This window comes from Manis pentadactyla, chromosome 1 (genome assembly GCF_030020395.1).
Source record: "Manis pentadactyla isolate mManPen7 chromosome 1, mManPen7.hap1, whole genome shotgun sequence".
Taxonomy (NCBI): Eukaryota; Metazoa; Chordata; class Mammalia; order Pholidota; family Manidae; genus Manis; species Manis pentadactyla.
Window position 1 is genome coordinate 26998519 of NC_080019.1, and position 70671 is coordinate 27069189.

The 70671-nt window shown below is 35.8% G+C and overlaps 1 protein-coding gene across 1 annotated transcript; it reads right to left on the reverse strand.

The window, feature by feature from the left end:
• Nucleotides 1–13682: 13682 nt before the first annotated feature.
• On the reverse strand, nucleotides 13683–56737 carry ASIC5 (acid sensing ion channel subunit family member 5). The gene is made up of 10 exons (XM_036887879.2): nucleotides 56636–56737; nucleotides 53817–54123; nucleotides 31308–31545; nucleotides 29255–29380; nucleotides 26783–26932; nucleotides 25689–25836; nucleotides 23533–23589; nucleotides 21329–21497; nucleotides 15410–15501; nucleotides 13683–13961 (listed from the first exon to the last, which is right to left on the reverse strand). The coding sequence occupies exons 1-10, from the start codon at nucleotides 56730–56732 to the stop codon at nucleotides 13771–13773; spliced, it is 1575 nt and encodes a 524-aa protein (XP_036743774.2). The 5' UTR covers nucleotides 56733–56737; the 3' UTR covers nucleotides 13683–13770.
• Between the last annotated feature and the right edge of the window lie 13934 nt (nucleotides 56738–70671).

The window sequence follows — 70671 nt, forward strand, 5'->3', positions numbered from 1 at the left end:
AGATTTCCTCCTCATCTGCCTAGTCAGACAAGCTATAAATCAGCCAATGAAAAACCACTTTACTTTGAACTCCCAGTTTACCCCATGGACTTTTCACTTATAATTGCCCCTCCCAACTCCCTCCTTTCCTCTATAAAAGAACGGTCCTCTCTTTTGTTCTCTGAACTGGCCTATAATTTTGCTGTAGCTTGCATGTCCTGAATTACAATTCTCCCCTATCCCCAAATAAGCAAATATTTGCTGGTAAAATAACTGACAGTTTTATTTTTAAGGTTAATAGTTTCAATTTCATAACCTTGAGGAATTCTAGGCTTAGATTTTAGGTTGTTCGTGTGGACTACTATGTCATTAGAGTCATACCAGCCTAATGGCCTCCTTGCTTAATTAATTTAACACCTGTCACTTTTCAAGTACTTGATAGTCACATGAAATGGGTGATATCATTGAACAGTTCAGGTCTATATATACAGGATATGGGATCTTCTATAAAAAATGAATAGTCATCTCAGATATTTGTTTTATTTCCTCCTTGCCAGCACATTGAATTATACCTTGTAATTTATAAAAGCAAAACAAAAAATGTAGCTGAATAATTAAAAGTGAAAATGGTCATTGGATAAAGAAAAAGGTATATGCATGTTTATACCTCTTAATTTTAATTTTAAGTTTTGATTAGAGCATTTCTTTTGAACTCAAGCACTCTATGTACTACAACATAAATGGTTGTAAGAAAAGTAATAAAAGAAAGTAAGTTCTACCTGAGATATTTTTTTAAATATTTAAGGAAAAAGAAATTGCACCTTTTTATAAGTTGCTAACATTAGCAAGTTAATGTTTTGAGATGATAAAGAACCTTACATTTTCACTAGACAGTTCTTTAACAGTTTTTGTATAAGAAGCAATTATGAAGTTCTAAGCAGCATCTATTATCTTTTGACAAAGCTAAGACTCTTTGTAAAGATCTAGTTCATTATTCAATTACCACCCACATTCCATTTCTCCTTTTCTTTGGTATTCCTGTTAAAGGTTGTTCTTTCCCTGTCAACCCACAGTATTATTTTTGTCCTCGACAGGAATGTTACCAAAGTGTTACCTGAAAATGAATTATGCAGAAGGTGACTACTAGATGTGCTGAACCTTTGTGTGCACATGACCAGTTTTTACTCTACTTGTGTTCACCAAATATCCCAGATATGTAGGAATTCTTCAAACTTTAATGGGAGCAAATATCCCTACCACACTGACCACATGCCCTTTCCCAGGCTTGCCAAAAATGCTGTTCTTGATTTATGAGTTTTTAAGATTCAACACTCTCTAAATACTGCTACTAGTAGTTCCTAACATTGAAAGCCCTTTTAAAAGGAGTTATTTTATATCTGATAAGGGGCTGGTATCCAAGCTATATGAAGAACTCATGTAACTCAATAAAAACTTAAAAAACAAATAATCCAGTTTAAAAAATGGGTAGAGGACCTGAATAGACATTTTTCCACAGAGGTCATACAGATAGCCAACAGACACATGCAAAGATGATCTTCATCACTAATCATTAGGGAAATGTAAATCAAAACCACAATAAGATATCACCTCAAAATAGTCAGAATAGTTACTATCAAAGAAAGAAAGAAATTTCTGGTAAGATGTGGAGGAAAGGGAACCCTTGTATACTGTTGGTGAAAATGTAAATTGGTGCAGCCACTATGAAAAGTGGTATGAAGGTTCCTCAAAAAATCAAAACAGAAATATCATACAACCCAGTAATTCCCCTTCTTGGAATTTACCCAAAGAAAACAAAATCACTAATTCAAAAATATATATGCACTTCAGTGTTTATCATAACATTGCTTACAATGGCCAATGTATGGAAGCAACCAGTGTCCATAGGTAGATGAATACATAAAGAAAATGTGAAACATATATATAATAGAATATTACTTAGCCATAAAAAATAATGAAATCTTGTCATTTGTTACAACATGGATAGACCTAGAGGGTATTATGCTAAGTGAAATGAGTTAGACAAAGACAAATACCATATGATTTTACTTATATGCAGAATCTAAACAACAAAACAAACAAAACAGAAATAGAATCAGAAACACAGAGAACAGATTCATGGTTGCCATTGGGATGAAGGGTAGAGCCATGGGTGAAATAGGGTAAGGGGATAAAGAAAGAAAAAAACTGTCTTCAAAAAAATAGAAGTAGTTCTTTTAGAAATATTGTAAACACTGTAAAGAACTAACAAAACTCTTTTCTAAATATGCATTTCTTTAAATGTAATGAATTGTAACTGCTAATTGAATTTAGTAGGCATGAAAAAGTTGAGATAAGGATTGACCAGAACTTGCTGCTCCTCAAGCCCACAAGAAAACTACAGCACCAGTTGACAGTAAGGGGGCAATACTATAGTCACCAAGTACCCCTGTGTGTCTGACTTCCCTTTGAACATTTTGCTTGTACTTAATTGTTGTAGCAACTTATTGGAGGCATATGTATATGCATGTGTGTATGTGTGTGTGTGTGTGTGTGTGTGTGTGTACATATATATATAATCACCTCCATTTTACTGAAAAGGAAAATAGAGCACATATCATGTCAAAAGTCAGAGAGTAAGTGAAAGACCCAGTAACTATACATGGCAACTAGAAGCCAGAGTCTATGCTTCCAACATGTGTGCTCTGATGCCTATCAAGTGGTAGATAAGTAAAGAAGTTGGTTTATGGTGAACTTCTTCCCATAAACTTCTCTGTTTCCCATTCAACAGTTCGTTCTTTGATGAGGATTTTAGCATTAGATGATTGTCAGGTGATAAAGTTCTAGTTGGACAAGTGGACAAGTAGTATGAGGGAGATAGGACAGGTGGTCTTGGCCCTAAACTTTATGACTAATACTGAGGACCTGGGGGCCTAGGGCACAGGTAGAGAACAAATGCAGGTCTAGAGAAAAGACACATGATAAAAAATGTGCATCACAAGGCAGCAATCATAAACCTAGTATGCAATAGGAGAGATGTCATAATGGTAATTGGTCCCTGTAAGTATAAAAGGCTTATATTCTGCTTGATAACCAGATTGACCCTAGAGTTTTCAGGTTGTGGGATTGATTAATTCCAAAAGTGAGGTCTAGAAGCAAGGCTGTAGAAGTAGGGAAATAACGTCATTCACTGTACCGTTCTACTAAGGTATCTACTAAAAGTGTGGGCTCCATGGCTGGGAGGGAATCTTCTGTGAGCATGGTCAGCCTCATTCTCCTACACCTTGCCTCTACTGCCCAGCATTTTCATTTTATTTATCGGGGGTGCTGAGCAAGGTAACTTTTTTTTATTTTCCTTTCTAAGGACAAGATCTCCAAGAAATATAGCAGACATTTTCCTGATTTTGCATCCTAAGTTAGGTCTGTGCTTCTATTGTACCGGGATATAGTCCATTCCCACCCTTTTATCTGTTACAGTTTTGATGACATGTCTTCAGAGACTGCACACCCATTCACTAGCTCCCTCAGCCTGTCCAGAGCTTTGCCACACAGGACTTTAGGACTGTCAGATGTCCTTCGTCCAAATTCTGAGGAATCCACCGGGGGACGAGTGTGACACTTGCACAATTTGTGAGGCATCTCTGTTTCCCACTCAACAGTTTGTTCTTTGTGCTGACTGAGATCTATTCATTGAAACAGATTCCCACATATCCACAGCACATTGATGGCTAATATCAAGTTTTGGTTTTAACAAAGATTCATTGAAAATTTGAAGGGTGGTGGTACGAGAGGAGAATAGCTATAGAAAATAAGAAAAATTTAAAACTAAAATTACTATTATATGTCTCAAATTTCTATGTTTCACTGGCTGTTCAATCACAGTAAGTCCAACATCAGCCAAAGGACCCCTCAGCTGAGTCACTTCTATCTTTTCTCTTCACCAAGTCTTTGCGACCCCCAGATCTCTCTTGGTTAGCCTGGAGGAATTGTCTATTTCCTTTTATTAGTGATCTCTGGAAAAGACTATTTATCATTAACTTAGGGAAGAATTTTCAATTTGTTAACAATTATTCTTACTATCAGATAAAATATTCTTGATGTGCACAGAAGTCAGTATTCAAAGGAGTATGTGCATTTTCTTCTAAATGGTGCCATCAAAAGAGGACTTGATTAGCAATATATATATAAATGGTGGGTTTATTTTTTATATAGTTGCAATATATGTACACAATCTAACTACTGCAGTAAAGTGCTGTTATTAGAGCATAATGATTTTACAGTCTGTTTTTATGCATTTAGATTCACCTAGATTTCCCCACTAATACCTCCCAGTCTCACCACCAGCACAAGGGTGGTTTCATTTCAAGGGTGTGTGGGAGACAGTGTGTACGCATTTTAGAAAACTTTTATATGATGTTATTAACCAGATTCAAAATGGTGATTGTATATACCTAAAGCAACCTGAATCACACTTAGATATAGAAACCTGAATTTTAAAGTCTTGAAACTTTAACAAGATGCAAAAACTGGATTTATCTTATTTTTTTTTACTTGTCTCTGTAACTCCATGCATACTTACTTTGCTGTTTTCACATGGTTATAAGAGGAGAGTTGGAAGAGAGATACCAACATGTCTTGATCTCTGGGCCTCAAATATGAGAGAAGCTGCCAGAGAGGTTCCACATGCACTGTCGTCCAGGTGCTGCTGGCTGTCGGTGTTAAAAGTCATTGGTGACGCTCAATGAAGTCGTCCTGGTTGTAGATGCAAAACCCTCACTGCTCAGCTTCGGCTATGGTGCTGATTCAAAGGCTTCCTCAGTTTTTGTTGTTATAGTTTCCCTATTTGTTTTAAAGGTATCATGTATTACGTAAAATTTGCATTACATCATAAATCCATATTTAACAGAGAGCAAGGGACTATAAAGCAGTTTTAACTAGTTCCTGACACCACTACTTTTAAAAACATGAGATCTCAGTGAGCAGTTTGCTGATTAGCAACTTAATTTGCTTAGTTGCAAATTTATATATGCAAAAATATTTTGCATATATAAAATATTTTACTGTATTCAACCTTTTTCTTTGCATAATGCTAAAAGCAAAATTATGCTGCCCTTTTTTCTGAAACTAAAACATTTATTGAACTACCTCAGAAATGTAATTATCCACTGTTGCTTTCAAAATTTTAAGATGTGATGAGCTAGGTTTGCCGATACTCTTTGCCCTTCCTTGGTAACTTGCAGACGTTTGCTACAAGCAATAACCACTTTCAGAGAAAAGATAAAAGTGTTGATGTAATGGTTCATACTCAGTAATTTAGGTATTATTTGCAGATTATTTTCATAGGATTATCCACATTTTAAAGACTGAATTTAAGTTGATTTTTAGATTACTATCTACTGTATTATGTTAATCACTCAAAAATTCATGAAATTATTAAAAAATCATTTGAAAAGTTTTGTCCCTTTTTAAATTAAAGCATGCATTAACCTAGGCCACAATATAAACAAAAGTATCACTGTTCTAACATCACTAGTATTGAATCATAATAATTCTGTAATAGAAAAGTACCATTCTTCTGAGCATAAATTATATATGCTGCCAAACTTGATTGATAACAAATATCTCTATGACACCGAAATATAAAATGTTTATACATTCTTCTGGTATTCTATCAGGTTCCAAGAGAAGGACCTGACTTCTTCCATGATTCATATTATGAATCTGATTCGAATCCACCCTTTAGACTATTTTGACATTATAATTTCCATGGCAGCTTCACTGTTTTCTGAGTCTAATAAAGTTACATAGATACCTGGTCCTATCTCTTCCACAACTTCTCCTAACTTTTTAATAATTTTTGTCCTTTGGAGCATCTCAGCTTCCTTGCTGCCCTTAACATACAATGAGTTCTTACAACAAACATAAGGTATCTGTGAATATACATCAGATTGGACAAAAAAGTAGACCAGAACAAACGCTTTAAAATCCTCACATCATAATTTGATGGGGAATATAATATAATGGGGAAATCTGGATTCTCATATGCTACTGTTGGTTCTATAAATTGATACATTATGTCAGAGAACAATTTGACAACATATGGTCAAGGTGAAGATGCATGTACCAAAAAAATTCCAGTAATTTCACTTCTTTGAATATAACCTAAAGGAAATGTACACAGTTTCATTGCAATCTCATCATTATAGATAAAATATTGAAATTATGTAAATATGAATTAGTTGAGCAAAAATAAATAAATAAATCATGGTATATTCATTTATCTAATTTTGTGCAACAAACACACTAGATCTTCATATGTTAGCATGACTATACAGTAAACATGTGAAATGAAAAAGCAGGTTTTAGAACTAATGTATATGGAATTTTCAATACATGCAAAATCTGAGGGAAATATGGCAAACTAGAATATTAATTAAATCTGAATGATAGGTACATGGCTATTTATTATTTTCTAATTTCTCAATTTTGGACCTACATTTAATAATCAAAAAGAAGTATCAATTACATATATCCAATTTTCTATGTTAATTTCAACATAAAGTGTTCAATTGTCTTATTTAGCTACTAGCTTACTTAAGATGTATGGCTAATATTAAGAAAAAATGCTGTACTGATTAAATGCCTTAGCATATTTAGGCAAAAAGGAACTGAATAGAGATGGAAGAAGTGGGGGAAAATAAGAACAGAAGACATAACTAAAAGAATGGGAAAAATCTCGGATTTCTGTGAATGGAAGTGATATTGTTGTAAGAGAAGAGAAGATGAGGAGAGTTCTCGAGAAACTTATCAACAAATACATTGTAAATTTGTGGGCCAGAGAAAAAACTGTCCTGGAGAGCATGTTGGGAAAGAAGTTAAAAATGATGCTGCATATAGAAGATGGTCAGCTTATCAAGGATGATAAAAAAAATGGGCACATATTAAGTTACTTGGGAAAAAAGAATGTTACAATAAAAGAAATATTCAAGAAAATATTGCGACAATATTATTATGGAGTAGATTGCTGAGAGGAGATGTAGAGTTCCAGGAGCCTGTCATCAAATTCCAGGCATGAAAGCATGGATAAGGATGGTGGTGGTGAGAAATGAGGGAAAATGAGGAACTAGAGAAAATGTCCAAGGAGAAATGAGAGGATTCTGTGATTAGAGATGGACCATACACTCTGCAACAATGAAGAGTGTTTATGTCAACACTGACAGTCTCATGACTGCCAGGAATAGCTCCTACTGTGTTCAAACACTGCATTCAGGATGTGCACAGTCATGCAAGACAGAGCTAGAGCCCTAAGTTCCCTGGTTGCTTTTATACTTTGCTAGTTTTGGGGCTCCTCAGAGTGTGTACTAGCTCTTATCTCCAGTGCAGTGGAACCTCATGTGTTGTTTCTGATTGTTCAATAAACAATCCCACAGTGGAGGTGCCATCACTTTCCTATTTAATTAAAGTACTCGGTTTGATTCTCAGTCATATTGGATCTGAGCTAAGTGGACTCCTAAAAATTCATTGAGTTTTCAAGGTAATTTGTCCCCCAGGCAGGAGGAGAGACCACAGAACCAACTCAACCCTTATCAACATCTCCCCACTGCATATTCCTCAGGAGAGTTCTTATAATTTCTTGTAATTCTTACTATAGACATATCCACAATATTTGTGTGGGTGAAATTACAATATTTCCAGACTCTCTCACCTGGCCTTAGTGAATCTCCATATCAATAAATATTTCCAAAGGGTGGAGAAAAGCAGTCTATCTCCATATCAATAGGTGCTTACAAGGGGTGGAAAGAAGCAGTCGTCTAGATATCAATAGGTGTTTATGAGGGGGAGAGATGGCATATCTGGACCAGAGAGGTTGGGTGGGGCCCATTTTTTGCAGTCACAAGAGACCTAAGGGAGCAGAAGTGGATGACTGCTTGGAAGCAATAAACGGGTTTCTTCCACTTCGTTTCTCCCTTTGACTGATTTTGGCTTCAGAGGTAATTTGCCCCAGGGCGGGAACATATTTTAACCCTGGAGCTGCAATCTGATGCGCAGAAAACAGTGATGACAAGTAGGACTTATATCGTCCAGTGAGGAATGGAAATTTCCTCCTTAAAATATGCCAACGATAACCAAAAGTCTCACAAGTTTTCTGATATTTCTTTATCACTTGGACTATTCATTTCCTTCTTTAATCCATTATTTTTCATACCTTTGAATAGATTTTGATAAGAAATTCAACTGTATATAAAACTCTACTTTTTCTTCTGGCTAATTTCCATGGCTATGACATCAACAAGGAACTTTAGTTTAATGTCTGAAAATATAGCCTTATGCTATATTTATGCTAGGATCTTTGTCTACTCATTTCGTTTATATTTAGGTCTATAAGTAAAGCTATAAATCTTTTACTATAATTTATAGCTTCAATGCAGATATTCAAAATATGCTTTACACACCATATTTCTGTTAATATTATCATGTTATTTCTCAAACCTTCCAAGAAGATCTTTTTCTATATAGAATGCATTTCCTGTTACCAAAGTAATTGCCAGAGGCCACTGCTTACTAAACAGTGAGGGAAAAAATCACGTGAGGAAAGAATCACCATGCAAACAATTGACAGCACGGTATCCATTTCTCCAAAAGTATAAGTATTCCTAAAGGAACAAATGATCTGAGTGAAGATTCTACATTATGTGGCTCACCTGGGGCTGACTGGATGTGCTGGCCCAGTGCCTAAGGTAGCAATAGTCTTGTGACCTTGACTTTCTAATTGTCCTCCTGATTTGTTGCCTCACTAAGCAGTCAATTGTTTGCACGATGATTCTTCAGATTCCGTCTGGGATGGGGGAACAGAGCATAACCATACCCTGACCTTTAGGAAACAAATTTTCAACAACACAGAATTCCAGGTATCATTTTGAAGCACTGACCATCTGCCTCCCGACTAATTGGATGTACCGTGGAGAAAGTTCTTTGTTAATTCAGGACACCCTGGCCAGGAAATAATAATGATATAAAGTGTTCTTACTAGAAACTTGTAGTCATATTTTAGTCTACAAATAGCGTCCCTACATATGTATTTCTCTAGCCTGAGTCTTCATCATCCCTAGTTACTGCCTCCTTTTTAAAAATTGATTAATACACTCTATTCTTTGAGCAATTTTAGGTTCACAGAAAAATTGAGGGGGAAGTACAGGATTCCATATACCTCTTTCCAGACACCTCCAGTTACCCCATTACTGATATTTTACATTAAAGTGGTGTATTTGTTCTAATTGATAGCCCAATATTAATATATGTTATTAATTGAAGTCTGCAGTTTTTATTAGGTTTCACTCTTCATTTTGTACATTCTATGGATTTTGACAAATGTTTAATAACATATGTTTACCATTACATTATTATACAGAATAATTCCCCTAAAAATCTGTTGTGCTTCACCTACCGATCCCTCCCTCCCACCCCGCAAAACTTTCCAGTTTAGCCTTTTCCAGAATGGATTCAGTGTCGACCAGAATGTCTTTCAGGTCGGCTGCTGTCATTTAACAGTGTGCATTTAAGGCTCTGCCTATCTCTTCAGGGCTTGGTAAAACATGTCTTAACTCAGAATGGGCATCTCCCAGTGAGTTTCAGATTCGTCGTACCACCCAGAGGCAACTACCTGAAACGACCTTTCTGGAATCTGCCCTTTTGTCCATTCTCAAGAAGGAGTACCATTAGAAAGTCAAGGTTATGGGACTATTGCTACCTTAGGTGTGGGCTGGAGCTTCCAGTCAGCCCTAGGTGAGCCCCATTATATGGAATGTTCACTCAGATCATTTGTTTCCTTAGGAATATTTATACTTTCAGAGCAGTTGACAGTGTGGTGTCAATTGTTTAAATGGTCATTCTTCACTCTTCTGGGACTCACAAATGCAATCCTCAGCCTGTTCCAACTAGATCCAATAAAATAAGAAAAATGTTTCTAAGGTGAGAAAGTCAGTTAGTGTGTGATTGTATCACCCTCCAACCTTCATTCTCATCCCCATATTCTTTGAAAAGAGTCCGTTTCAAACATGTCCCTCCTGCATTACCCCTCATGAAGTTTGGGCTATTCAGCACCAGCAGCTTGCTGTTTGGGGATTTTGTCCTTGGCCCTAAATGCCCAGCTATAACTTGTTTTTGGATGCAATATACTTCCTCCTGTCCCTACTCCAGAACTGTCAGCAAATATACTCCTGTAAGCACCATTTCCACTTTATTAGTGAGATCTGCTGAGTTGCTGTGTCTTTATTGGAAGGTCTCTTTGACATTGCAACTGTCTGTGGGGCTTTATTTATTTGGTGTTTCAGTGTCTTGAACTGTCTCCACCAGATCCCAGGAATAGATCAACTGACTCCTGAAAATTATATGTAGACACTGTACCCAGTGACTTCCAGTTCTAAATTTCTGGTATTTTATGCTGAGCTGCAATATTGGACTTCTTTCAGTGACTCTAATCTGCACACATTTATTTGATGATACTTTCAAAACTATTTTTGTTTTAATTAAAGTTAAAATATTCACTGTGGAGGGAAATTGGGCTATTCTGGAGGTTCTCCTTTAGCATGACAAACTAAAACTGAGCAAAAGGTGAAATTGACCCATTTAAGCTTTTAAGGCAGTAATGATAAAGCCCTCTATCTTATATAAAAAATGTATTCCGATTACAGGCTCGGGTGTAAGAGATGCCACAAGATATCTCTCCCTTTCGTGCTGTCCAATCTGCCGTTTCTTGTTAACTCTCATGCCATCCACTGCGGTAGCACTGTGCCCCCCAAGTTGTCTTACGGCTCTCCAATACTGCCCTCCGTAGCGTCAGGTTCTCATAGGCCTCATCCCAGCCCCTTGTTCACAGGAATGCTGTTTAAGCGGGCCTACACTTTGTTGACATCCACCGCTATTTGCCTCACGGTTGTCTCACTTGAGGGTGGCCCATTGCTGATGACATATCACAAACCTAGGATTGCTGGCACCCACAGTATTTCAAATGCCCAGAAGGACTGTTTCATTTTTCTGCAGGTGGCAGAGTTGCCACTTTGACTTTCCAAACACACCCTGTATTTCCATCTCTACTAATCTCAGAAGAGGTGACACTTGTCCATTTAAATTCTGAGCAGTTGTTTGGGTGCTGAACACAGCAATCAATGGATGAGTAATACACATTTTGAATAGTCTCCCTGTTCCATTGTGTTTACCATCCCATTATTATTCCCTTGATCATTTATGCAAAGAAAGGAAGATAACAAAGATTCACAGGCAGTTGATCAGACTTTCAGCCAAGTTGTCCAGCTTTCCCCACTCCTGTTAACATACAGTAGTAATAAAGAGTCATAAAGAAATAGCCTCATGAAGTCATGCTCTATCTTTCCTAGTTCCCAACAGAGTTTGTGGCAAAAAATGAGGCCCATTTTGTTTGTTTCATATACCAGTGTCAATTTCACCTTATTCTCTGTTATTTTCTTCCTCTTCCCTCCTCAGCAACTTCACTTTCACAAAGTAACTAGCAGAAACAGGCATCTCTTATTTCTAACATTTTCCCCCCACTTATCTTTTTATTTTGTCAGTTTTTCAAGGGTCAAAGCTTTGTTACGCAAAGTTTATGGATTAGACTGCTCTAGTAATCGTCTTTAGAGTTTTGCTACTTGAAGTAGGGTTATAACATTCAGCATCAAAATCTCATGAAATCCTCAATCCCCATTTTCTTCCTCCAAAATATTTCTGATGCATTAATTTGGGAGTCCAAAAGTCACTTCCTGCATTGCTGTCATTGTCCTACTCACTTTACTGGCATTATTGGTCTAGGGTCAAGTGTCTAGGGACTTGAGTCTGAATTAAGGGAAGTGAGGTTTAAATTCTGAGACTCTCCATTTTTTACTTAGCTCTTTCACATCAGCAATCCGTATTTAATCTCTTTATAACACAATATATATTGCAGTGTTTATATCAGAAGATGAATTGATGAGAGTCACATAAAATAGTTGAAATTTCTTACAATTCAGGATTCATCTAGTCCAAAAATTAGGAGATTTTTTCCAATTATATTCATTTTATGTTAGGCATACAACAAAATTTTTGGAGTCCCTCTCCCGTGAATCACAATACAAATCACTTAAAGATTTTTCAATATCTCGAGAGAAGAGAATAGTATCTCCTGGTTTAGCTTAATGTATTTGGATAAGTAAGGAGAAAATAATTATAGTATAGGAAGTAAGAAGCTACCTTGCACTAAGACTTAGAATCAGTCATACTAATATTAGATAACAAAGGATGCTTCTCAATTGTCAAGAGAAATGGTTTGCAGCCAATATTTCTTCTTTCATTTTCTGGGCCACAGGGCAGAGAGATTAGTTAATTTTCACATTGCACTATCATCTTTAGTCTTCTGTATCTTGATTATTTCTTCTCTTTATTTATTCCATTTTTATCCTGTCATCCTACTTTCCATTTCAACTACAGGCACTCTTTACATTGTGTTTATATGCAAAAATGTATTATATGTATATTTACTTTAAAAATATATTTTCTTTTAAGACGTGTGAGCTGTGCCATGTGCATGCATTTTCAACTTACATAAACTATTGTATTATAGCCTTATTGTTAGTGGGGCTTTTTTAAACCTTTTTTCTACCTAGAGCTTCATTTTTTATATTTATCGATATTTGGGAGGCACGTTTAATCCATAGTGTCTTCCATAGCACCGACATCGGCTTCTCCACTGGTGGACGCACAGACGATGAACATCTTAGCATATCACATCTCTATGGGAGAATTTCTCTGGAGTGTTTACCCACGATTGGGGTTTCCCTGTTATAAGTGGTACATACTGTTCATTTGACTTAGTGCTGTCCAATTGCCCTGACCTCCGTCTACAGCACTAGCACTTGCTTGTAAGTAAACTTGAAAACGTTTTTAATATTTTCAGGAGTTATTCTCATGTGGCTAATGGAGATGAGACCCAGAAATCCTAGCCAGAAAATGAATTTGGGGTTAGAATTCTATGACTCTGTGATTATTATTCAATGTGTTTGACAAGTCTTCTGAATAATTCACCACTGACTGAATGAATATTCTGAGATCCTGAAAGTACATTGGTTGCCTGAGGGGTAGGGACAGCACTACAATTCTTGAGATTCCTCTCAAGGTTAAATAAGTACCTAGAGGTACTTGGAAGAAAATGATAAAGTGCTCCCAAAATGCTACAATTTAACTTTAATTTCAGATAGGTTTAAGTATCCAGCTGCCTAGGAAACATAGATTCCTGCTCCTCCAAAAGTCAATTATACAACAGAACTCTCCAGACAAAAGCAAATAAAACTATGTTGAATTGTATTTAAAATGAAAATTCCCAGAAATTTTGGTAAGCATAAAGTATACATGTTATTTCCTGAATAAAGAAGTATCTTGTCTCCTTATATACAGTTTATTAAGTCTAATTTATGTATTTAGTCATAAATAATTTATTTTTCCATTACACAAACACTCATTCATTCATTTAAAAAAATTTATGAAATGCCTACTTCATAGTCTCTACTGTTCCAAGTGCTGGGAATTCAATGATGAAAAACAATAAAACAGTTGTTATTTCTTTTTTATATATAAACTAGTATATACATGCATAAATACAGAGACGAAGATTTATATAAAGATATAGATATCTACAATGACTTTTATTGAATCCCCAAAACTATAGCATAAAGTTATATAACAATGAATTAGTAATGAATAAATGTGAAGAAAAAAGAAAAAGCTTTGTCTCAAGTGGACATGTGAACATCAGCATTCTTCCATGCTACTTTTATTCCCCAGATGGTTCTGATGTGGGAGAGTTCCCTGCGTCATTTCAGGTATCTTCAGCAAGAAAAAAATGCATATCCAGTAGAAGTTGGTGAATATGTATTCAATAATTTCTATAATTGTGATCACACTGGCCCCACAAAATAGGCCCAGTTGACCACCGACATCTCCTGTAATAAAGCCAATAAAGAAATGGACATATAAATTAAATTAAATGTGACTAGAATTGAAACTATTTGAAGCTAATAAGTTACCCATAATTGATATTATGCAAAGATGAGTTAATTATATTTCTTTAAGTTTGGTATAAATAAAGTATAGCAATAAAAAAGCTTAAAATAATATTCATATAAATCATCTCATAAAGGAGAGGGAAAAAAAGCAAACAAAATCTGCTTCCAAAAGTATGACTCGAAGACTTTGGAGGATACTGAATCTAGGCAAATGCACAAAACAACCTAGGCAATTACAAGGTCATGTCTGTGTGTTGAATAAAGAACAGAAATGAAACGTCCAGATGACATTATTGGATGATGATGTCCTCCAGAAACAAATTTCCAAGGAATTTGTGACTTCAAGTGTGTAAACTATTTCTTTTTAAGCATTTGTAACATTTTATTAAAGTAAAGTGTATTAACACAGCAATGCTTTCTTTATAAGAAAATTTTTAAAAGCAGTGTTTTTCTTTATTGTTTGTGCTTTTTTTGTGGTATATGTACACAGCATAGATTTACCATTTTAACTGTTTTTAAGCATGGTTTGTGACATTAGCACATCCACATTGTTGTGCCACCACCACCACCATCCATCGGCAGAAGGTTTTCATCTTCCCAAACTGAAACTCTCCCATTAAAAAATAAGTTCCACTCTCTTCTCCCCCCTAGACCCTTGCAACCACCATCCTTTCTATCTCTATGATTTGACTACTCTAGCACTACCTTTGAATAGATTGCATTATTAAACCTTTTCTCACTGTTCCAGGCCAGTCTGAGGCTCATGCTATTTGTGAAGTGTGGTAATGAAGTACCGGCTTTCCTAAGCTTTTGAGGTATTTGTATATTTTCTCCCTATTCAGAGGTTCAGTGTCAGCCAGTGTCTGACTGCTGTCATTGTGCCTAACTTTGATACCCTCTTCTGTCTCCACATGACTTCCTCTGACATGCAGTGAGATCTAGGAAATCAGTAATTAAGTTTGCTAAGGATTGAACGATGCAGGATCACGAGCAGCAGACTGTGGTCGTAACTTAAAGGCTGAGTGTTGCTTGCTCATGCTCTTTCAAACCTGCTCTGGGTGGAGGTCTGACATGCCTGACATTCTACCCAGATGCGGGATTGCAGGAACACTTTACAGTAGTCACTTGCTGAGAGGGGATTCCCGAGGAAAAGTAAGATGCTGAGTGTGAGCACAAGATGTTGAACACCAGCTTTTCTTTGTGAAAGCCCATGTGAGGTTTGCTGGAGGTGTATCTACGGAGTAGAAGAGTGTCAGATTTAAATGGCAGGCAGATGACAAGCATTTTGAATCTTTCCCTCCATTGATAAGTTAAACCTTAAATCTGAAAGGAGGAAAAAAAGTGACAGAAAATAGAAAAATGAGGAACTACTAAATAACACTTACCAAGTAATTCAGACACACTCACTGCTTTTTGCTGCTGGGTTATCTTATAGTTTAAGTCACTATAATTTATTTCAATGTTCACAAGATTCTCCCTGCAGATTAAAAATAGAGTTAATCTAGCTCAAGATTGTCATCAAACTTTTAATTCCTATTTGCTGAGTAATACACATTTTTGATTTAGATATTACTTAATGTTCAAACTGACACACCATTGTATTCAGTACTAATTACAATAGCCAATAGCTGTGTGTGGAAGGTACTCTTGTTATGTTGGTATTTAGGGAAAAGACTTTTTCTCCAGTACCAATAATTTTTCTATGCCTCATTCTTGAGAAACTGAAAAAAGACATTAAATGTAAATCTACTGAGTAGATTAGAATATTTACAAGCACTTAAGTGTATGTCTAACTGTAATTCAAATCTTGGTTCTGTCCTTTATTATTTATGTGATTCTGAAGAAAATACATGGTTTTCCAAGTCTTAGTTTCCTCATATTTCAGAATTTTAGAATTGTGGCAAAGAGAACTTAAATAATGTATGTAAAGAATTGACACAGAATATGGCATATATTGAGTGTTCAATAAATGGTAGTTATTTACATCATTAGTATATTAAGCAGAGACTCTCTTTTTCTCATGTGTCTTCTAGAAGACTTCGTGTGTGACTAGAGTGGCTAAGCACTATTTTGAAATGGTAACACTTTACGGAGTCTTGGATACTCTCACATTCTCTATCTTCGGCCCAGACTTCTACCTTGAGCTTCAGTAATATATACAATGGCCTCATGGTATTTCTACTTGGATGTTCAATAAGTACTTCAAGTTGAACATGTTCCACATGAAACCTTTGATATTTCTCCATTTATAAAGTAATAACAATGGACAGTCAATTCTTCAGCAAACATTTGTTTCACCTTTAGAATATATCCAGAATCCAGCCACCTCTTATCCTATACCACCTTTGCCAAGCCTTCCTCTATCTCTCACCTGAATATTTCCAACAGCTTTTTGACTGTTCTCTCTACTTCCCACTTTAATGTACTCCACCTCAGCAGACACACACCACCTGTTCTTCACACAATAACTGAAATAACGCCTCTGCAATTTGCAAATCATATCACTCTGCTGCTCAAAACCCACAGAAACTTCCATTACACTCTAAGTAAAACTCCACGGCCTTGTAAGATGTCTGTTTTATCACTACCTCTTCTCTTTAAGTTTTCTCAGCTCATGCCCTGCCATTCTTGGCCATTACTTTCTCTGTGTCTTGCACACTGACCTCCATTCTATTCCATCCGTATGTGAGGCATGCTGCCAGCTCAGGACCTTCCTCTGCTTTGGTTTTCCCTCCAGAAGGAACCCTTTTCTCTTGTGTAATGTCGAGGTTAGGTCTTACATATCCTGTAGGTCAGCAGTTTTCAATGTGTGGTCAGAGACCCTTAGGGGTCCCCAGTGTGTTTCTGGAGCTTTGTGAGGTTGGAATTATTTTCATATTATATTAACACATTATTTGACATTGTCACTCTGATTGCTATTTCAAGAAAGCTGCGGTAGCCACTTGTACAGAACATCATTTTTACTCGAAAAAATGACTGACAAAATATGATTATTCGAACCATGATATTTGGCACTCATTTGCACAAAAATGAACAAAATAAGCCTGTTCCTTCAAGGAAAATAACTGATAAGATTCATGGTCGATAATAAATGTCAAGCTTAGCTTTTATACTAACAGAATTTTGGAAAATTTGTGTCTCTTATGATAGCCTTGACAGAATCCCCAATTTTCAAAGACTTAAGATATAAAGACATTTTTAAAGACATAAGATAAGTAATGAAATTAAAATGAAATGTGTATTATGTAATAAAATGGATCAATATTTAGAAGATCTGCATAACTCAGAGAATTTTCCTAATGATCAACAAATGATGTTCAAAAGCATTCAAGGGCAAAAGATCCATTCAAAGCATAAGGGCAAAGTGGGTATTAATATAATAGAGTATGAAAAGTTCATTGATATGTTTTGAAATTTCACTGCTGACAGCTTTTGAATGCTACCATTTCCTCCTCTGGTCCCCTAAGAGGTGATCTGATAAGAGGGTCCCTGCACTTCCTCCTTTGGCACCTGGGAAAGTTCAAACCACATAAACTGGCCACATTTCAGGCCTCTCATCCAAGTCTCATCATTTCATACACACTGAAAAGCAAGGTCAGCTGTCTTTCCTTGTTCTCTCCAGCCAAGAGAGGATTTGCTAGGGAGCTTGCCCTTCTCTTCCCAGAAAGTCTCATTACATATGCAACACAGGTTTCATATTCTCTTGATGCATGTGTGGCATCATAAGTCTCATCAAAACATCCAAATGAAATCTTGACTGGGGAGTTTATCCCACTCCCTGTGGGACAATGAAAAGATACATACACATTGTCATGAATATTTGTGGAATTACATTTGTTTGAATTTTGATGTGTTATCAAAGAAAAATATCAGTTATCTGTAAAACCTATTAGAATATGCCTCCCTTTTCCAATTACGTATCTATTTGGTACAAGATTCTCCTCACATTCTTCAACCAAAACAACATAAACCAACAGATTAAATGCAAAAATGAGAATTCAGCTGTCATCTATTAAGCCACTGAAGAAATTTACAACATTCTAAAACAAGCCACTGAAGAAATTGACAACATTCTAAAACAACACTCCTTTTCCTAAATTTTTTATTTTGAGAAACTTATTTGTAAAAACTTTCGGTTCATGTTACAATATGGTACACTTCTTATTGTTGTGGTAAATGAATTAGTAAGTAAAATTTTCACAGTTGTAGTTGCTAATATGGAAAATATTGATACTTAACAACACACAAAGGAAAACTTATTGGACTCCTTAGTAATTTTTACAGGTGCAAAGAGACCCAGAGACCAAAAGTTTTAGAACAACTGCTTTAGATCTTTGTTCACCTGTTACCTTTCCAGGAAGATCTTACTGATGACAGTCCTCAACCTTGAGAATAACCCCCTCAACTCTGGTTTTCCTCAGCCCTTTTTCTGCTTCCTTTACCACCACAGCCTTTAGCACCATCTGACATGACAATCTATGTTTATTGTCCACTTTCACTGCATTGGACACAAGCACAGCAAGGCCAAGCTTTTGTCTTTTTCCCACTGTGGTCTTCCTAGTGCCCAGAACATCCCTGAATCCTTATGCATAATAGATGCTCATTATATATTTGTAAAATGGACAAATAAGTGAACAAATTAAAGATGAAATCAGTGAATGAATGGAAAAAATATTAACATGTCTGTCTTATACATTGAGATGGAAACCAACCACCTGATGATTTTCAGATGGCAACAATAATTATCATTAATATCATATAGATCCTATTAGCAATGTTTCCTGGAATTACATGATGTTCTGTAATATATCTAAGTAACATGGCTGTAAATCACTCTTTATTGTTTACAGTTTTAGAAATCAATATTCCCAAATATGCTTAATTCAAAAACATCATTAATATGTTTACTTAATTTCCTGGGTAGCAGGAAAATGTACAATATTTAAGTAGATTGTCAGGGTATATTGTAATATTTGCAAATAATAAAACAGTTGACAAAGTGAAGGAAATCATAAAGTTGTCTTGGGAGTCAAGAAATTTTAGTAATACTGAAATCTTTTTGTCCCCGACTGTGCTCCTAACTTGCATGTACATTGATAATAATGTTTAACTTCCAGTTAAAATCCATTACAAGCCGCAAACTCATAGTCATTTCCGAGCATTATCCACCTGTGTTTTTGCAAGAACATGAAGTCACTCCCAACGAAAATATTGTGATATACTTCTCTTAGGCACTCGGCTTGCATAGTAATTTGGCTTTTACTGAATCTATGCCTTATGGTAACAGTAAAATTACTCAGGATTTAAGTTAAAGAATATTTATTTATATAAGGTGAGGTACAATTATAAAATAAAGTCTGGATCTTAATAAGGGTAAGGAGATAAAAACTGAGTGTTTCTTGCATTCACAAAATACTAAAGAAATGCTCCCAGGTGCTTAAGTACTGTATGCTGTATTAAGGGAAATTAATTGGTTTTACATAAAGCAATCAGCTTTGTAAAATTTAGAAAACTTCACACCTTTTACTAATTAAATTGACTTAAATTCAGGCACAATTTACCCTTAGCTGCATTTCCCCACTGCCTGCTTGGGGTAAGATAAGCTTAAAGGCATTCAGCAGCTGCCACCTGAGGCCCTGGCTTGGTCATAGCCTGGGGCTGGTTTATGCCCCTGGAAGAACACATACCAACTTCATGATTAAAGTAGGGGTCGCTTTGTTTTAAAAATCTTTTTGCTGCTGAGGTTTTCACATCTGTTTTCCTGTAAACTGCATTTTGTGTTTTCTGCTGTTCTTTGATTTCTGGTATCCATGCGCCAACGAGGTTCTTAATTCTATGTGTGACTTCTAACCCCTGGTGCTATCTAGGAACTGGGCAGCCCTGAGAGCAGCTACACTTGTTCAGCTCCTTGCCTTAGTCCTCCCGGAACAACCTCTATTCTTTATAACCGTGTAAGGTCCCCATATGTCAATTACATGAACATTAATTGGACAGCTATTTATAATAACCTAAGTTTAGATAACAAAATGTTTCCTAGGATCGTCTTGTTTATACATGGGTTTCTTTTCTGATTCTCCAATATGTCTCCAAAATCATGGCAACATCCTCTCCATGAAACTCGGGAAATCTTTACCAGCTAAAAGTCACACAAAGTGTTTCACTCATCTTTAGGAATAAGTATGAATATTCATTCATATTTAAGTATAGCAGGCATAAATCAGTCAGTTTCCCATATTAAACTAGAATACAAAGAGTTATCTGTACTGAAAACAGGAGTGTTAGCAAGATAAAATTCCAAATTTTCTAGCTTTCTGTCTTTTTATCTGCTGAATGTTTGAAATCATACCCTATATTTCCTGTCTTGATGAAAATAACTTTTCTTCCTGATTTGTTAAGGATCACTTCACTGTATAGGCATTTATTTACATAGGGAGAAAATTGTTTTAGTTCATGAAAATAAATATCAGGCTAAAACTGGAATCAAAACTAGAATCAAAATATAAATATGAGTAAAAAAAAAAAGTGAGGTACTTGGCTGTGCAAACATAAATCATATTTTAATCAGTTAATTTATTTTTATTATAATAGATGTAAGCACAAACACCAATGAACCACACTGCTGTTTCAGGTCCTCAAGTTGAAAATATAAATGAAAACTCAAGAAATGTTAAGGTTGCTCCCTGATTTTAAAATACAGAGTTCTTTATGTAGTTTGATTTGTAACTTCTAAAAGGCAGCATGGTATAGCAGAAAGGGATTTAATCTAATTCTTAATGAAAATTGGAATTATGTGTCTCTGTGGAAAATATATGGAGACCAGAGTCAAAGGTCCTGGGCATAAATTCTTTCTGTGCCACCTACTGTCTTCTAATAGATACTTGAAATACAGTTTGCTTCACTTTCCTCATCTGTAAAATGAGAAGAATAATTTCTGATCCATCTACCTTATACATTTATTCAAAGACTCAGACTGTGTAATATACAAGTAAGGAATTTTCATATTTTAAAGTGTTAACTGATATTAATTAGCATTATTATTTTCCCCAAGTGGGCCAGTAAAGGTAATATCATAAACATATTATTCAAGCAGGCTTCACTTTACTTTTCACACAATTAAATTAAGGGATTGGAAGACATGATCTTAGAATCTACCTTTAAAATTCTAGGCTTTCGTTGTTAGCTAAGTGACCTAAGCCATTGCCTGCTTTGATGGATCAGAATTTCATTTCCTGAGGTTTTGAAAGTTTTGAGTGAAGAACATATTTATGTTAATTACAAATAATTTACTAGACTAAAAAGATTACCTGATATATTCTTGGCTTTGATTTAACTTCTTGGAAAGATATTTCAAAGCTTTTTGACTTGGAAAAGTGGAGTAAGAAATAGTAGCAGGGTATTCTGTTTCTTCACAAGCAACAGGACAGCTAGAATTATGTGTTCCCATTGTACAAAATCCCTTAACTTCAATGTGGTCTGAAATGAAAATCAGGACAGGACATTCAGAGAAGAGGACTATTTCATAACGGGGAGGACAGAGCTTCTTAAAATTTCATCATTTCACTTTCAATACCAAAAAAAATTGGCTGAGAAGATCTATCATGACTTAACAAATGCTGTTTATGTTTTTTATATTACAGAATAAATACAGCAAAAGAGATGGAATATAAAGCATGGGAACTATTATCCTTGAATTCATTGAGTCACTGGATTCAGATCTTTGTTAGAAATAAATTCTTTTCAGAAAGTCTCGGGGTTTATTTCCATAAAATATCAGACATTTGGAGAGGAGAAAGATGCGATGCAAAGTTTTTTGTGTGACCTTGTGTCACTTTGAGAGAAATTTTCAAATGCAAAAAAATCCTGAAAGCCAATGACTCAAATTTAAACTCAACTTATCCTTGGGCTTGTCTCAACTTAATTACTCTATGAAATAGTCTGGTAGGTATTTAGAGAATCTTCTTTCTGTGGACCTAGTGACTTCTATATCAGCCACGAAGATTCCCCATCCTCTGGCCTTTCGTGTTCCCTGCAGAACAGCCAGACTGTCCGTGCAAATATGTTGGGAAAAAGCCTCTACAGGAGATAGTGTTTGTCTTTAGCTTTTCTCTAGACCACCTCCCAGTGCCCAGGTTCTCTCCTGCCTCATGGTAGATATTCTAGTCCCTGTTTTTCCTGTGGCTTTGTTCCTTATACTCTTCATTCTTGTGAATCCTTTGTTCACTAAAATCCCCTGATTAATGACCACCTTTGGGCTTGTATTCCATACTCCAACATTGCTATTCCTTCCGGGCATAACTTTTGTATGCGTCCTCTAGTTCCTTAAGATTACTGGTAATAACCACCACTCTGTCCCTACACTCACACCAACACACATGCTCACATACACACTCTCTCTCACACACTCCTCCCCCACCATACACACACTCTTCTGACCCCATTATTCTACAACACTCTCGGAAGAACTGCATTCATGATTTGTTTTCCCAAACTTCCCCTCCTCTCCCTGTCTGGGATAGGAGGTGAAAGGAAATTTGGCAACCTAACTTGAGCTCCATTGGTCACTAATGTACTTCTGCATATGCAGTCTGTAAGTTGGCAGAAAGATGTCAAAGTGGGAATACTAATTTTAAAATGTTAGTAGCTTTGACATTTAGACCCCTTCTCCCCATTCCCATCATGTGAAAGATTTTACAACCATTTAAAGAACCTGTTCAATCTATTCCTGTGGTCCTTGGGATGCTTCCACTGGGTTAGAAAAGTAAGCTTCAGAGAAGGGTCTATAATATGATTTCATTTTAATAGAACAATCAATACATAGAGTCATAAATATGAAATTATATATGTGGAGAGCATACTGGAAACTATATATATGGGGTAACATATTAGAGTGTCAACACTGTTTGCAGTTAAGATAAGGATATGTAAGCAAAAAAATTGCTGCTTAATAAGAAATTGTCTCCAGTAAATACAGAATGTATGTTTGTGATTCTATTTATGTAAATGAATAATTTATGCAATTTTATATGCATTTATATATAATGTATGCATAATAAAGTAATAAAATGAGGGAATGAAAGGTTATTTAAACAGTGTCTGTAATTTTCAGAGTGAGGCAACTTCTACTGATTTTTACATGATTCTTTTTTATTCTGTAATGTTTGGCTAGACACAACAAGCATGCTTTATACATGTAATTTGAAAAAACAGCAAAGCTAATTTGATTATAAAAAGCATAAAATACAGAAATAAGAATCAGAACTCTCTTGCTGTTACTTTGTCACTGCATAGCTTTAATTTGGACGTATCTTGAAATCAGATGGTGCTTTTGATTAGTTTTACTGTTTATGTCTATGTAAGCTACCATTCTTAAGAACATTAAAAAGCTCCCCCTAATAGCCTCTACACTGTTTCATTTTTTGGATTATCCATAGTGTGACTTAATTCTTTTATTGCTCTGAGAAAGTTTCATACAAATCTTGAAAATAAAAAAATCAGTTAAGCTACTTACCAAGTATAGGGGAGACGCAGTTGTAAAACTTTTGTAGGTCACACTCTATCCCATTTCCTTAAAAACAGTAAGGCTTAATATACTTCACATTTATGAGATAGAGATGTAATGACAAAAATACCTTTCTTACATTCATCCACCCATCCACCCATCCACCCATTCATCTATCCATCCATCTGCACATTTATTCTTTTGCAAAAAAAGTATGAAAACATATGATTACCCATTGAAAATATACTTTAGGAGGAAGGATAATATTTTTGTTAATTTCCGTATTTCTTCCCATCTGTTTATATCATTGTAAAATTTTTTTAAGTGGGAATACTAATTTTAAAATGTTGGTAGCTTTGACATTTATAATTGCTTTGATATTTATCATCTCATTTGTTCTTGTCCTAATCCTGTGATGTGGGAATCATCATATTACAAATGAGTAAACCAAGGTTGAGCAAGTGGCTTACTCAAGCAGTTAGGGGGCCTTTACTCATTCTGTTCACTTTCTGTCCTGCTCCCTTTATCCGTTGGTTTAAATATTACATGTGTATACACACATACACAGCTGGTGCTGACTTTCCAGGGGTAGAATAGGGCAGGTAAGTGCCCATAATTGTTAAACACCTGCTGCGTACCCTGAGACAAATTATAAAATCAATATGTATCAGAGGTGAGTTTAATTCCAGGCTGATTCTGAAGCCTTAGTCATTGAACCTTAAGGTAAAAAAGAAAAAAATCCATCTCCAGCATTAAGTTAGAAAAATCTTCTTTTTTTCCAAACGGTGCCCTACTTCTTACAGAGATATTTATCCCATTACAAAGAACAATGAAATTTTGGAAATAACTGATATCTGAAAAGCTGATCTGGGGGATTACCTCTACAAATTGTTGGTGGTGGTACTTTAACTTTTGCATTTAATGTTTGTAAATCTCAATTTCTTCATCTGTAATTAGAAGATCAGACCAAATAAGATATTATTCTGAAAGCACTTTGTACATCCTAAAGTTTGTGCAAATGGCATGCTTTGTGTTTTATATCTCATCTTACCTAGCTTCTGATCCATATTAGTTATTCAGTCTGTCTTTTGTGAAGAAGTAATGCATTTTAAAATTATAAACATTATTTTCCACCTATCAATGCAGCCTTTTTTCCAGTAAATTTGGAAAGATAATTAGGAATGATAAATCAGAGCCAGCACTAGCAGTTTTATAGAATGGCAGTGTTGGAGGGGCCAGAGACCGATAAGAGTTTAGAAAGAAGGAAGTGATGAGTTCTGAAGTTCCTAAGAACCAGTGTGCCAAGTAGAGACTATTGTTAGAAGGACAGAGGTGGCATCAGTATATTTATGTGTGAGAGGTAGTGTCGTGTGTATGGGTGTGTGTGTGTGTGTGTGAGAGAGAGAGATGGAACAATGGCAAGCTTAAGAGCCAACCTGCTTTGCCTTTAATTCATTCTACAGTTCTTCATAAATATTCTGGAGAATGATGAAAGAAATCTGAATAGAAATATCCAGTGCTTATGTATATAGAATGTATTCTGTGCCATGCAATTTTAAAATCACTCACATACTCATTTCATCCTTATAACAGCTCCATCAGGCAGGACACTATTATTCTTCCCATTTTACAGGAGTTCAGAGAGGTTAAGTCCAAGGTCATGTAGATGAGAAACTGCAGAGCTGAGATGAGCAGCCTGGGTGAGAGTCCAACTCATACGCACCCTGCTCTACGGCCTCATTCAATGTGTGCCTCAAACAACTGTCGCTCTGGAAATGTTTCACATTATATGCACAAGGAACCTGGAATTACTTTTCTAGCCACAAATACTTTCCCAATAACGCAATGTTGAGGGTCAGTAAGTTTGTTATAGATGATCTCATTTTTCTTTCAAACTGAAAAACTGTGGTTTTAGACAGATGAGAGCACCCAATGTCACAGTTTGAAAATAAGAATTGGGGAATGGCCCTAATAATGCAGTTTTTTTCCCTTCACAAATCTCTTCAATGATTCAATCATTTAAAATCTGTCAGCTGAGGTTGGACTGTCATGTGGATGACTTTCCAGAACAGCGCAAGAAAGGAAACAATTTTATGACATGTTGACTTTCAATGTTCCAAATTAAATACAAGTAAATAAAGGGGAAGTTGTCATTATCTATTTACCAGGAAGCAGAAAGGGTAAACATCCACAGTGCTTTTGTATGTACTGAGCTTTGCATTCCTTCAAGCAGCCGGAAGTGCTGTAGGTACTAAAACTCTGAAGCTTGATCTTAGGGTTGCATTCTCCCCACGGGTGTTCTTGATGAACTGTCTTAAGATAAAATAAACACCTGGTTTAAGAGATTTATCTGAATCAATCCACCCATTTCTACCCCAAGAAGTAAGGCTGATACACTTTTTTCTTTTCTCTCAGAGCACTTTGATTCTTTTTCTCTTTTTTTTAGTTGATAACATTCACCTATTTTCCCTACTTTTATTAATCTGAAAATCTCTGAAGGTAAAATATAATAGTGATCCTTTAACATATATTCTAAATGCTTTGTACTTCTGGTGAGTCAATAAAATCAGGTTGATTGCTCTAAAAATTAAGTCATATAAGGAAAAACGGTGTCATTTATGGAAATGATGTTAGCATAGTAATGAGCCCATCCACAAAACAGCAACCAAGTCACACAAAAAATCCTCTATTGAGCACATATTATGTGTCAAACAACCTGGTAAGCGCTTTCTTTTTGTTATTTCACTTAAACTTTATAATAACTGTGAAAAGTAAATATTACCCCTCTCTCCCCAGTGTGTGAAGAGGAGGTAGAAATTCAGGAAGTTAATTAAGGAAATTTCAGAAGAAGCAGCTGGCAAATGGAAACCTGCCAGACATGCCAGACTCTAAGATTCCTTCTCTTCCCACTTATTTTTCTTCTTTCCAGAACATTCCATTGAGAAAACACACAGTTCAGAAACTTAGGTGTCTCCTCAGACAACCCTTTCCCTCTCTCATGAAATTTAAAGTTTCTTTGGATTCATGAGGCTTCCCAGCTTTCAACTGTATTTTATATGTGAATTCACTGTTTTTACTAAATATGTGTTTTCTAGTAATGGAAAAGAATCTGAATTGAAACTATGGCATTTCCAGGGAAATTCCATTTTGTTCTAAAGGCATGGGAAATAAGGGTTTGTAGTGAGTAGTTTCCTTTATGTATATATGCACTCCCCAGCACACCTAATTCCCTCAGACACTACAGTTCATGAACATTTACCTTCACCTGGCGGATCGCTAACCGTGCGTGCATTCCCGCCGGGGCTGACAAGCCCAAACCATCAAACTGCGGCACCTTATGTGGTGAGTGGATAACAAAGATGATCCCAGCATCCACAAAGCCGAGGGTTGGGTCATCAGTGAATTCCTCCTGAAATAAAAATCCATTGTTCCCAAATTACAAATTGGTATAAATTCTACAGAATTGTAACATTTAATTTTATCGTCTCATGACAGCATTTGATTTTCTTAAAGTCAAGTCTTTCATATCAGTATGAATTCCAGTTTTATATTAACAACTGCAAAAGTTAAATACCTAAGACGTTTTTTAGGACTGAATCACATCTCAAGGCCTCAGCTGTTTTTCACAGATCAGTCATCACGTCAGACGAACACCACAGAACAAACCCATCAGGCGTGCTAGTCAGTCTGACGGCCTCTGGGGCTCTCTTCACCCAGTTGCCTTTTACTTTCTTCCTCTTTGGCTGTTTTGTTTGCTTCATTTGTTTTAGGAAATCATTGTTTAGAAAAGGTCCTTTTCTTTTCGCAGTTAAAATCTCTGGCTTTATTTAAAATTCAAATTCATTTTCCCATGAGAGAGAAGACGTAGTATTTCTTGAACACCAGTGGTCTTCTACACATCTTATGTCAGATGAAGAATTCTAAGGCCAAACTTCAGATAACTTTGTTACACAGATTTTCCTCAATTTATGATGGGATTATGTTCCAATAACCCATCGCGAGTTGAAAATACCATATGTTGAAATTGCCTGTAACACATACACCTAACCTACCAAACATCACAGCTTAGCCTAGCCTACCTTAAATGTGCTCAGAACACTTACATGAGCCTACAGTTGAGCAAAATCATCTAACACAAAACCAGTTTTATCATAAAGTGTTGAATATCTCATACAATTTATTGAATACTGTACTGAAAGTTAAAAACTGGATGGTGGTATGGGTGTGGGGGGTGGTAGGTTTATCAGTTGTTTACCCTGGTGACTGCAGGCTGAACGAGAGCTCTGGCTCACTGTCACTGCCCAGCATTGTGAGAGAGGATCGTACTACACATTGCTAGCCTGGGAAGATATCAAAATTTGAAACCGACTACAATTTCTACTGAATGGGATCACTTTTGTACCATCATAATGTCAAAAAATTGTAAATTAAACCATTGTAAGTTGAGACCTGTCTGTAGTTATAATTTCAGACTTTAAGGAGTAGGGATGCATTTGGAATATAATGATTTTTCCTGTGAATGGGTCAAATGCATATCTAATTGCATTTAATAAACATGCTTAACATTCCTTTATAACTCTATTTAGAGGACTGTATTTATACTGAGTCTGCTGTGACTCTCTAAGAAAACCTTTACCTGGCTAGTCTGGAGAAATATTTATGTGTTCTTTTACATATGAGACATTGCATTGACTGTGGATTTTAATTAGATTCTAAAAATATTTGGGAAATTCTGGCTTGTAAAATTCATAACATAATGTTTGAACTAACCATTACAGCACATATTTGAATGACTTGAAAATATTAATCAAATATGTGACAACTATGGGTACACGCACTGAATTGTGGAGTCTTGTGTTTGAACGTAAAGAAAGGTATCCTGAATGGGGTACAAAAGGAAGTTATGAAGCACACCTTAAGAGAAATTTTTTGGAAGTAGCAGTAGGCCTCATTCACTTGTATTGAGAGATAAGGTAGTTTGATGGGATTTGGGGAGACTAGGTTTATTTCTCAACTTTGCTATTGTGTGATTTTTCATACTTAATTCATTAGCATTTCAGAAACTTCATGTATAAAACCACAATAATGGAGTAGACTATCTCTAAGTGCATAGTATTACAAACAGTTGTGCAAAACAGAGCACGAGAATTCATCTTGGGAGAGAACTAGACTAGTTGCCTTGGTAACACCACTGCACTTAGGACCTAACAATTGGACTTGCTGAATCCATTACAAATTTACAGAAGCTAGGCTTAGGCAAAGTCCATTTACACAACAATCTTTACAGAAACGATTAACTTTTAAATCACTTTTCTGACTATAGATTCTATGGTTTGTTAAATGTTTATGTGTGGTTTCTTTCCAAAACATATTGCCTTATTTACATGAAAATCTTTCTAAAATATTTTAAAAATATACAGAGTCATCGTAAATTAGCTATATACTTAGCAGTTTAGAAATTTCTGGCTTCCTTATTTTGTGACATGAACAATAATGACAGTCAATGGAATAGCTAAAAATATCCAGCTTATTTCTCTAAACTTTGCCTTTTAAATGCTAACTCAATAGTTGCATCCAGGAGACTCTAGGCCCAATTAACAAAAAAAGAAACAATATCTAACTTGTGGGAACAATTTGACAAGGCAAAATATTCTGATAAATCTTTTGAATCCCCTGTACATTCCATTCTGGTTTGCCTTAAACCCTGGCTAGGTTTAAGAAAATTCAATACCTGATTGACATTGAAGAGCAAGCTTAAGCCTCTTCCAGAGACACTCACTTTTTTCCTTGCTTGAGCATTTTCACCATGATTGAATGTAAAACAGTTTCCATATTCAGTGAAGACATGTGCAAAATCCTCCGATACGAAAATGAACCAAATAAAGCACAATCAATTGGTAGTTTTGTCACTTTTGAAGTTTAAATTGTTACAGCTTTAATAAAAATTACATATGTCTAAATGAGAATTCAGAACTACCAGAAAAAGTATATAATCTGGTGATTCTGATTTGTATTAATAATAGTTTTCATTTTTTGTTACGTGCAAATGTCAGTTTGTAAGTGATTATCTAATTGAGACATTTTTATACACAAACAGATATGTTTTAAAAACATTTAAACAGTTATTTGTTTTATATCTACTGAAGATTCATGGAAAAATATTTTTACCTATGGAGAATTCTCTCAACATCCTCTCTTTAAGGAGCCATCCCTCCCCCAAACTGCATGCTCATGGTGGGGCAGCCAATCACATTTCTCTTCTCCTTTGGTCCTCTTCCTCCAACCACGCTCACCACAGAGATGTACATGTGACATAAACTGGACCAATCTTAGTACCCCAATCCCTTGTCTCAGTTATTGGTTCAGAAATTGATGTTTTCCAAGAAGAGCTAATCAGAAACTTCCATAGGATTATTAAGCAGATATGCAGTGCTGACCAACCTATGACAACAAGAGGCTAGGATTGTCGGCAGCCATCTTGGTTCTGCATTGGGGGAACTCATATACAAAGAAGCCAACTTGAGTCATGAGATGGAAAGAGAAGCAAAGTCTTAATGATGGTGGCAGAGTCCCTTGTTTGAGCTTTTTCTGAAACCAGTCCGACTCTTACATTTCCTCATTAAACCATTGCATTCCTTTTACTTTTTAGCTTTCCAGAATTGAGTTTCTATAATTTGCAACTGAAAATGTCATAACTAATACAGAATTTCTTGGTGACCAGTTGTGGGTAAAATTGCAAAATTCCAAAACCTCTTGCCTGGCCTTAGTGCATCTCCATATCAAAAGGTGATTAAAAGTTGAGGGAGTATAGAGCAACGGCATATGTGGACCAGAGAGGTTTAGTGGGGTCCTTTTGTAGCTAGGTCAAGAGAGACATGGGTGAGCAGAATTGGACAACTGCTTGTAGGCAATAAATGGGTTTCTCCCACTTTATTTCTCCCTTTGAATGATTTTGGTTTCAAAGGTTATTCTCCCTGGGCTGGGAACATATTTTCTCCTCAGAGTTACACCAGTTTAAAATGCTGGTAAGTAAAAAGCAGCAAAGAAAAGCTTCTTTTTTAAAAATTAATAGTTTAGAGCAGGATTTCATCTCACTCAGGTGTCTCTTAAGTATATCTTTTCTGTTTACTGTGTGCTAAGGAGGCTACCAAAATGAAAAGAAATTGTGTCCCAGAATCATGCATTTGTGAAGTTTACTTGGAATTACCTAACAACACATGATACAGAATTGTTGATACAACAAATAGGGGGTCAAAGTGCCTACATAACCCTTTACTAATAAGTTCCAGATATATCCTGTATGTCTTCTTAAATATAGTAATATAAAAAATAAAAACAGGATGTTATGAGTAATTAGAAAAAATATATATAAATTTTATAGTCAAATGCTGGAGCATTCTTATTTTCTTTGTTTCTAATGTGATACCAAAAGCAAACAAGCAGAGTGCTGGCTGCTTAATGATTTTTAAAAATGCTATCTTGGAATATGTTGTTTATTGATTAATGGGAAAAATTAAAATATCTTTTTGTGTTACAATAGTTTTTCCTTTGGATGGACTACCCTACAACAAAGATAGCCAAAGAGTTCTGTTCTCTGTCTTTTCCTTGAAAAATGAAATATGCATGTTCCATATCTTTTAATATCATAAGGCTGAGCTAATGAAATAAAATCTTTGAGCAAAATTAGATAGATTCCCCATTGCAGTAAACTTTATCTCAATGTGAAACAGTACAATCAAGTAGATTATATTTTGATGGTATTTCTAGAAATATAAAATCATTACCTGTGGGCCACATGGTTTTCCAAAAAAGTCACATTTCAACAAAGTTTTTTTGTTGAGATAAAAACCATTTTTCTTGACAAACTCTGTAATGCTGAAGTTGTGGTGACTTGTAAGAAAATCAGTAACCTCTTTAGAACCAGTGGAATTTGCACTGATTTCCTGAAGATGGAGGACTTTGGATACAATATTCCACAAGAAAAAAGCAACACCAAATTTGGCTACAGCAGTTGTTTGGAACCTAATAGTAAGAATAAAGGCAATATTTAGAATAATAAAAACTTACTTAGAGACAGAGATCAAATATTTGGATCCTGTCAGTTTATCCAGCTTATCTCCTGTACTGTCCCTCATACATACTACATTCAAGCAAATTGTATTCCTAAATTAAAATTTTCTGAAATTTGCCTGTACTTACATAGTTTCATTTACTAGAATATATCTCAGACCTTGTTCTGGATACATCTTGATGGATTTTCAAGAACCTGCATAAAAGGAGAGGGTAAGAATGTGTAGCTGTAAGAATATAGAATCAGGAGCCAGATTTTTTGGGTTCAACTCTGCCATCCACAGGGCTTAGTACTGTGCCCTGTGGCTATGCTGGAACTGCATTTTCCAATATCTCTTTCCTTGTACATATCTGATTACAGTCTAAACTTTATTGTACAGAGGGAACTGAGGTCCCTAACAAACATTGTGGTTGATTTCTTGATTCCATTTGTTGGTATGGGCAAACACCCAGGGTTGTAGCTCCTCCAGCTCCCATGAAATATCCTCCTTCAGCTTCTTCAAATCTTGGTTTAGGTGATAGTGCAAACTGGTAAGGTACTAATTTATCCTACAGGCCATCTACACTGTAAAGATTGGTGATAGTGAAAAAGACAGATTTACAGTTTGTATTAATTTCCATCACTTCAAATCTATCTTCCATTCTAACTGCTGATGTTGCTGATTTCAGGACCACCCTTAAAAACAGAAGCAGCAGACTTACAAAAACTGCTCTACCAACCCCAACTGGATTTAGAGGGGCTTATTCTGTTTCACTCACAGTGCTTGTGTTTCCTTAGTTAAGCCCTTAAAGATATGACTTAATAAATGCCTTCATCTTACTGTGACTCAGTTTCTTCACTTATAAAATTGTTATATGCTGTATTGGCTTAAAGATGGTGGCATGAGAGGTGAGACAGAAGCCTCATGCTAAAACCACATATATTATGAACATATAGCAAATACAACTAATCCTGAAAAAGCAGCTGCAACAGCCTACATCTGGGGAAAAGAGGAGACCTCAAAGAAAAGGGAAAAGTACCAAATGCGTGATTTGGTGGGTCCCAAGCCCTTACCCCACCCCAGCTCAATGAGAGGAGGAAGAGGCCTAAGACTGCTGAACACCCAGTCCTGGAGATCTGCTCTAAGGGCATGAACCTACATTACATTGTACTCTGGAGATTAGTGGGGTTGGAATGCTAAGACAGGCAGAATACCCAGAGAGACTGAGATTCCAGCTGCTTCTGGAGAACAGGTATCCACAACCAGCCACTCTGAAACAAAAGAAAGGTGAGCACTCTGAGAGACATCCCAACAATGAGAGGGCTGCTGAAGAAGCAAGGATTGCACAGAGCTTGCTGCTTGGGAGAAAGGAAAGGTGGACAAAATTGTCCCAGTGCACTCAGTGAAGCAGGTTGTAAACTTTCAGTAGCTACAGGCCCTCCATACCCCTGGCTGGCTACACTGCTCTGAGGTCCCCCACTGTGATACTCAGCCTGCTGTTCCTTCCTCCTGGTCAGCACTGGCTAGCAAAATTGTTGCCCCTCCATTGTTTCAGACCAGCAAGAGGGCAGCCCTGCCTACAGCAGCTACAATGGCATAGCATAGAGGTTCCTCATGCATGCACAGCCCACTGGCCCTGGTAGTGGAGGCATGCACTGAAGCCAGGAAGCAGGAAAGAGCTCTTTCTTCCTGGCAGACACCAGGGCTGCTCACCTGTAACCTCTGTGATTGCTCTAGAGTGTGAAAAGCTCCAGAGAGTAGAGCTTCTGGGCACTAGAGTGTACCACATAAAAATATGAAACATCAAAGGAACCTGGTTCAAACCAAAGTCCCACACAACAGAAAAAGTGTCAAGTGTAACTGAACTCATCGATCTTCCTGAAAGAGATTATAAAATAAAAAACATAAACATACTCATGGAGGAACAGAAAAATATTCAAAAACTCGGAAGAATTCTGGAAGGAGATCTAATCCCTAAAGAATAGAGTATCAGAAATGAAACATACAATGGAGGGATTTAAAAGCAGACTACATATAGTGGAGGAGATAGTAAATGGAATAGAAATTAGAGAAGAGGAATATAAATAAATTGAGGCACAGACAGAAAACAGGGTCTCTAAGAATGAAAGAATATTGAGAGAACTGTGCGACCACTCCAAATGAAACAATATTCACATTATAGGAGTACCAGAAGAAGAAGTGAGAGAAAAAGGAGTCGAAAGTGTCTTTGAGGAGGTAATTGCTGAAAGTTTCCCAACTCTGGGGAAGGAGATAGTCTCAGGCCATGGAGGTTCACAGATATCCCAACACAAGAGACCCAAGGAGGACAACACCAAGAGATACAATAATTAAAATGGCAAAGATCAAGGATGAGGACAGACTATTAAAAGCAGCCAGAGAGAGAAAAAAGATCACATACAACAGAAAACCCATCACGCTATAATCAGAATTATCAACAGAAATGTTACAGGCTAGAAGGCAGTGGCATGATATATTTAATGCAATAAAGCAGAAGAGCCTCTAATCAAGAATGCTCTATCTGGAAAGTTTATCATTTAAATTTGATGGAGGGATTAAACAATTTCCAGATATGCAAAAACTGAGAGAATTTACCTTCGACACTGTCTCTACAGTGTATTTTGGAGGGACTGTCATAGATGGAAGTGTTCCTAAGGCTAAATAGCTGTTACCAGAGGAAATAGAACCAGAGTAAAGAAAGTAGAAAAATTAATTTCTAAGCAGATGCAAAATTAAATCAACTACCTCCAAAGATAGTCAAGGAATAGACAAAGAGTACAGAATATGACACCTAATATATAAAGAATGGAGGAGGAAGAAAAAGGAGGGGAAAAAAAAAACTTTATATTTTGCTTGTAATATATTAAGTGAGTTAAGTTAGACTGTTAGATAGTAAAGACATCACCCTTGAACCTTTGGTAACCACGAATCTAAAGCCTGCAATGGCAATAAGTACATACCTATTGATAATCACCTTAAATATAAATGGTCTGAATGCACCAATCAAAAGACATAGAGTGACTGAATGGATAAAAAAAGAACTTTCTATATGCTGCCTATAAGAGACTCAATTCAAACCCAAAGTCATACACAGACTGAAAATGAAGTGATGGAAAAAGATATTTCATGCAACTAATAGGGAGAAAAAAGCAGGAGTTGCAGTACTTGTATAAGACAAAATAGACTTCAAAACAAAGAAAGTAATAAGAGACAAAGAGGACATTACATAATGATAAAGGGGTCAGTCCAACAAGAGGATATAACCATTATAAATATCTATGCACCCAACACAGGAGCACCTTTATATGTGAAATAAATACTAACAGAATTGAAGGGAGAAATAGAGCGCAATGCATTCATTTTAGGAGACTTCAACACACCACTCACTCCAAAGGAAAGATGTAAGGACACAGAGGCACTGAACAACACACTAAAACAGATGGGCCTAACAGACATCTACAAAACTCTACACACAAAAGCAGCAGAATACACATTCTTCTCAACTGCACATGGAGCATTTTCAAGAATGGGTCATATACTAGACCACAAAAAGAGCCTCAGTAAATTCAAAAAGATTGAAATTGTAACAACCAGCCTCGCAGACCACAAAGGTATGACTTAGAAGTAAATTATGCAAAGAAAACAAAAAGGCTCACAAACCCATGGAGGCTTAACAACATGCTCCTAAAACACCAATGGATCAATGACCAAATAAAAACAGAGATCAAGCAATATATGGAAACAAATGACAACAATAATTCAACACTGCAAAATCTGTGGGACTCAGCGAAGGCCATGCTAAGAAGGAAGTATATTGCAATACAGGCCTATCTCAGGAAAGAAGAACAGTCTCATATGAACAGTCTAAACTCATAATTAATGACACTAGAAAAAGAAGAACAAATGAGGTACAAAGTCAGTAGAAGGAGGGACATAATAAAGATTAGAACAGAAATAAATAAAATCAAGAAGAATAAAACAATAGAAAGAATCAATAAAAGCAAGAGCTGGTTCTTTGAGAAAATTAACAAAATACATAAACTCTTAGCCAGACTTATCAAGAAAAAAAGAGAGTCTACACACATAAACAGAATCAGAAATGAGAAAGGAAAAATCACTATGGACAGCATAGAAATACAAAGAATTATTAGAGAATACTATGAAAAATTATATGCTAACAAACTGGATAACCTAGAAGAAATGGACAACTTTCTAGAAAAATACAACCTTCCAAGGCTGACCCAGGAAGAAACAGAAAATCTGAACAGACCAAATACCAGCAATGAAATTGAACTGGTAATCAAAAAACTACCTAAGAACAAAACTTCTGGACTAGATGGTTTCACTGCTGAATTTTATCAAACATTTAGTGAAGACCTAATACCCATTCTCTTTAAAGTTTTCCAAAAACTAGAAGAAGAGGGGATGCTTCCAAACTCATTCTTTGGGGCCAGCATCACTCTAACACCCAAATCAGACAAAGATACCACAAAAAAAATTAAATTACAGACCAATATCCTTGATGAACATAGATGCAGAAATACTCAACAAAATGCTAGAAGATTAAATTAAAAAATACATAAAAAATCATCCATCATTATCAAGGATTTATTCCAGGGATGCAAGGATGGTACAACATTCGAAAATCCATCAACATCAGACACCAAATCAACAAAAAGGCCAAAAACTACATGATAATCTCAATAGATGTTGAAAAAGCATTTGACAATATTCAACATTAATTCAAAACTCTCAACAAAATGGGTATAGAGAGCAAGTACCTCAACCTAATAAGGGCCATATATGACATACCCACAACCAATGGTCATACTTAGCAGCGAGAAGCTGAAAGCTTTTCCTTTAAGATCAGGAACAAGACAAGGATGCCCACTCTCCCCACTTTTATTCAATATAGTGCTGGAAGTCCTAGTTACAGCCATCAGACAACACAAAGAAATATAAGGCATCCAGATTGGTAAGGACGAAGTCAAATTGTCTCTGTTTGCGGAAGACATGATATTGTACATAAAAAATGCTAAAGAATCCACCACAAAACTACTAGAACTAATAACTAAATTCAGCAAAGTTGCAGGATGCAAAATCAAAACCCAGAAATCTCTTGCATTCCTATATACTAATGATGAACTAGCAGAAAGAGAAATCAGGAAAACAGTTCCATTCAAAATTGCATCAAAAAAATAAAATACCTCGGAATAAACCTTAACCACGAACATGAAAGACCTATACCCTGAAAACTACAAGACACTCATGAGAGAAATTAAAGAAGACACCAAATGGAATACATCCCATGCTCATGGATAGGAAGAATTAATATTGTCAAAATAGCCATCCTGCCTAAAGCAATCTACAGAATCAATGCAATTCCTATCAAAATACTAGTAGCATTCTTCAATGAACTAGAGCAAATAGTTAAAAAAACATACGGAACCAGAAAAGACTCCAAATAGCTAAATCAGTCCTGAGAAGGAAGAATAAAGCTGAGAGGATTATGCTCCCCAACTTCAAGCTCTACTACAAAGCCACAGTAATCAAGACAATTTGGTACTGGCACAAGAATAGAACAATAGACCAATGGAACAGTCTAGAGAGCCCAGATATAAACCCAAGCAAATATGATCAATTGGTATATGATAAAGGAGCTATGGAAATACAATGGGGAAATGACAGCCTCTTCAGCAGTTGGTGTTGGCAAAACTGGACAGCTACATGCAAAAGAATGAAACTGGATTATTGTCTAACCCCATACACAAAAGTAAACTCAAAATGTATCAAAGACCTAAATGTAAGTCATGAAACCATAAAACTCTTAGAAGAAAAATAGGCAAAAATCTCTTGAATATAAACATGAGTAACTTTTTCCTGAACTCATTTCCTGGGGCAAAGGAAACAAAATAAAAAATGAAGAACATCATGCTAAAAAGTTTCTGCACAACAAAGGACATGATCAACAGAACAAAAAGACATCCTACACTATGGTAGAATATATTTGAAAATGACTTATCTGACAAGGGATTAACATCCAAAATATATAATGAAGTTACACACCTCAACACCCAAAAAACAAATAACCTGATTAAAAAATAGGCAGAGTATATGAACAGACAGTTCTCCAAAGAAGAAATTCAGATGGCCAACAAGCAGATGAAAAGATGCTCCATATAGCTAATTATCAGGGAAATACAAATTAAAACAACAATGAGAAATCACCTCACACCAGTTAGGATGGCCAACAACCAAAAGACAAGCAACAACAAATGCTGGTGAGGTTGTGGAGAAAGGGGAACCCTCCTACACTGCTGGTGGGAATGTAAATTAGTTCAAACATTGTGGAATGCAATATGGAAGTTCATCAAAAAACTAAAAATAGAAATACCATTTGACCCAGGAATTCTACTCCTAGGAATTTACTGAAAGAAAACAATCCCAGATTCACAAAGACATATGCACCCCCATGTTTATCACAGCACTATTTACAATAGCCAAAGTATGGGAGCAACCTAAGTGTCCATCAGTAGATGAATGGATAAAGAAGTGGTACATATATATAATGGAATATTATTCAGCCATAAGAAGAAAACATATCCTACCATTTGCAACAATGTGGATGGATCTAGAAAGTATTATGCTCAGTGAAATAAGCCAGGCTGAGAAAAACAAGGACCGAATGATTTCACTCATTTGTAGAGTATAACAAGATGCAAAACTGAAGGAACAAAACATCATAGACTCAAATTCCTAGGAGTAGAATTCCTGGGTCAAACAGACTCCAAGAAGAGACTAGCAGTTACCAAAGTGGAGGCATGAGAGAGGATGGGTGGGGAGGGAGGGAGAAGGGGATTGAGGGTATTATGATTGGTACACATGGTGTGCGTGGGTCACAAGGAAAACAGTGTAGCACAGAGAAGACAAGTAGTGACTCTGTGGCATCTTACTACACTGATGGACAGTGACTTCAATGGGGTGTGGGGGGACTTAATAATATGGGTGAATGTAATAACCACACTGTTCTTCATGTGAAACCTTCATAAGAGGATATATCAATGATACCTAATAAAAAAATTGATATATGCTAATAAAAGGAATGTCAAAATATTATTTTGGTGATTAAATTATTTTTCCTAAAATGTTTTGAAGTGCCTACAGTAGAATGAGTGTTAGGTAAATATTCATTAAATAAATGCTTCATTATTTTTGAAGTGTTTTCCTGACAATCAAAGCAGAAGTCATTCATTTGCCTTAACTACTGTAACTACTTTGTAATTCTCTTACTTTGCTGAGAAATTTCTGCCTTGCATTATGCGTGGTTCTTTATTTGAATGCCCTATATTCCCTTCAAATTGTGATTAGTACTTTCATATTTTGGATATTATAAATCTTGAAACTGAACAAACGTTCTCTCTTTATACTGACGTCTAGAAAGCATTGATGGAAATGTATATCCACTCTTGGCAAGTGTAGAGGGCCATCTGGTACATGGTTCTGGACTTCCTTTATGTGCCAGATTTTGTATTCTCACTTCATTTTAATGTTATCTTTCACATATTTTTCTTGTATGACACACATTAATGTGTCATACAAGTCACATTAAACCCTTTCCCAGTCAAGGTAGAGTACACACAAAACAAAACAAAAATGAAGAACAAAAAACAGTTAACAACCTTCTATATTCTTTTAGAGGTGAGAAACTTTCATGATCAGTTCCTAATATAATACCTTCCTTAACCAGCTTTGAGCCTTGCAAGACCTGTCCTAAAACCTCCAGCCCAGGTTCTAGATCCCTATAAATATGCTCCTTTGACTTCCCCTTTCGTTAGAAACCTATTAAGTCATGGTGTTTTTTTGGCTAACCACAGTATATCTAACAACCTTGCTTTTCTTAGTCAGAAGTGTTTCTAGTGATCTTTGAGGAGCTAACAGTCAACATTAGCAATAGATTCAAAGATGATGCCTTCTCTCCGAATGACTGACAGGATAGAAAGGATCTGCTCCTAAACCCTGCGATGTGGAATCCTACCCAGGCTGAGTCAATACAGCTTTACATAATGTTCACAGGATTCTCTTTAAATAATAATGCAGAGAAATGAGGAAATTACCACATAGGTAGGAGGTATAAATACAATAGATAAAAATGGTTAAAAGGGAGGGCAGTTAAAAATATTCTTTTAAAACGTTTTTTCATTATTCTAATAATAGTTGAGACCATGAGGGTAATTTAGGTAGATGAATTAAACTTAATGAATAAAGCCTAACAATATTTGGAACAAAGGAAATGAAAAAATTTTGTAAGATACATTGTTCAGCATGAAACCGAAGTGCTTTGCTCTGAGTTTACTTTCAACTTTAAAGCTTCAAAACCCTTCCAAGTATATTCTTTCAGAAAGTTTGCTTATAGTTTTCCTTACCCTGTTATTTAATGTATACTGGTAAGAGGCTAGTAAAAGAAAATAATAACTCAAAATACATTTATTTGTTTGAACAAATTAATTTCTGATAAGCAATTACTAAATCTATCCTTCTGGTGTATATTAATGTATTTAAATAAATTTTCCAAAACTATATGACCCAAAAGAGTAAGTTTCATCTGAGGTCCAAGTTGATACCTGACTCAAGACTTTACTGAATCCTACCAACACAGATCCAAGTCTACTGACTATTTACAATAATTATATATTCTACAGTTCAGTTTATGGAGATGGGAAATAAGGAAGAATGTCTGCTCTTTGGATTTCCTATAAGCCAACTTTAACTTCTTACAGTTCTCTCACTGAAATAAAATCTTTGACACAGGTTCATTCCATAGATGTAGAGTCATGATTTTTTATTTTATTGAAACAGTAGACCTGGAATATATAAAGGAGGACAGCCATTCTTGCAAAGATGGAGAAACAGAAGTTGAGTTACTAGTTCTAGAACAATGGATCACAGAATATCAGTATTCACTATATTCAGTCATTATCTATGATTTTAGTAGAAAAAAAAGGTCAGAAGTTTTTGTCAAATATGATGGAAATTTATGATGAATTTTATGGGGAAGATATTTAGTGGAAGTTTTTGACACAGAGTTATTTGACAGGCACAAGAATTGAGCTCAAAGAAACTAAACCATTAACAGTATTGCAGTTCTTGGAATTTATACTAAGATGTGGTTTTTATAAGTCTCTGTGAAACATATCCTTGTGAGTTTAAGTCTTCCTTTGCATAGCCCCTGTACACTAGAGAAGAGTATATTCTGCTATTGTTGGGTAAAGTGGTCTATAGATGTCATTTAGGTCTTCTTGGTTTACATAGATGTTCAAGTCTTCTAAGTATTCTATTTCCCGTTGATTGTCTGCCCATTTGTTCTACTGCTTACTGAAAGTGGGGTACTGAAGTACCCAACTGTATATCTTAAATTAAGTCTTGATAGATCACCCATTTTATCATTAAAAATACCCTGCTTATTTTTAGTAACATATTATAAGTTTTGTCTGAAATTATGATAGCCACTCCAGCTTGTGATAGTTGCTATTTTCATGATACATCTTTATTCCATCCTTTTAATCCATCAGTACCCTTGCATCTAAAATGTGTCTTGTTTTTTTAAAATCCAGTTTGATGACCTCTTTCAATTGTATTGTTTAATCCACTCAATTTAATTTTCTTACTGATATAGATTTATATCTGCTATTCTACCATTTTGTTTCTATATGTCTTGTCTTTGTTCCTATAATCTTTCTTATAAGTTAAGAAAGATTCTTTTTGCATTAAATATTCATTTTCTAGTGTAAAATTCAGATTCCTTTAATAATTTTTCAATATACTATTTTAAAATTATTTTCTTAGATGTCACTTGGGCTTATATACATTTTAACTTCAGCAGAATCAGCTTTAGATATATACTAACTTGATTTCAGTGAGCCATAGATATATTGCACCTACATAATTTATTTCCTCTTCCCACTTTTATTTTGACTATTAATGTTATACATATTACATAAATTCAAATTAAGTATATAATTTTATGTCTTTTAAGGAAACAGAGGGAAGGAAATATATTCAGTATATATTTACAGCTCATGATATATTAACTTCTTTATTTACGATTTCTTGTTCTCTTAATTTGTTTCTGTGTATTTCAGTTACCATCTGGTGACAGTTTCTTAGTCCGGTGCACCTTGCTTCCATCATTTACGTTGTTATTGTTAAAAATATTACATTTCTCTACAGGCCTAAGTACTGTACAATTCCCTTTTAAATCAGGTAAGAAAAGAAAGGAGAAGAAATATGCACTTATAATGCCTTTTATAATTACAAATTACCTTTAGTGATGCTTTGTTTACTCATGTCGATTTGAATTACTCTCTGTAGTCACTTGCTTTCAGCTTGAAAACTTCATTTCAGTGTTTCTTTTAGGATGAATCTGCCAGCAATTAATTCTGTTTTTGTTTGTATCTGAATGTCTTCATTGTACCATCACTTTTGAAAGATATTTTTGCTATATATAGATATTTAGTTGGTAGTTATTTCTTTCAGCACTTTGACTATGTCATCCTATTGCCTCAAGACCTCCATTGTTTACAATGAAAAGTTAGGTGTTAGTCTCATTGGATTCCCTTGTATGTGATGAGGTGGTTTTCTTTTGCTGCTTTCAAGATTTTTTTCTCTTCCATTGGCTTTCAATGTTTCCATTATGGTGTGCATGACTGTTAATCTTTTTGTAGTTTTTTGAATTTTTGGATGTATAGATTAATGTTTTTCTAAAATTTGGGGGAATTTTGGGTCATTATATTTTCAATATACTTTTCTCTTTTCTCCTTCTTGTACCTCTGTTTCACATATGTTGTTATGCTTAATAGTGTCCCACATTTCCCTGAAGCTCTGTTCATTTTTCTCCATTAGTTTTTCTCTGTTCTTCAGGTCACATGTGTTATCAATGTGTCTTTAAGTTTATCGATTCTTTCTTTAGCCAGTTCAAATCCATTGTTGAGTACTTCTAGTGGACCTAGTGATTTTTCATTTCAGTTATTGTACTTTTCAACTTCAGAATTTCTGTTTGGCTCTTTTGAATAATTTCTCTGTCCTTACTGATATTTTATTTGATGAGGCTTTATCATTATAGCTTCCTTTATTCTTTAAACATGGTTTCTTATAGTTCTTTGAACATATTTATAGCAGCTGTTTGGATGCCTTGGTGTACTACATGTAGTATCAGTGCTAGGCAAGTTCTGTCACCCACTTTTATTTTTCTGTGTATGGATCATAATTTCCTTTTACTTTGTCTGCCTTAATTTTTTACTGGAAAAAAATGACATTTTAGATGATAGACAGTAGCAAATCTGGACACCAATTGTATTTGTTTACCTGGACTGCTATAACAACCACAAACTTGGTGTCTTAAACAACAGAAGCTTGTTCTGTCATAGCTCAGTAGGCCAGAGGTCTGGAATCAAGGTGTTAGCAGGGTTTTGCTCCTTCTGAGGGTTCTGGGGAAGACTTCTTGCTTTTCCCAGATTCTATAGGCTCAAATATTGCTTGCCCTATGGCATCATAAAACCATCCTTTGATTTTCCCTCTATGTCTCTGTGTGTTATCTTCTATTCTTATGAGGACTCTCATCAATGAATTCAGGATCACACTAATGCAGTATGATCTCATCTTGACTAATTACGTCTGCAAGATCCTATTTTCAAATAAGGTCACTTTGAGGTTCTGGATCCGTATGACTTTTGGGAGACACTATTGCACCGGTATACTAATGGCCCCTCCCCTGGAACTATTGTGTTTTCTTTTTAAAATTTGCTTAGTGACTTGGATGAACTACTACGGTCAAGCCCTTTCCTCCCCTGCATGCTCCACCCCAGTGTGAAGTCTTCTATAGCACTCCTGGAAGGCACAGCCTTTGGCATGGCCATAGTCACCCTCTGATAGCAGCTGTTCTAGAAGGCCTTTCCAACAGTTTCTTTCCCTAGTTTCCCTGGTAAGCTATCTGTCTCTGTTGGCAAGTATTAGGCTCCACTAATTGCTGCATCAATTTTTTGAAAATGCACTTTATTTTTTAGAGAAGTCTTAGATTCATAGTAACTTGAGTAGGAGGTATAAAGACTTTCCATATGTTCCCTGCTCCCACACATGCATAAGTTCCCCCATTATCAATATCCCCCAACAGAATAGTACATTTGCTGTAATTGATGAACTTGCACTAATACATCGTTATTGTTCAAAGGCTGTAGTTTATATTAAGATTCACTCATGATGTTGTGCCCTCTATGGGTTTTAGCAAACATATAATGGCATTTATCAACCTTTGTGCTATCATACAGAGTAGTTTCACTGGCTTTATGTTTCTCTGTGTTCTTCCTGTCCCTTCTTCCCATTCCCCTAACCCTTGATGACACTGAACTTGAGCTATCTCCATAGTCTGCCCTTCTCTAGAGCATCACATGATTAGGATCACACAGTGTGCTGCATCCTTTCCAGCTGGCTTTTCACTTATGCTTTTATGTTTTTCTCCACATCTTTTCATGGATGAATAGTCATATCTTTTTAGAACTGAAAAATATTCCAATGTCTAGATGTACCACAGTTTATTTATCTATTCATTTACTAAAGAACATCTTTGTTGCTTTTAAATTTTGGCAATTATGAATAAAGCTGCTATAAACATCCATGTGTGGGTTTTTGCACAGACATAAATTCTCTATTCCTTTGGGTAAATACCAAGGTGCACAATTGCTGGATCATATGATAAGACTACATTTAGTTTTATAAAAAACATGCCAAACTGTTTTCCAAGGAGGTGTACCATTTTGCATTCCTACCAGTCATGAATGACAGTTCCCATTGCTCCAAATCTTTGCCAGCATTTGGTATCAGTGTTTTGGATTTTGGCCATTCTAATATATGTGTGGTGAGATCTCATTGTACTAATTTGCATTTTCCTGATTTCATATGATATGAAGCATCTTTTTATAAGCATACTTGCCATCTGTCTCCTTTCCTTGTTGAGATATTTGTTAAGGTCATCGGTCCATTTTACAATCAAGTTGTTTGTTTTCTTATTTTTAAGTTTTAACAGTTCTTTATATATTTTGGATATATCCGATACTCATTTTACAAATATTTATCCCATTCTGTGTCTTTCCTCATTGTCTTAAATTCTATTGTTTTAACAGTACCCTAGGACATAAATTATTTCACAGTCTAATCTAATTAGATTTGGGCCCCTTTACAGGAGTAGATTTTGCAACCAATCTTTGATATTTTTTCTGACCTCAGGAAACCTCTTCTTGTATGTCTCTTTTCTGGATTTTCACAGGAAAACTATCAAGTCTGTAGTTTAGCTTATTGCTCTCATGGACCTGATAGTCTCCTCTTAATTGCTTTCCACCAAAATCTATGTTGTTTTTGAGATCACCCTTAGGCTTGTACTTTATCATACTGTTATAAGCAAAGTGGAACTTCTTCACAGTCTATTATAAGCAGAGCTTCATTAGGGAGTGTTTCAGACTTCTTTGTTCTCAGGGCCTGCCTCTCCCACGTGGCAAAATATTTACAAGCAAGATTCTGGGCAGTGCACTGGTTTCTGTTCTTCTGACCTTGCCTCTTTCAACGTGGAAACTCCATCCCTAAGCAAGCTGGAGTGAGTGATGAATGTCTCAGGCCAACATGACTGAGGTAGAGTTTCTACTCTGAAAGTGGGGGTCGGGGTCACATAGAGGAAAGGATTGCCCAGCCTCTTAACTATAATCTTCTGGAATTCAGCCTCTGTATGATAAAGCTGGATTAGATGAGAAATTTTGACAGCTGGCGTCTCCTGGGGCATATTGTAGCTCTTCCCTGAAACTGGGAGAGAATGAGTCCTCTCTTCTTAGTCAAGCCCAAAAATAGTTAAGTTCTATCATGCTGAGACAGAAACGGGGAAAGAGGGAGTAGTTTGTGGCTCAAGTCCTACAAATTCTTGTTATTATCACTGAGATTTAGTGTATTTTTTGACTATTTTTTCATTTGACATAATCCTTCAAGACAATTACCAGAAATTTTAAATGGTTGCTTTAAAAAATAAATTTAGATACATGTTATTATATTCTGATTATTATAGCAGATACAATGATTTTCCCTTTTTTCTGTTAATTTTTAAAAACTATTTTATGTAGTAATAACACTTAACATGAGAGCCACCCTCTTAACAAATTTAGGTGTACAATACAGTATTGCTGACTATAGGTACAATATTGTACAGCAGGTCTCTAGAAATTATTCATCCTGCTTAACAGAAACTTTATGCTTATTGATTAGTAACCCCCCACTTCCCTTTCCTCTCCCCCTCCACCAGTGCCTGGAAGCCATCATTCCACTCATTGATGCTATGAATTTTACTATTTCAGATACTTTATGTAAGTTACCCACATTATTAAATCCTCACTCCAACTAGTGCATTTACTACCTGTCAACATAGGAATATGTTACAGAATTGTCAGCTATATTTTCCATGATGTACTACCATCCTCATGACCAACATATATTAGAATTGAGAATTTTTGTGTCCCTTTATTTCCCCCCATCCATTCCAAACTCTCCCTCATGGCAACCATCAGTCACTTCTTAGTGTCTACGAATCTACTGCTGCTTTTTTTCATCTGGCTTTCTTTTGTTTTTACATTCCATGAATAAGTGAAATTATAGTATTTGTCTTTCTCCACCTGGCTTATTTCACTTAGCATAATACCCTCTAGGTCTATCCATGTTATTGCAAATGGCAGGATTTCTTTCTTTATTATACGTCATTATATATATGTACCACATCTTCATTATCCATTTATTGTGGATATTTTGGCTGTTTTCCTATCTTGGCTATTGTAAATAATGTGGCCATAATTAGGGGTGCATATATCTTTTTGAATCCAGGATTTTGTTTTCTTTGGGTAAATTTCTAGAAGTGAAATTACTGGGTTATATGGTATTTCTATTTTTAGTTTTTTGAGGAACCTCCATACTGTTGTCTACTGTGGCTACACCAATTTACATTCTCACCAACAGTGTAGAAGGATTTCCTTTTCCCCACATCCTCTCCAACACTTGTTATTTCTTTTATTTTGGATAGTGGCCATTTTAACTGGTGTGAGGTGATATCTCACTGTGGTTTTGATTTGCACTTCCCTGGTAAGACATACGGAGCATCTTTCAATGTGCCTGTTGGCCATATGTATTTCTTTGGAAAAATACCTATTCAATTCCTCCACCCATTTTTAAATTGGATTATTTATTTATTTTTGAGGGGGGTTAAGTTATATGAGTTCCATATATATTATGGATGTTAACCACTTATTAGATAATTTTTTTATAAATATATTTTATAAATATAAATAAATTGTTTATAAATATATAAACACTGTTGATGGTGTCCTTTGCTGTACAAAAGTTTTTTAGTTTGAATTAGTCCTGCTTATTAAATTTTGCTTTTGTTTCCCTTGCTTGGGGAGATATGTCCAGAAAAAAAGTTACTCATGCTATGTTCAAGAGATTCCTACCTATATTTCCTTCTAAGAGTTTTATGGTTTCATGTGTTATGTTTAGGTGTTTAATCCATTTTGAGTCTACTTTTATGTATGGAGTTAGATAGTAATCCAGCTTCATTCTCTTGCATGTAGCTATCCAGTTTTCCCAACACCATTTTTTGAAGAGACTATCTTTTCCCTGTTGCATACTCATGGCTTCTTCATCATATATTAATTGATCATTTACATGTGGGTTTATATCTGGGCTCTCTATTCTGTTCTATGTACCTGTAGGTCTATTTTTATGCTAGTACCATACTGTTTTGATTACTGTAGCTTTGTAGTGTAGCTTGAAGTCAAGGTGTGCAACATCCCCAACTTTGTTCTTATTTCTCAAGATTGTTTTGGTTATTTGGAGTCTTTTGTGGTTTTATATAAATTTTAAGGTTATTTGTTCTAGTTCATTGAAAAATTCCATTGGTATTTTGATAGGGTTTGCATTGAATCTGTAATTATTTTGGGCAGGATGGGCATTTTGACTGTATTCTTCCTATCCATAAGGTTGGGATAGATTTCCATTCATTTGTGTCTTCTTCAGTTTCTTTTGTCAGTGCCTTATAGTACAGGTCTTTCACCTCCTTGGTGGTTTATTCTTAGGTATTTTATTCTTTTTGATGCAATTGTAAATGCAATTGTTTTCCTCATTTCTATTTCTGCTACTTTGTTGCTAGTACACAGGAATGTAACAGATTTCTGTGCATTAATTTTGTATTCTGCAACTTTGCTGAATTCAGTTACTAGTTTTAATAGTTTTTTGGTGGTGTCTTTAGGGTTTTTAATCCATAGTATCATTTCATTTGGAAATAGAGATAGTTTTAACTTTTCCTTACCAATCTGGATAGCTTTTTTCTTTATCTTGTCTCATTGCCATGACTAGGACTTCCAGGACTATGTTGAATAAAAGTGGTGAGAGTTGATATCCCGGTCTTTTTCTCAGTCTTAGTGGAAAAGCTTTCAACTTTGCACCATTGAGTAGCTTTGGGTTTGTCATACGTGGTCTCTATTATGTTGAGATACATTTCATTCATACCCATTTTGTTGAGAGTTTTTATTATGAATGGATGTGGAGTTTTGTCAAATGCTTTCTCAGCATCTGTTGAGGGGATCATGCAGTTTTTATCCTCCTTTTTGTTACTGTGGTGTATGATACTGATTGATTTATGAATATTGTCTATCCTTGCATCCCTGGAATAAATCCCACTTGGTTATGATAAATGATCCTTTTGATGTATTTTTGAATTCAGTTTGCTAATATTTTGTTGATGATTTTTGCATCTATGTTCATTGGGGATATTCTATAATTTTCTTTTTTGTAGTGCTTTTGTTTTCTTTTGGTGTTAGAGTGATGGTGTCCTCATAGAATGAATTTGTAAGTATTTATTCCTTTCTTACTTTTTGGTATACTTTAAGAAGGATGGGTATTAGCTGTTCTTGAAATGTTTGGTAGAATTCAGCTGTGAAGCCACCTGTTCCCAGTATTTTGTTTGTTAGGAGTTTTTTATTTCCAATTCAATTTCATTACTGGTGATTAGTCTGTTTAGATTTTCTGCTTCTTCCTGGGTCAGTCTTGGAAGGTTCTAGTTTTCTTGGAATTTTTCTGGTTATTCTAGGTTGTCCAATATATTAGCATATTTTTTCATAGAATTCTCTAATAATCCTTTGTACTTCTGTGGTGTGAGTTGTAATTATTCCTTTTTTGTTTCTGACTTTATTTGTGTCTACTCTATTTTTTTCTTGATAAGACTTGCTAGGGGGTTGTCTATTTTATTTATTTTCTTGAAGATCCAGCTCCTGGTTTCATTGTTCTTTTATATTATTTTTTCTTCTCTATTTCTGCTATGACTTTTATTATGTCCCTCCTTCTACTAACTTTGGGTTTCATTTGTTCTTCTTTTTCTCGTTTCTATAGTTGTGCATTTGGACTGTTTATTTGGGATAGTTCTTTTTCTCGAGGTAGGCCTGTATTGTTATGTACTTCCCTCTTAGAACCACTTTTGTGGCAACCCCCAAATTTTGAACTGTTGAATTTTTGTTTTTATTTGTCTGTATGTATTGCTTGATTTCTACTATGATTTGTTCATTGATCCATTGGTTATTTAGAAACATGTTGTTTATCCTTTATGTGTTTCTGGGTTTTTTTGTTTCATTTTGGTTTTTTCATGTAATTTATATCTATTTTCATACCACTGTGGTTCAAAAAGTTGCTTGATACAATTTCAATCTTTTTTAATTTAGTGAGGCTCTTTTCATAGCTGAACATGAGATGATCTATTCTGGAAAATGCTTCACGTGTACTTGAGAAAGTTATATATCCTGCTGCTTTGGGGGAAATATTCTGTATATCTCTGTCAAGTCCATGCGATTGAATGTGTTGTTCAGTTCCTTTGTTTCCTTATTTATTTTCTGTGTGGATGATCTGTCCATTGGTGTAAGTAAGGTGTTAAAGTCTTCCAAAATGCTAGAGTTGCAGTCTATTTCTCTCTTTAGTTCTGTTAGTATTTGTTTTACATATTTAGGTGCACCTATGTTGGGTGCATAGATATTTATTTTATCCTTTTGTTGGACTGATCTTTTATCATTATGTAATGTCCTTCTTTGTCTCGTTACTTTCTTTGTTTTGAAATCTATTTTATTGATATAAATACTGTTACTTATGCTTTTTGCTCCCTATTATTGCATGAAATATCTTTTTCCACCTCTTCACTTTCACTCTCTGTATGCCATTAGGTCTGAAGTATGTCTCCCATAGGCAGCATATAGATGGGTCTTGTGTCTTTATCCATCCGCCATCCTATGTCTTCTGATTGGTACATTCAGTCCAACTACATTTAATGTAGTTATGGATAGGTATGTACTTACTGCTATTTTATTAATTATTTGTTTGTTTTTGTACTTCTCTTTGTTCCTTTTTCCCTCTTTTACAATCTTCTCTTGTTATTTGATGGTTTTCTTTAGTGTTGTGATTGATTTCCTTTTTAAAATTTTTTTGTGTATCTATTACAGGCTTTAGGTTTGTGGTTACCATAAGTTTCATGGTTACTTTCTTAAATATATTAACAGTTTATATTAAATTGTTTATCACTCTATTTCAACCACAATCTAAAAATACTTTTTTATTCTTCCTCCTCCACACTTTAAGTATTAGATGTCATATTCTGTATTTTTTATATACCCCTTGACTGATTTTGTGTATAGTTGGTTTTACTCCTTTTGTTTTGTTTTGTTTTGTTTTTGATTCATATGTGCTTACTAAGTAATTGTTCTACCTCCTTTATTATGGGCATATTTTCACTGGTGATGAATATTTTGGCTTAAGAACATTTCCATCTGCAGAAGTTCCTTTAACATATCTTGTAAGGCCAGTTTAGTGGTGGTCAATTCCTTTAGCTTTTGTTTATCTGGGAAATCTCTCCTTCAATTCTAAAAGATAACCTTGCTGGATAGAGAATTCTTGGTTGAAGGTGCTTTTGTTTCAGTACATTAAATATTTCATGCCACTCCCATCTGGCCTACAAAGTTTCTGCTTAGAAGTCTGCTGATGACCTAATGGGGCTTCCTTTATAAGTAATTTTTTGCCTGTCTTTAGCTGCTTTCAATACCCACTCTTTATCCTTAATCTTTGTCATTTTAATTATTATATGTCTTTGTGTTATCTTCCTGAGGTTTCTTACATTAGGGGCTCTCTCTGCTTCCAGGACCTGGATGTCTATCTCTTTCCCCAGATTGGGGAAGTTTTCAGGAATTATTTCATCAAGGAGACTTTCTACTCCTTTATTTCTCTCCTCTCCTTCTGGTAGCCCTATAATGCAAATATTGTTTCGTTTGATGTTGCTACAGATTCTTTTTTTCTCTCTGTTCCTCATCTTTGTTATTTCCATGTTCCCTAATTTACATCTCATTGATTGATTGTCTCTTCTACTTGTAGCAATCAATTATTCATTCCCTCCATTGTACTTTTCATTTCAGTTATTGTTTTCTTCAGCACTGAGTGGCTTTTCAGATCTTCTATCTTTTTGTTGAAATCCTCCCTGAGATTGTCAATACTTTTCTGTAGATCATTAAACATACTGATGATGATTAGTTTAAAATCTTTATCAAGAAGATTGGTGATTAGCCCTTTTTCTGGTGTCTTATCCTGTATTTTTGTTTGGAACATATTCTTCTTTCTTCTCATTTTGTCTGAGTTTTTGTGTTTCTTCCTTTCTATTAGATAGAGTCACTATGCCTCATGGTATAGAGAATAATGGCTTTAAGAAGGTGTCCTGTGGTTCTGAGAACCTCAAGACTCTTTATTCACCGGTGCCTGGTTCTTTTTTTGTGTGGAGCCCCAGTTGCTATTGGTGGGCCATGGTCTGGGCCATGTTTCTGCCTGTCTATGGCAGTTGCTGATCCCTGTCAGCAGAGGCCTTTGTGAGCCTTGGTGCTACTCCTGGGATCATCATGGGTGGGACTGCCTTTCTGCCTGTCTGCTAACAGTGGCTGATCTCAGTCTGCTGTGGCTGGTGGCTTGCCTCAGCTGGCCATTTGTGTGCCATGTAGTGGCATTTATGCTAGGACTGTTATGGATGGGGCTGCCCTCTGCCTGCTCTGCGCTGATGGCATGACAGCACTGTTAGGCTGGTGGAGTGGGCAGGTGGGTGCAGAGTAGAGTACAGAATAGGAGGAAGGAACATTTGGAGCTGGCTCCTATAGATACCTACACAGTGGGGCTGAGTGATGGCTTAGAAAGCTGGGAAAGCCTTTCTCTGCTTGCCAGGCAGAAAATTCTGAACACTGCTGGGCCAAGCAGGCCAGGTGGGAAGGAAGTAAGGTGTGCAGGGTAGGATCTTGGAGCTGAGCTGCCAGTGCAGGGGACAGAGCATTTGAGGCTTGCTTCTGTGGGCACCTGACAAGTTGGGCTGAGGAAGTGCTGGGAAAGTGTCGTCCACCTGCTCTTTCTTCTCTGGAGAGTCTCCCTCACACCCCTACTCTGCTAGCACCCTTCCCACTGCTGGTAAATCTTTCAAACTGCTGCCTCTGTATTGGGTCTCAGCAGGACTGTCAGAGCGTGCCTTCCCTCCACAACTGGCAGGAGTCTCAGCTTTCCAGAGTGCTCTAACTCTCCTTAGTGTCCAGCCCTTTTAGACACCACAGCCCAATGTGATGAAAACTTGAGTTCCTAGAAAAGATCTCTGGGTCAGGTGTGCAGAGCTCCTGACCACTTAGACCCTCCTCACTGTGTTCCTCTCCTCACTGTGTACCCTCCTCACTGTGTTCCTCTCCCTACCACTTGTGGGCTGGGTTGGAGAAAGGGCTTGGGTCCTGCTCAGTCACAGCTCTGCCACTGTACCCCTCTCTGTGTGGTCTCCTCTTCTTCACCAGGTATAATTGGTCTGTTCTTCAATCTTCAGGTCATTTTCAGGGTTAGTTCTATTTGCTAGGAGTGTGTAGGTAGAGGTTTCTACCTTGCCTTCCTGCTCCACCATCTTTCAGCTCCTGCTACATTTTCTTGTAATAAAGTATATCTTCAACCAATCTTTGCTTTTGTTAGAACACATACCATTTAAAATAGTATGAAGCAATAATATTGAAAATCTTTGTGAGAGTTGATTTGCTTTTACTCTTTGGAACCTTGATACATATCTAACAGTCACACAAATATGCTATAATATACATTTTATACTGATTACCCATCAAAGAAACAGCAAGAATGAGACAAACTGATGTATATAGTATCTTATGTGATGTAGCAGCAAAAAAAGGGACTAGATAATATTATAACATCTTATATATTAAAAAATTGAAGCTAAGAAGTTTAAGTGACATGTCCATGGTCAAATAAATTGATCAGGGGTGGATCTTAAGGAAACCATTTCCTTCACTTCCCAGTTGAAATCCTACATGTGATTTTTCACACACTCCATAAAGGAGTAATTACAAGGCTTTTCCTGAGAAACCACATGAGGAATAGCTGCCCTCCATACAGGAAACAGTATACAGCCAGTGAACTGCAGTTTCTGGAAGTAGTAGTTAGGGACTCAAGGGCAGTAGAGCACTGAATCAAGTGTGAGGCTTCACTGAGCTCAGAGCCCTGTGGGACTTCACAGGTCACACATCCATGCTGCTATCCCTGCCTCTGTTACATTAAATAGCTCATCATATGCACATCAGGACATTTTGTGTCCCCACACTTCTACTCAGTGGTTCCCTTGGGTTTTCCTCATCTCCACCTAGAAACTTCCTAGTCATCCTTCAATACTCAGACTTCCATGATACAACAGAGACTGTCCCCTGTCCTCTGTGCAGTCAGAGCCCTTGCAGATACCTTTAGTGTAATGTAAAATTACCATATGTACTGCATTAGAATTGTTTATGGCTTCTGTCTTTTTAGTTAATTGATAAACTTTTTAAGTGCAAGGATCTATACTTTTACATTATACTTTTACTATTCAACAACAGGGTTTGGTATGTTGCCTAGCATGTAACTATGGAAGGATAAAAGGAAGAAAAGGAGGAAAACTAAGAAATTAATAATCTTCTTTGACCCCCTAAATTTCTGTTTTTAAGTAAAATTTTGAAACTTCACTAGCTTTATGTATATTAAATATCACTTAACCAAACTATTTCAGTCATCCAAGAAAGGTTAAACATAGCAAAGTTATAGAGACATATTATTAGAAGTAATTTTTACCTGTTTAAATTACAAAACGTCACAGCTGGGAACTCGATCTTTTCCACATACTGAACCTCTACGGCTGTTGTGGTCGGCCATGTGAAGTAGTTAGCCAAGCGACAATGGATCTGCCATATCACTACTGAGACTGAGCCCAGGACCACCACCAGCCAGATCACCTTGCGAATTCTGCTCCGGTTCCGAACAATATTATGTATGCCATGAAAGGAAGTGGAGATGGCAAAGTCATGGTCAAACTTCTCTCGGTCAGTGGGAGATGGTAGTGATTTCTTTGAAAGGCAGAGCTTTATCTTTTCCAAGAGTCCTTCATTTTAATAAAATGATTAAATAAGCAAACAAAAAAGTAATGAGGTAAAAACCTTAATGCTATTTGTGAAAAACACAACGCATATATAAATTAGAACAGGCTACCCTTTTTATGTGTAATACATAAGGAGCCAAGTTAATCTGCAGTTGCACGGTATTTTTAGGTATCAAGAAATAGAAGTGTTGACTGCATGGGTCTAATAAGAATATGCTAATTATATTCAGAATATGCCTCTTGCTAATGCAAATCTATTAGTGCCATAAGATTGACATGCTGTTACTTTCAATTTCAAAACCAACGCACCTTGAGTGGGTTGCTTACCACAACTCATAACCTATAAAATATTAACTCTAATTTAAAATGACTTCTTCTAGCTGAAGAATCACAAAGTCCCTTAGATGTCACAAACAAGATTAGGCTGATTCTTCTGTGTCACAAGTGAGGTTAAAAAAGGATTTGATTCTTCAATTAATCTCAGACATACGGTGGTGTATTGTACGGCTGAATGTAATTTCCATAGCTTTCTATGCTTCAGTACACAACTCTTCTATTTCATTTGGTTCTTTAGTCAGAATGTTTAAAGTTGCATTATTGGGTAAGTAGTCTATTTTCTACCTCCTTAAAATGTGTATTCATCCCCTTAAGACTATCAGTAATCAACCAAATCATATTTATCACTATTAATAAGGATTGGTAAAGGGGACCCTAAAATTTTTATGGCAACATATAGCATATTCAGAATTTTCTTTTGGTTTAATGTGTTTTCATTTTTCTGTAAGAGAAGACATGGAGAATTCCTGTGCCCAGGGAAGGATGTAATACAGTTCCAAGGATGAGGTGGGCTTTGAAACAGAGAGATCAGGCTTCTGGTCTAGGCCTTGCCTCTTGTAATCTCTGCTGCTTTAGCCAAGTTTCTTAATCTTTCTAATACTTTATTGCTCTCCTGTCGAATGGAAGCAGCAGACTCAAGAGTTTGTTGTGAATATTAAATAAGTTAATACCTGGGAATGGCTGGGCACACTACCTGGACCATAATACATACTCAGTTAGTGTTAGTTATTTTTGTTATCTTGCTAATTAGTAATTATGTGGTAAATGGTAACAAATTCAGGGAATTTTTAAACACTGTCTAAAATTCTCATTTAAGAAATGAGCAAGAAATAAGTTCTTAATGGCCTAAAAAATACTCATAATTGGGTGAATTATCTTTTATATCCTTGGCTTCAATTCAAGAAATATTTTCTGTCTGCTAATCAGCATTTATTTACTTTTAAAAGCTTTCAAGTGTTACTTATCATTAAATTATTATTTATTACTTCATAAGTCTCCAATCAATTACCTAAGCTTAAGTCATGGGGTATATAATGATATATCAAAGGCAACTATGAACATTTTCTAAGGGAATCCATTTCATTTGCAAGGTGTTAGGACATGATAACAAATTATATTATTATTATTATTGTACAGAAACTATACACTAAGCAGAAAATTGTGTATTAATCTGATAAGCTTGAATTTGGAATAAAATTTTACAAAAACCCTGCATATAACTTTCAATATGGAATTAAATTGGGGCATTATTTTATATATATATGTGTGTGTGTGTGTACATATTCATATAATATATACACATGCAAAGAGAGAGAAAGAGAAATTGACAAACCAACCCAGTCCCAGGGCAAAATCAGAAATGTAAGAAAAGCTATTATTATTAATCATCATCAAAATAAATTTAATAGTGCTTTTGGTTGAATTATTTATCCATTCCAAGCACATATGAAGAACTGACTCTGACAGGAGACCTCAGCCTCTGGGTAGCTGGCAGCCTTCTAGTATAGATGCCTAAGCAGTTCGAAGGGAAGAGTAAACTACTAATTGGTAAATGGCCAAACAAAGTACTGTTGGTTACAAGCATTACACCCAAAAATGTAAGTTTCAAGTTGATCTATTTACGTTTTGAAAGCCTTCGTCTTTACTGGGGTCTTCTGAGCCATTTGGGTTTTCAAAGGGTTGGGGTTGTTTCTAATATTATTTTAGATGAATAGTGAAGAAACAAGGTGGTGTACTACTATGAGGAAGATTAAAATTGGTTTCTTAAGGGGCCCACCAGCCTGCAGAGCAGGAAACTTCTTACCTTCCTGATAGAGTATATACTGGGTGATTTTGGCAGGTGGCCCTTGCATTGATACTGATCCTTACAGAAACATTTTGAGGAATGTCAAACAAGTTTTGCTGTATTTTACAATATCACTTGTAGGCACATGATAAACAGAAACCAAAACAAAGTAAAACTAAAAAACAGATTCTAGCCCATAGTAATATTTTACAGCTATTTTCAAATCCCTCATATACATTCTCCTTTTCCTAAGCAGGTGTATTATTGATATTTTATCGAAGTAATATTAGAAATCAAATTTCCCAAAAGAAAAAGATAATCCCCCTTTCCCTTTGCTAATTTCTAGCCTTTAGAAATGAAAATTGTTAAGTGTTCTGCGCTTTTGCTCCTTACCTTTCTTTGCATATGCTTGTGATTTCTCAATCTGCTCCATTTGCAATGTCAGGCGGCAGGAGGCCTTGGCGTGTATTGAATTTTCATCAATAACCATATTCATTTTGTGGCCTTTATATAAAATACAACAGTTGAGGTTGTAAAACGTGGGGAGCAATTTAAATGTTTGTGTTGCTATGTTTTGCCTCATAAAACACATAATCTGCAAAGCAAAAATGCTGGCAGAACCAGCTATGGGCATTTATGCACTGATGGAAAGCTATGGATAGAGTGAAACCAAAAGATAGAATTAGGGAACCATTTTCTCAGAATTAAAGGGAAAATACTTACAAATATCTGTGGTTTTGGAGTTGTTCCTGACCAGGCTAGTGATATTCAAATGACTCCCCTTGGAGAGCTCTCCTTAGCTTTTATTTCTACCTCTTTCTCTATACCACTTTAAATTGAAATGCAATTAGAATGAAATCTTGGGAATAAAGTTATTGAACTGGTTGAAGTTTCTTAGTAATAGATTAAGCTGTCTTAAACAGAAATAGTGACAAAATAAAACACTAGAAAATATTTTCTCAAGAAGAAATGATTGCTGAAAGCCATACAAATTCAACAGAGCACAAAGACCAATTATTTGTTCATATTAACATTTTTGAGAAATTGTTAGAATTTATTATAAAAAATAATAAACTGGTGAATGTGCATTCGGGTGTATAAATAGCACCACCTCTTGACACAACTGAGGAATTGCATGTATGTCTACTTGGGGCATTTTAGAATTGCCAAGGTAATATTTTATAACTACATAACCACTAACCATTAACTTGGTTAGATATAATATTTTACATAGATTTCCTTGGAAACTTAGTACTATAGGTTAAAATTAGTCTTATGGGGAGGCGCTAAGAAGTTTCAAGGGAGGTAAATGGATGCTCTGGGAAAGCTTCCACAACTATCAAATTAAAGATTTCAGGAAGAGGGTCAGTGTCATGATGTATGAGTTTCCCCATTAAAACTCTCTTCTTTGGGGTTAAAAATTACAATTACAACTTCAGCTAAAGATTTTTAAAATTCAGGTACTCCTGAGAGGAACGACAGCTAACTAACTCACCCCTCCACCCTTCCTTCCCTTGGCTGTCTGCTTTCCTTTCTTCTTCTTAACGTATTTCCACAGTGCGCCTTATGGTGAATAAGGTTACAGATCAGTGTGCTAAGTAGGCCAGTAATCCGTCATTCACTGCTTGAACTTCTAAGGGCAGAGACAGTAGCTGACTCAAGCCGGGGCGAGACTAAGGCAGTGGGACTAGTACCGAGAGAGTAGGCGGCGGGACAGTAGCAAGGAAGGCAGGGAGAGGGCGCAAGTCATGGAAGAAAAATGAAGAGAAAAACAGAGGGTCTTCCAAAGCTCTATTTTATCTGCTTCACAATTTAACCAAGGCTCAGGAATAATCAGACATTTTCTTTAAAAAGTTCATTTCACGTTTTCACTTCCTCTTTCTTCTAGCCCACAACCTCTAGTTACTTCCCTACTGTGCCTTTGTGCATTACAGGGGGAGAAAAAGAGTGAACCAGAGAGAAGGCAAGAAGGCAGGCAAGATCTCTCCATTTCTTGCCCACCCTTTATTTGACAAAGAATAAAGAAAAGAAAGTATCTTCTTGTTTTTATTTGCTCAAACTAGTTCCTTCCTCTCTTCTGTGACATTTAAAAGTGATGAATGTTTCTTCTTGATTGCCCTGATCTGATACTTTCTTATTTCTCTTCTACTTTAAAATGAATTTACCGACACTGTTTCCTTTTCTTCTTCTCTCCTCAGTCATAAAATTACTCGACTCTCACTCCTCCATTAGCGACTGTGAGTAAATTCGAATTCCATCTTTGTCCAGTGAAGAAACATCCCTGCTATTTGCCTTCATCTTCCATTTGAAATCAAAGCCCAGTAACCCATCCCATAATCTCTTGTTTCTTTTTTGCTGTACAACTTGAACTCTTTACGTTATCTCATGAAAAATGCACACGGAGGCTCCCGCTTTCCTTCCTCCTACTCTCCCTCCTTCTTGCAGCTGATTTGCAGAGCAGGTACATTTGGTAAAAGAGATTCAAATTCCTTCAATCACCATTCCCCAACATGCACACAAATACAAAGGTGGTAAGTAAATGCAGTCAGGACCTAGAGAGTTCTGAGTTATCATTATTCACCACCCTTGCACAAGGGATATCAACAGAAAATCACTCATTACTACTGATAAATGCAAGGATGAAATAAAAATGAATGGATAGAAAAAAATTCCTTTTATGTGAACTTGCATTTGAATTGAGGGCATAAGCAGCATAAATAATTTTATACAGTATCTACAGAAGTGTATTCTGGCCAGTACTAGTTACACAGACACATATGTCTTATTATTACACAGACACATGAATATGTCTTATTGTATTTCCCTGTTATCTTATTTGTATGGGTTTTTAATAAAAATGTTGCTCCTATTGAACGGGCATATATCTAAAGGTAAAAAAAAAAAGTCATATTTGGCTACTACTCTTAAATTTAGCTTTGAATTAAAACTTTGTATTTTACCTTCTGTTTGGGGCCATGCATAATCATTAATAGTAATGCAATTTCTTTTTAGATTTAGATAAATTTGATAAAGACTACAGGGTCTGCAAAAAAAAGACAGTGTAAAGAATACTTTTTCTTTTATTGGAAGTAGATATTTTTTCTTCATAGTCTTGGTAAGAGAAACCAAAACAAACTCACAACTTAGCATGTTTTTGGTAAATACTTCAATAGTGTCTTGCTTTGAGTTTGTAATAATACAAAAAAGCAGAACTGATACTATTTTCTGTTACACCCTATGTGTAAGCATGGTTAATTAGTGCTTTTGTATGCATTACAGTCTATTCTTTCGAAAGACACTAGGTGGAAGAAATTAGCCACCGTAAAATATCTATTCAAAGCAAATAAATTCATTCACTAAAATGATAGCATTTAGTGTAGAAAGGAATCTTAAGATATCACTCCAACGCTTATTGCCATCCCTTACCCTCACCTATTTAAATTAGGAGGACACTCAGACATGAGAAGAAAGACTGTAAGCCCCACAAAGGCAGGACTCGTCTGTTTTCTTTGCTAATCTATCCAAGTAAGGAGAAAAATGTCTGCCAGACAGGAGGTAGTCAATAAACATTTGATGAATAAATGAAAGTTTGTCCTAACCTTTAATTTTTCTCATTATACACACTACCATGACATAAAACAATTATTGTAATTTTTTTCCACACTTTCATTTTGAAAAGTGCAAACTTATAGTAGGGCTGCAAAAATTGTGCAAAGAATACCTATATACTCTTTATCATATTCACTAATTTTTAACATTTTCCAGCAACTACTTTATCTTTACCTTTAAATGCATCAGCCTCTTACCTCTTACAATAATGGGCATCCTCCTGCACAGACACAATATAAAAATCTCACTCAGGAAACTTAACTTTGATACAGCATTATTATTTAATATGCATTCCATACTCAAAATTTCCAAATTCTTTCCAAAAAGAAGTTTATTTTATTTGTCCAACACTGAATCCCATCAAGGATTAGGAACTGCATTCAGTTGTCATGTCTGTTTAGTCATCTTTAATCCAGAGCACTTCCCTAGCCATTACTTTTTTTTTCCCCTCCATTTTCTCATTACATTGCTATTTTTGAAGAATTCATTTCAGATGTTTTACATAATGCTTCTCAGTTCTGAGTTGCACAGTGTCTTCTTCATAAGTAGGCTCAGATCAAATATTTAAGGTCATTGGAGAACCACATAGGTGATGTGCATCCTTCACAAGCCATCAAGGAGCATGTGATCGCAGTTTCTCCTGTTCTCGGTGACAGTGAGTTTGATCTCTTAGTCAATGCAGTGCCTGTCAGATTTCTCCTTTGTAAATGGACCGTTTCCCGTTGGTGATTAATAAGTAACCTCTGGGAGTAGTTCTCTGAAACTAGAATATCTTGTTCCCAACCTCTCACGCAATGATTTTAGCATAAGTCAATTAAGTCTTTTCTGAATTAAGTGTTTACAAAATGATAATATTCTATTGTTATTTCTATATTTTTTGTTGAAATTCTTCTGAAAATAAGAGCTTCAGCTTCTGATCTTCCTGGGTTTTTTGTTTGATGAATGAATTACTTTATAATTTTATACATTAATTCTTTTCTCTATGGTTGGTCATTTAAGGAATGCTGCCCTCAACTCAGGAGTGAATGGAATTGACCTATCGATTTGTTTATTTTTGGGGGCAAGTGAGACAATGCTAAACTATGTGTTTCAGCTCTCAGATTTCTCCAGCAAAATCAGTGATTTTCTAAAAATGTTTTTAAGAAAATGACTAGGTGTAATACTACAGTGAATTTCCAGAAGGACTAATTAAAATAAGTTTACTGTGCTTATTGCTGTCTCATTTCCATAATTATCTATTAAAAGTTAGTAACTCAAGTTACATTTTAGAAGAAAAACATTGGTAATCTGAGATTATGAACTTGTGATGCTTTAGACTAAGATTAATCAATTTAAAACAACAAAATATTTAGCTGTAGAAAAGGAGACAGGGTTCATGATCATTTTGGCTGTTATTTGGATGGTTATGAAAAGAGTGGTAAGGCAAGATTAAACCTTCTAGCAACTGGATGTTCCTTTTAAATAACCCAACAATTTGTTTATGCTATATTCACTTCATACTTTTCTAGCAGATATACTAGAAACCAACTTCTTGGATGAAAACATAAGTGGATCACATACTTTCCATTTCTTCATTCTATTTTCTTGTTATCTGACTGTAGTTAATAAGATGTTGAACTTGTTATCCAAACAGAATTCTTCTGATTTGTGTTTTCATGTACTGGTTGAATGAAATGCTTATCCTGAGATCTTTAAACATAGGAAGCAACTGTTTCGTAATATACATAGGGGTAATGTGCACAGGAAAATGTTATGTATCTGTGACATTATCATTAACGAACACAAATTAAATGTACTATGGATATATCCCAACTATTTGTATACTCAAAAAGCCCATGCCCAGCTGGTGTGCTCAGCTTTCTGAAAATGAAAGGCTTTTGGGAAGCTGCTAATGAGTTTCTCAATCCCATTTTCTGTCATGATCTTCTATTGGCTCAGTCTGTGGGAGGTTTCTGTTTGTCCCTTAGCTGTAGTCATGCCATCAGCAGCACAACCACTGTTTAAACACTTCTGTGGTTTTCCTCACAGTATTGAAACTGTTCCTGTTATTGGCCAAGGTAGGGGGAAGGACTCCACTAATGCTTAACTTGTAGGCCTAGAAGGTTGCAAAATTACGTGTCCATACAGTTCATAACATTGTGAGTCAAGGTTACCTGGATAGAGTCCAATTACCCAAACATTCTACCTGTGATTTTATGTTCCTGTCTGTTTTCTCAACTCTAATCTCTTCTCTCTTTGCGCAACAGAACATTTGGGAGAAATTTACCTGCCTTCCAACTACTTAGAACAAAAATATTGTTGTCATTATTTTCATGCCTTTGGGCACACTATTCTCAAGGAGGGTTATAAGTTGTGTGTTTACATCTTATAGAAAAGAAAGCAAAGCAAAACAACACAAACAACTCATAGATGTCAAAATTTCACACCTAAACATTGAAGAGGCACATATCACAAAGGATAATAAAATATAAATGATATAAGGTTTTTTCTCAGGTGGATTTTACCCACTTGTGAGATAAGTAGTGCTCCCAAAAATTCATGTTTACCCAGAACCTCAACGTGCCTTAATTTGAAAATAGAATCTTTGTAGATGTGAAAAGCTGAGGATCTCAAGATGAAATCATCATGGATACAGGGTGAGCCCAAATCCAATGACTGCTGTCCTCATAGAGAAAAGAGAAGGGTATGTGGACACAGAGACATACAGAGAAGAAAACCATGTGAAGACAGAGGCAAAGATTGGAGATATGCTGCTAAACCAAGGAACTCCAGGAGCTGCCAGGAACTGGGAGAGGCGAGAAAGGATTCTCCCTCGAGTCTTCAGTGGAAGTATGGTCCTGGCAGCACCTTGATTTAGAACATCTGAAGAACTGTGAGAGAACACATTTCTGTTATTTTAGGCACCATAGCTACAGTAATTAGTTATAGCAGTCCAAGGAGACTAGTTCAGACACTGAAAATAAAGTAGATGTATTTTAACTGAGATTCATAAAAACTGTAGTGCTCCTTGACCACTATACGAATTTTAAGCTGATGATATAGCCTAGTCTTTCAAAGGGAACGGCTGAGGTTAGACACTGGGTGAAACCCTTTTGCAGCTCTGTGGAGAAACAAATGTGACAATCCAGATGAATGACCAGAAAAATGCAGACTGTTTTAAATAAACGTTATTACATCAATAAGGAATAATTCATTAACATCTAGGCTACAGAAAAAGGCCAAAATATTTGTAATGTTTTCAATAAGTGAAGAACAATAAGAAATGTTTTTATACTGTACTTGACTTTAACATTAAATTCATTGGGATATTTATCTTCAGTCAACAAAGATAGAATGTAGTCCAGGTGCTGTTCCCAGCTGTATAGGTTTCAACAATGAACCAAACAAAGATCTCTGTCTTTAAGAGCTTCTGATTTAGCAGGAGATGACAATAATCCTAATCACCAAGATAGTTACCTAATGAGTTAGAAGTTGAAGTACATTAGTGAAGAAAAAGAAGTAAAACATAGGTAAGATCAAGGCTCCTTGGTTTGAAGAGATGGTGTGGATTACAGTAATAAGTGGGTTAGTCAGTGTAAGCACACTTGGGAAGGTGAAATTTGAGCAAAGTTTTGAAAGCAGTGAAGGAATTACTCAAGAGGAAAAAAATATTCCAGGCACTTGTATAGCTGGAGCTGAGATCCTGGGGGCAACTACTTGCTTTTGAGGAGGAGCAAAAAAGCCAGTGTAGCTGGAAGAGAGCAGAGGAGACCAGAAAGTCATTGGGTTTCTGGATCATTGTGAGGATTTTGTATTTGGTTTCAAGAAGATGGAAGTTTGCAGGTTTTTTAAAAGAAGAGTAGCATGATCCAATCTACCTTTACTCTTGCTTAAGGTACTGAGAATAGTGTATGTGTGTGTGTAGGGATGGGCGAGTGATTAAAAAGGCTACAAGAAGTTGGGTTCTTCACACATTTTTAAAGGTAGAACAAAAGGATTTCCTGGTGAATTACCTGTGGGTTGTGAGAAAGAGACAGAAGTCCAGGATGACTCTAGGATTTTTGACCTAGTAATCAGGGTAGAGTTTCTATCAAATAAGATAAAGAAGGCTTTCTGTAGAGTAGATTTTGTAGAAGGGGAAAGATTAGCTCATTATATAACTGTTGAGCTCGCAATGCCTATTAACTTCCCAGGTAGAAGGTTGGGTAGGCATCTGGAAATACGAGCGTGGGTTTCAGAAAGGAGGTCTGGACCGGAGACAGACGTTTGGGAACCAGTGGCAAATGGATTGCATTTAAACCATTAGAAGGAGTCACCAAGGCAGAGACTGTGGCCAGAGAAGAGAAGATGAAGGCCGAATCCCTGAATCTCCAATTTTAAAATCTATGGGAAAAAGGAAGACCATATGGAAAGACCAGTGTAGGGAGATAGAAAAAACAAGCAAGTGAGATATTCTTGAGTCCAGATGAAGAAAGTCAATCATAGAGGAGGAGTGATCAACTGCGTCAAATGCTGTCGATGATTCAGGCAAGATGATATCCGAAAATTGACCACTGGGTTTAGCAACGGCAGTGTTACAGCAGCGGTGGAGGCCAATATGCAAGTGATTTAGAGAGAATTCAAGAAGAGAAGTTTGAGACAGTGCACCAAACAACTCTCTTGAGGATTCTTATTATTAAGTGGAACAATAAAATAGTTCTGACATGCAAAATATGATCCATAAAAGTTTCATAAATTTCAGAAATAACAGTATGTTTGTATGCTTGTATATACAATGCACTTAAGAGTAAATAAGTGGAAAAAAGGCTAGAATTGTTGGAGCAAAATTCTTTAGGAGTCAAGATGGGTCATAATGTAACACACAAGTGGAGAGTTTTATACGGGTAGTTTATTCATGGTACAGGTCAAGAACACAGAGTATATGGCAGATACTAGGAGGTGATGGGAGTCAAAGTGGAAATACTCTTTTGTTTCAAATTTCTCAGTAAAAATGAAATAAAAATCATCAGCTGAGAGTGGAAATAGGGGTAGGAGAAAGAGGACAAGGGGTGAAAATAGGCAGAATGAATGAATGAACAGGTAAAATGTATCATATGACTTCCTGGCAATGTGAAGGGCCCACTTGAGATTCAGGGTTATGAGTTAAAATGAATCCAGTGGTGTGGCACTAGTACAAGACACATTTGTAGTTTTAGTTTTTTTGTAGACATAAAAGGGTAGAAACAGGTGAAATTAATTTTAGTAATAGATCTTAATTAACAAAATAAATTGAAGATATTATTTTGATTTGTAACCAACGTAAGAATTATTGAAGTGTTTGGTCTTTAAAATATGATGCATATTTTACACTCACATCTCTGGGCCAACCACACTTCAAGTGTTCAAATGTGGCTAAGGGCCACTGCATTGGTGGTCCAGGGTTAGGGGATGACTGCAGGGGTGAGCAGCTGAGAGATGTGGAGTTCAAAACTTCAGAGGAGGAGGAGGAGGAGGAAGGTTCAGGGAACTGAATGGCCAGGCTGTTGGTAAGCTCTTCTATACAAACAAATAATTTCCAAGAACAAACAACAGAGAACTTTTAAGGAAAATAAAAATAAGCAGGTAGATAACCTCATTGAGAAACATGAGAAGATGATGCAAGAGTCAGTAGATAATAGTGCCAGGGAAGAATAATGACACCTTTAGGGAAAAGGGGAAATAGTCTGAAAACAGCAATAAGAAGTGGATAGAATTTCTACTCCTTCCCGTGGTACAAGGACTGAGGGGAGAAAAAACAGCCATCATTGGAGTGATCTTCTTTGAGAATCAATAGCTTTAGAGGAGGTTTTCAGTACAGTAAAAATAACTAGTTAATCAAGAAATACTGGTTTGCTTTCATTCTGGGCATAAATGTATCTTTGCTAATCTCAAAAGAATTATGCAATAGGAATTATCAAATATATGCATACTTACATTTTCAACTGAAATAAAGAAAGCCTTGCCTAAAATAATATTTAAAGTAACTGCTTTTCTAGACTAGGAGAGAATTCAGGAAGCATATGAGTCACATTAATAATTGGTTATTTCTGGGGTGTGAAACCCTGGTAACTTTCATTTGTGACTTGATGCATTTTTTTTGTATTGCTATTTTGTTATGATATATATATATGTATATATATATATCATAACAAAATATATATATATTTGTTTGAACAAAGAAAGATTCAAAGGCCTATCCTTTCTTTAAGATCTTTTAATTTGATATAACCTCTCTGATGAAGAAAACATGGAGCTTTCAAAAAAAGTGCTAAGTGATTGAGATTGTTCTCCATGTGTGTGTTTATGTGTGCAAATGCACACAGTAAATACCTACTCAGATAATAAATACAAAGGTCAGCTAAAATGGCCAAGTAGTCAATAATATGGAAGGAAACCAGAATATGTCACCCCAAAATATGCTTCTTTGACATAAAATTTATTTTGAGGTGAAGGCAATTAAGAAGAGTAGTGAAGAAAATCTCTCTCTTGTCTGCCTAAAGGCAGGAAATAAATTCTCCTTTTACTGGAGACAAACTCTTATCAGCTCACAGAAGGCACCAGAGGAAACTGCAAATAAACCTTGTTAAACTAGTTCTTATCTTTCTGCTTACTTCTTCACCATTTACTACCTGTAGCCCAAATCTTTTTGTCTTGCCAATTCCTCACAATTTGTTGTTTCATGGTCTAGAAGGTAATACAAGATTTCTGCTCTTACTACTTCGGGTCTTCATTTCTTCATGAAGGCCTCCATGTACATGCACTAAGTCAATAAATTGTCTATGCTTCTCTCCTCTTACTCTTTCTTGTCAGTTTAATACTCAGACACATCCAGGGTCCCTAAGAGAGTCAAGGGAAACCTGTTCCTCCTGTACTATAACAGTTCTTCGTGTTCACTATGTATAAAGCAAACACCAACCTTCAAAGACAAAGATGTTTCTCAGACTAGACTCCAAGACAGGCAGCTGAAAGAAAGCTGGAATCTGTTGGTATAAGTATATTGGGAGAACTGCTAGGAAATTGCTATTGACGTGTGAAGTGCTTTTAACAATCAGTGAGGGAGCCATGATTATTTCCTTTATGTAAAATGAAATCAGCCCCTTGGCTGTTGGCAGCAGCCATGGTTTGCAGGCCTGTGGCTCTTTCATAATAGCCTTTTTAGCCTAATGGGACTGAAAACTTTTGGTTAAAATAAGCTCCAACTCCCTCAAATCAGAATGACAACTTGGCTTAAAAATAATTTTTGGAGTTGCCATTATTTTTCTGTTTGTTCTTATAGAATTTCTTCCTCTTACACTTTGTGGTTTTCCTACTTTCAGTTATTATAGTTCACCAGGTTGTTGATACTTTGTCAACCAGTTTGAACAAATATCAAGATAATAAGTTCATTTAGAAGACACAGTTACTTTATTATTGGAAGGCAGCAAACCAGTACAAAGAGCATAGTGTTTACAATGGACAGTTTGTACCTCTCCCCGCCCAACCCCTGCAAATGTGTATGTTGACATCTTAACTTCCAAAGTGACGGTATTAGAAGTTCGGGTTTTGGAGAGGTGATTAGGTCATGAGGGCTCTGCCCTCATGAAGAGGAAAAGTATTTTATTAAGGAGCCCTAGTCCCTGCTGCCACATGCCAATCAGTGAGGAAACAGGCCCTCACCAGACACTGAATCTGCCAGCTCCATGATCTTGGACTTCTCAGCCTTCAGAATTATGAGAAATAAATGTTTATTGCTTATAGGGCTCCAAGACATTTTGCTATAGTGGCCAAGTGGACTAAGAGAGTATTTGAAATTAGACTTGAGATCTGAACCCTGACTCTACCCTTTCTGACTATGTAACCATGCTGAGTCCCTCAAATTCTCCGTGGTGCTGCTTCTCCTTCTGAAGATTCAGCACAGCAGCATCTCGTAACGTCTTTGCAAGAATTACATAAAATAATATGGGTCAGCTACGTGGTAAGCTCAATCCATGTTAGCAATGACTGTTATAAAGTAGCCCATATTGTCAATTAAAAATGACTTGTTCAAGTTTTTTTTTAAAAGATAGAAAGTAATTATAATTAAAAGCAAATTTAGGTAGAAAAATGTCACAACTATTTTTGTCCTCAAAATGGGATGTCATCTATAGTCTTTTATTTATCTTTTAGCATCAAGGAAAGTTTTTATGACATCAAATCAATTGTGTAATATCATTAAATCAAATTAAGAAAACTATATTGTCTCTCATGGGTAAGACAAATAATTGTGATCTCCAGAGGATATAAAATCTGTTTTCGAGACATAGAGAGAAAGCAAACATTTTGCAGGTGAATTTTATAAATAATGTATCCTCTGAAATCATAGGGATTTTATTGCACAGTGGGATGATGTTGCTATGAGAAGACATCATGATGAAGGATTTCAACCAAATCTTGAAGAATTAAGGAAAGCATTGGGGAATTATCCATGTTATTTTGCACATGAAAACATCATATGAAATTGGTTTTATTATGTGCTGCGGCAAAAAGAGATGACACACAGTAAGTAACTCAAATATCCTCTTTCTACTAACATGAGAGACTCCCACTTCTCCAATGAAATTCCAGCTCTACTTTTTCCACTTGCTTCCTGGGTAAAATTTACAATATCTGACCATCAATCACTAATTGGTGTCTAATCACAGTACTTCTTATGTTTCATTTATTTTACTATGTTTGACACAGGAAAAGTTTAATCCACCAGATGAGATGTCAAGAGTCTGATAAGAGGAAGGCAATATTTAGGATTTTCAGTACAGGATTTCACAGTTTTTTTTTCCTATAGAGTACTAGTTCTTTGATAAATTTCTGAATTTTTAAAGCCAAATTACCTAAATTTGTGAACTACCATGTACTTTGGCCATTTTAAAGGCTTTAAGAAGCCCTGCAGGATCTAAGCCTGACTGTGTATAACCAGTATTTGATGAGAGAAATTTTATTTCTATTACTACTATGAAGTCAATGAGGGAAATACTGTTCCAGACACCCTCCTCAAGTGATGAGTTAGAACTGTGTTGTGATGATGAAGCTTCCTAGGCAATTCAGACCCATCATAATCCTCAATAAAATATCTATTGATTGAGATTAGTTCCTGTCTCATCCTATCCATCCATCACCTTTATATTTTAGGTTATCTCCTAATATTAGAACAAAATAAATTTTTGTTTGCCTAATTATGAGGAATATTTGTGGATTTCTTGAATATTAATTTATCTTTATTTGAATGAGGCTGTAAGTCATGTACTTAACTAATTTCCTTCTTTGTATTAGCTGCAAAAAAGCTTAGAACCAAATTTTGCCCCATCTCTAAAATCTGCCTAAATGCTTATTACTTGCATTGTACTAATCTCATTCCTGGCTTACTTATATTTTCCTACATTCATTTCCCTTCTGCCCTGTTCTCTTTATCTACCTAGTTTAGCTGCATTACTTTTTCATGCTTATTAAATATATATTGTTAATTTTCTTAAAGTTGGTTTTTTTCCTTTTGGAACAGGAGGGGTATAAACAAGTAGTAAATAACATTTTACAAACTACCTGCATGCATTTTGTTTAATCAGCCCAGTCTTTCAGAGGAGCAGTATAACATAAGAGACTATCATTGTATTCTTGGAGACAGGAGACTTTTAAATGGCTCATCCCAATTCTATCTCTGACCAGCTGTTGCATTCAGGCAATATTTTGAAATTCTGTGGGTTTTCATTTCCCCATCTGTGAAGTCAGTTGATTAGAAATACCTTAGTTTAAACATTGCAGGTGAAGTAGTCTTGGCTAGGAATCAAAATGGAATTTCTACTGCTAGCTGGAGAAGAAAACAGAAGATGGGGATAGCTTCTGTCAGATATAGGACAGGTCTGGTCTAGGATACGTGGGCAATTAGAGTTTGCTAGCAATCTGATGGCCATTTAATATATATCTCTTATAGATCTGTTTTTGCTTGAATTTGTTTGCTTGTTTAATGAGAGCAGGGAAGCACAAATTCTCATTTAATCAGAATTGTTTTTAAAAAGATATTCACACCGTAATTTATTTCCCATGTATGAAGTGGAATGGAGAATTTGAAAAAAAAAATTTTAATGGCATCTTCATTATTTGTCTCTTTTAAAATCTTCTGAACATAGTGTATCAAAGGGTTTAGAAATTATATATTAAAAACAAATAATTTATCCCCATTTGGCAACAATAATTTTGCCTTGTTTAGTTTCAGATTTTTAGTGGACTGCATTGCATATGCTCATGGTAAGAATGTTCAACTGCGATAGGTCAGGGCTAATGAGTTTTCTTCCCACCCTCCCAGCCCTGAGGAGGCTTTCTATGTGGGCTGAGGGAGCTGCTTGGATTCCACCAATGACATAAAGAGCTATGCATTTCTGTTTATATTCATGTCATCACCCATCCACTCAGTACTTCTGTAACTGTCCTAGGCAATGAGACAAGAATACAGGTAAGCATAATAGTTATATGACTATTCACACCAAGCAAAGCACGGATGCTATTACTGTCTTCTTTGGAACAGATGTATGAATCTATTAATACAATAGGAACACAATCACGTGAACAGACATAAGTCCTGGCAGAATTGAGGGCCTTTCAGAGCAGGGAAGCAAAACTCAGACAACCTGCACTGAAACAAATGTAAATAGTCACACTGTGGCTGATCACACAGTTTTAATCATGTTAAGTTAGATTTGTGAAGTTAAATTTAATGGATATATAGTTTTATTTGTTTGTTTTAATAAATTTGTTTTGGAGTTAAAATTCTATACAAGATATCAGGATCCTTGTATCTGGTATTATGATATAAGGCT

Coding starts and splice junctions, on each gene's coding strand:
- ASIC5 (XM_036887879.2), bottom strand. CDS start 56,732: ATGGTTATTGATGAAAATTCAATACACGCCAAGGCCTCCTGCCGCCTG. Junction 26,933..29,254: donor TGCTCTTCAATGTCAATCAG/GTATTGAATTTT, acceptor TTTTTATTTCAG/GAGGAATTCACTGATGACCC. Junction 15,502..21,328: donor CAAAGCCAAGAATATATCAG/GTAATCTTTTTA, acceptor TTTAATCTGCAG/GGAGAATCTTGTGAACATTG.